Source organism: Pinus tabuliformis, chromosome 4_1, assembly GCF_031772625.1.
Source record: "Pinus tabuliformis cultivar Carrire ecotype Pingquan chromosome 4_1, CPIR1, whole genome shotgun sequence".
Classification (NCBI taxonomy): Eukaryota; Viridiplantae; Streptophyta; class Pinopsida; order Pinales; family Pinaceae; genus Pinus; species Pinus tabuliformis.
The window spans coordinates 147,037,460-147,109,548 of NC_142303.1; the positions used below are offsets into that span (position 1 = coordinate 147,037,460).

The following is a 72,089-nucleotide window of genomic DNA, read 5'->3' on the forward strand; positions in this document are numbered from 1 at the left end:
GTGACATTGTCCTAGGTTTTGAATGGATTCGCACACTTGGCCCAATCACAATGGATTTCTAGGAGTTATATATGAGCTTTAAGCAGAAAAACCACACACATACCCTCCACGGACTCCAGGCAGGAGCTACCTCTATCATCAGCTCACATCAAATGGAAAAATTGTTAAAAAAGGGCCACCATGGAGTTATAGCTCAATTTAATTCCATCTAGGCTTTCGAATGCAATTCTCTTCAGATTCATCCTGAGATGCAACAGATCTTAATTAACCATCTGCCAGTCTTTGACAAGCCTCATGATCTTCCACCCTCGAGAGGGGAACATGATGATAACATCACTTTGGTCCTAGGGGCCCAACCACCAAATGTGTGTCCATATAGATATCCACTCTCCCAAAAGAATGAAATAGAAAAAATAATCAAGGAACTTTTGGAAGCAGGCATCATTCGTCCCAGCATTAGTCCTTATTCATCACTGGTGGTCCCGGTGCTCAAGAAAGATGGGGAATGGCGTATGTGTCCAGACTTCAGCGCCCTTAATAAGTTGACAGTCAAAGATAAATTTTCCATCCTGGTTGTTAATGATTTGCTGGATGAACTAAATGGGGCTCAATTCTTCACTAAGCTTGATCTTCGCTCAGGCTACCACCAAATTCGCATGAAAGAAGTCGACATTCCAAATACTGCTTTCCAAACTCATGAAGGCCATTATGAGTTCTTGGTCATGCCATTCGGTCTTTGTAATGCCCCATCCACTTTTCAGAGCCTTATGAACCACCTACTCAAACCATATCTCAGAAAATTTGTCCTTGTTTTCTTTGATGACATCCTCATCTACAGTCGCACTTGGGCCGCACATCTTCAACATGTAGATCTACTCTTGCAACTGCTCTGCGAGCATAAATTATTTGTTAAGATGTTCAATTGTTCTTTTGGCATGGAAGAAGTTGAGTATTTCGGCCACATTGTGGGGCGTGAAGGTGTCAGGGTGGACCCCAAAGATCCAGGCAATGCAGGATTGGACTCAACCTAAGACTTTGAAGAGCCTGAGAGGATTTTTGGGTCTCACGGGCTACTATCGCAAATTTTTCTGCAATTATGGTCGCATTGTGAGGCCCCTCACTCAACTCCTCAAGAAAAATTCATTCCTTTGGAATGATGAAGCACAACAGGCCTTTACAGCTCTCAAAAATGCCATGTGTTCCACTCCAGTCTTAGCACTACCCGACTTCACCAAATCTTTTGTCATTGAATGTGATGCTTTAGGTACGGGTATTGGGGCGGTCTTAATGTAGGAAGGTCGACCCTTGGCCTTCACAAGCCAAAAACTAAGTGGGAAGAATCTGGGAAAATCTACCTATGAGAAGGAGATGATGGCCATCTTACATGCAGTAGATACCTGGTGACCATACTTATTGGGGCGAAATTTCCAAATCCGCACAGACCATCAAAGCCTTAAATATTTTTTGGAGCAATGCCTATCCTCACCACAACAAAATAAATGGCTCGCCAAAATGCTGGGATATGATTATGAGATAATTTACAAGAAAGGGCACGAAAATATTGTAGCAGATGCATTATCCTGCCAATTTGAGGAGGAAAGTACCCTGCTCCCAATTTCCCTTCCCATTCTAGAATGGATTGAAGAGGCTCGCAAGGAATGGTTTTCACATCCCTGGCTATCCCAATTCATTACCCAATTACAGGCGGATCTAAATTCCATAGTGGGCTACTCATGGCAGGATGAGATTCTTCGCTACAAGGATAGAGTCGTACTATCACCAACATCCACCCTCAAAAGCCGCATTTTGGTGGAGTTGCACTCATCTCCCACTACAGGACATTTAGGCTTTCAGAAGACGTATGCTCACTCTCGAAGATCATTTTTTTGGACAGGCATGAAAAGGACATTCTTACATTTGTAGTTGAATGCGACGTCTATTAGCACCACAAAGGAGAAACAGTCAAAGCACCAAGCACATTACAGCCATTGCCCATCCTGGCATCAATATGGACGGAGGTTTCTATGGATTTCATTACACACCTTCCAAAGTTAGGAAACAAGTCAATCATCATGGTGGTTGTGGACAAACTTTCTAAGTATGCTCATTTTTGCGCCCTACCCCACCCTTTTACATCGACTTTGGTCACTCAATCTTTCATTGATCAGATCTTAAAATTGCATGGCATGCCCACTTCCATTGTGTCTAATCGTGACCCGGTCTTCACCAGTAACTTTTGGCAGGAACTATTCCGGCTACAAGGTACCCAACTACAACTCAGTACTTCCTATCATCCACAAACTAATGGCCAAACTGAGGCAGTCAACAAATGTCTGGAAACCTACCTTAGGTGTTTCACTTCAAAAAAGAAACATCTCTGGGTACAGTGGTTACCTCTAGCTGAATGGTGGTATAACACCAACTATCATGCCACCACCAAAATGACTCCATATGAAGCAGTTTATGGTCAACTCCCTCCTTCCCCTATTTCTTATATCAAGGGGTGCTCGAAGGTACAAGCAGTGGGTCAACTCCTACAGAACCGCACAACCATGCTGGCCCATCTTAGAGAGAATCTTCATCAAGCTCAAAACCGCATGAAGCAACAGGTAGATCAACATCCCTCAGAATGCCAATTTCAAGAAGGGGATCAGGTATTTTTGAGGATGCAACCATATAAGCAAACATCACTCGAAGACAAAGGTTGTCAGAAACTATCTCCAAAATTCTACGGACCGTATCAAGTACTTCAGCGCACTGAAGAAGTTGCCTACAAGCTAGCTTTGCCACCCACTGCAAAAATCCATCCAGTTTTCCATGTCTCATTGTTGGGTCCCTATAATACTAGTGATTACCCCATTAATATGGTAGTTGCATCCCTTATTAATATTTTTGTGCCCCTATTATCCCCATATTGTTATTACTATGCCCCATAGAATCCCTCTATTGTTATTTTTGTGGCTTTATATTATTAAAGTTAGGCTGGCTGGGTTATATTGTGACTCCTTAGACTCCTATATATAGAAAGGAGGTTTTGTTATTTGAATCATCCAAGAATTGTTCATTTATGTAATGTAAAGGAGGTTTCCCCCTCGAAGAGGCTGAATTCTAAGGTGTTGATCTATCTTTTCTATCTTTTATTGAGCTGGTTTCATAACATTTGGTATCAGAGCTTTGGATTCTAGGGTTTCGCTGCTCCAAACAAGTCATCGTGGAATTTTCGCTATAAATTTTTTTCTGTGACGTTTCAAAAGCTAAAAAAAAACCCATTTGAGAAGAAATCACGCTGAATCTCGGTTTTGAATTTCAGAGCTGTTCGTGCTATATTTGGGGAAATATGATCTGAGGAAGTTGGTCTTCTTGCAGACTCCTGAATTTCATTCCAAACAGGTGACCTGGGGAAAATCGTCATAACTTTCTCTCTGAGCATCTGATTGAAATTTTGTAAGAAGGTAAAAAAAGAGGACAGACTGTAGTTTCTTGTTTATATTTTTCAGAGCCAAAGGTCAAAACAGTGACTCGTGGTATGTCATACAAGTTCGCTCTACTGAACTAGTCTATAATCAGGTCACTGTGGGAGATTTTACATAACTCTTCCTTGGAGAATCCAATTTGAATTAGATTGGTGGCATTGGAAAGAGGGCATAGAGGGCTACTTTAGGTTGCAATTTTAGAACTGGATGATCTGAAAGTACAGAGATACATCAGAGGCAATATTGAGCTCCTACAAAGTGAAAAAAGGTGTGTAGATTCTTTTAAATTTTTGCTTAAGATTGGTTTGAAAATTTATTTTGAAGGAATTCAAAGGGCATAGTAGAGCATTATTATCGGTAATGGATGCCCCGAGGAAAGAAAATGCAAACACCTAGTAAGCAACCTGAAAGCCCTAGCATGACTCATGAAGAAGAGGAAGAAATGCTACATGATATATCAAAATTACAAGAACAAGTGCAACAAATGGCACACTCACAAAAGCTAACAGAAGCTAAGATAAATGGCGTGGAATCTAAGATAAAGGGATGGAAGCTAAGATGGACGATTTGAAGATATATTTGAAGACAGATTTGAAGAGAGACATGGAATATTTGAAGACAGACATGGCAGATTTGAAGACAGATTTGACAAATTTTCTAAAAGAAATACTTACTAATGGAGAAAAGGTTGTAAAGGAAACTCATGATGCGAACAAAAGAAATGTTAATCATGATTTCATAGACTCCAATGTGGGATCGAAGACCCACCATATTCCAAAAATCGATATGAGGGAGTTTGATGGCAAGGATCCCGCAACATGGATATTACAGATGGAGCAATTTTTCGATCTCAATAATGTGAAAAACACACAAAAGGTACGTATTGCAACTTTATATTTGGAACCAAATCAGTTTGTATGGTATCAATGGCTTTGCTCTCATAAACAAATTATCACTTGGGCAATTTTTACGGAAGAATTGATAGCACATTATGAGGATACAAAAAGCAACACGTTTTTTAGCCAATTGATAAGTCTTAAACAAAAGGGTCCAATAATGGAGCACATTGAGGAGTTCCAAAAATTGAACATAAGGGTAAAAAATATTCCAGAGGAGCATATGATTGATGTGTTCATAGGGTATTTAAAGGATAATATCCAACATGATGTTCGCCTTTGGGAACCCGATTCATTAGAGAAAGCATTCAGGTTAGCAAGAAAAATAGAAAGCAAAATTATGGCAACCAGGAAGCATACCACTCACAACTATAAAGATGGAAGTGTTGTTGGCCCTAGTTTTCCACAACTTATAAGGTTGACACCACAAAAATTGGAAGAAAAAAGAGCAAAAGGGCTTTTTTACAGTTGTGATAGAAAATACACTAAAGGTCATAAGTGTGCTGAGAAGAAATTATTCTACATAGATTGCGAAGAGGAAGAAGAAAAGGAGCTAGAAAGGTCAAAAGAAGAGGATACACTCCAGGAACAAAGCCTAGATAAAGAAGAAATGAATCCGACCATATTTTGTAATGCATTGGCTGGAATTACCACTCCTCAAACCATCAAGATAGAAGGACAAATCAAGAAGAAAAAGGTAATAGTGTTGATTGATTCAGGAAGTACCCACAATTTTATTCATTGTAAGGTAGCAAAAGAATTGAATTGCTTCTTATATCCAGCACCAGAGTGTCAAGTGATGGTTGCAAATGGAGGAACAATAAATTTCTCTGGAAAGTGCCATAATATCAAGCTATCGATGGGAGAATATGTATTGACTAGCCCAATGCTTTCCATTCCAATGGGAGGTGCTGATGTTGTACTAGGAGTCCAATGGCTACAATCCTTGGGTACAATATCTTTTAATTTTCAAGAACTTTTCATGAAATTTTCTGTGGAAAGAAATGAAGTTGAATTAAGGGGTATTGCAGGGAAACCAAGAAAGATAATCAGCTCTAACGGTATGACAAAGCTTCTAAGAAAGGAACAAAGGGGTGTAATTGCACAATTATTTTCACTAGATGTTTCCACATTGGAATCATCTATTTCTCCAGATCTCCAAAAAGTCTTGAACAATCATTCTAAGGTATTTGAGACTCCCAAAGGTCTCCCACCTATTCCTGATCATGATCATGCTATTCATCTGATTCCAGGAAGTGTTCCTCCAAACATCAGGCCGTACAGATATCCCTATGCCCAAAAGAGTGAAATTGAACGTATGGTTGTAGAAATGCTAGAGGCTGGTATAATTCAACTGAGTCAAAGTTCTTTCTCTACTCTAGTAGTATTAGTGCACAACAAGGATGGATCATGGCGCATGTGTCCGGATTATAGGGAGCTCAACAAGCTCATTATTAAAGATAAGTTTCCGATTCCTGTCATTGATGAATTACTGGATGAATTGCATGGATCAATTTACTTCACCAAGTTGGATCTTCGTTCAGGATATCATCAAATCAGAATGAATACTGAAGACATTCTGAAAAGAGCATTTAGAACTCATGAGGGTCATTATGAATTTTTGGTCATGCCTTTTGGCCTTACCAATGCACCTTCAACATTTCAAGGTTTGATGAATTCCATTTTCAAACCATTCCTTAGAAAATTTGTGTTAGTATTTTTTGATGATATACTAATCTACAACAAGTCTTGGAAGGATCATGTTGAACATGTTGAAAGGGTGCTACAACTATTGGAGGAGAAACAATTATATGCAAAAAGATCCAAATGTTTCTTTGGAGTACAAGAGGTGGAATATCTAGGTCATATTGTATCTCATGAAGGAGTTAAGGTAGACCCTAGCAAAATTAAAGCCATTAAGGAATGGAAAATCCCCACATCCATAAGGCATCTGCAAGGATTTCTCGGGTTGACAGGGTATTATCATAAGTTTGTTAAGAATTATGGGAGAATAGCAGCACCTCTAACAACATTATTGAAGAAAGATGCATTTTCATGGACTCTAGAAGCAACAAAGGCCTTTGAACATCTCAAAGAGGCAATGTGCCAAGCACCGGTGTTAGCTACACCAAACTTCACAAAAATCTTTATTGTGGAATGTGATGCTTCAGGAAATGGAATTGGTGCTGTTTTAATGCAAGATGAAAGACCCATTGCTTTTGAAAGTCATCCAATCAAGGGAAAGTTTTTACACAAAGCTATTTATGAGAAGGAAATGTTGGCAATACTCCATGCACTTAAGAAATGGCGACCCTACCTAATGGGAAGACACTTCAAGGTAAAAATAGATCATGATAGCCTTAAATACTTTTTAGAACAAAGATTATCCTCTAAAGAGCAACAAAAGTGGGTCACAAAGATGTTGGGTTATGACTTTGAAATCATCTACAAAAAAGGGAAGAAAAATGTGGTGGCAAATGCACTCTTAAGAAAGGATGAGGATGTGGAAGCATTGTTGTGCACCATTTCTATTATCCAATCAGATTGGATAAACGAAGCAAGGGAGGAATGGAAGAATGACGAAGAAGTGTGGGCACTTATTCGAAAGTTACAGCAAGATTCCAGTACGTCTGATACATTTAGTTGGAAAAATGATTCTTTATGGTACAAAGATCGCTTATACCTCTGTAATAATTCCCAACTAAAACAAAATATTCTTATGGAATTGCACACTTCTCCCTTAGGAGGGCACCCAGGATTTTTAAAAACTTACCATAGGGTTAAGAAGAAATTTTTTTGGGATTCAAAAGTTTGTGGTAGAATGTTTGGTTTGCCAACAAAATAAAGTTGAAACAATTAAGACCCTAGGTCTATTACAACCTTTATCCATTCCAAGCCAACGTTGGGAGGAGGTTTCAATGAATTTTATCACAGGTTTACCCAAGTCTGAGGGAAAGAGTGTCATCATGGTGGTAGTTGATAGACTTACCAAGTATGCACACTTTTGTGCATTATCACATCCATTTAAATCCAGTACAGTATCTAATGCATTTATGGAAACAATTCAAAAGCTACATGGAAACCCAAAGATTATTGTAAGTGACAGAGATCCCATTTTCAATGGAAATTTTTGGACAGAATTTTTTCTTGTCTTGGTACTCAATTACTTCATAGCTCATCTTATCATCCTCAATCTGATGGGCAAACTAAGATAGTAAACAAATGTTTGGAAGGATATCTTCGTTGTTTTGTATCTGATAAACAGACACAATGGGTCAAATGGTTGCCTCTGGCTGAATGGTGGTATAACACTTCCTTCCATACAGCAACAAAAATGACCCCATTTATGGCACTTTATGGATATCAGCCACCATCCATCACATCATATTTAAGAGAAAATTCTAAGGTTCAAGCAGTGGAACATCACATCGAACATCAACAACAAGTCCTCCAACTCTTAAAGGATAACCTTGTGTTGGCACAGAATAGAATGAAACAATAGGCAGATCAACATCGCAGTGAAAGAAGTTTTGATGTAAGTGATTGGGTATTCCTACGGCTACAACCATATAAGCAAATGTACCTCAAGCAAGCTAAGAAGGATAATAAATTATCACCAAAGTATTATGGTCTGTACAAGGTGTTGCAAAAGATTGGTACTATGGGATACAAATTGGAGCTTCTTGCAGCTTCTTGATTGCACCCAGTTTTCCATGTTTCATGTTTAAAGAAGGTTATAGGTGACAAGCTCCTAGTTCAAACAATATTGCCAGAACTTGACGAGGAAGGAAAAATTATATTGGAACCGAAAGCAGTCACAGAAACAAGAACTCAACAACTACGAAATAGATCAATTTCGCAGTATCTTATCAAGTGGAAGAACTTATCCGCTGAAGATTCCACATGGGAGGATGAGAATTTTATACAGAAGCATCCAGAACTACTCAAGCATTGAGGACAACACTTTTTTGAAGGAGAGGGGCATGTTGGGTCCCTATAATACTAGTGATTACCCCATTAATATGGTAGTTGCATCCCTTATTAATATTGTTGTGCCCCTATTATCCCCATATTGTTATTACTATGCCCCATAGAATCCCTCTATTGTTATTTTTGTGGCTTTATATTATTATTGTTAGGTCAGCTGGGTTATATTGTGACTCCTTAGACTCCTATATATAGAAAGGAGGTTTTGTCATTTGAATCATCCAATAATTGTTCATTTATGTAAGGTAAAGGAGGTTTCCCCCTCGAAGAGGTTGAATTCTAAGGCATTGATCTATCTTTTCTATCTTTTCTTGAGCTAGTTTCATAACACTCATGCCTCAAGAAAGTGATTTGGAACAATTGCAGAATTCAAACCAGTCTACTTGAACTGGATGAAGAAGGTTCAATCTGGCTCCAACCTGAACAGTTCCTGGACACACGAGAACGGCACCTGCGTGGACGCATGATCAAGGAAGTCCTCGTCAAGTGGAATGACACCTCTCTAGAAGATGCAACCTGGGAACCAGCCACTATTCTTCAGCATTTTCTATAGCTTCAGCCTTGAGGACAAGGCTATTATTATGGGGGAGGGCATGTTAGGGTCCCACCCTAACCCCCTTATTTATGTAATAGGATCGAGTCATAGTTATAGTTAAGTAAAGAGTCAATAAAGCCCATATTAATAATTGTAAGTGGTTAACTCACATTTAATGATGGGACCACAGTTAGTTGCAAATGGGCCATGGTATTAATAAGAACCATAGTATTCCCCATGGTATTGCATGTATGAATCCTATATAAAGGATAGAGACTCCCTTCGAGGAGCATCGTGTCTATTTTGTAATCGAGCTCAGCTCTATTGGAGGTTTCCCCCTCGAAGAGGCAAGTGAACTTTGCTTTCTGAATAATAAAATACTTGTTATTATTGCTCATTGTTCTATGTTATCGTTATATTTCTTCGCATATTTGGTATTCTGGTATCGTCCTGCAGGTTAAGAACATAATAGTTTAAACCTCTCCAGTTCACTCTAAGTCCCAAAAGGCTCAAGGATGCTTCCCATATTTTTAAGGTGAAAGGGAAACTTAAAAAAATATGATTTACCATCTCTTCCACATTTTTGCACAAAACAAACCAGCCTAGGCCATGTTTATTTCTTTTTTGAAGATTCTCCCACGTCGACACTTTATTTCCGAGGAGGCACCAGAAAAACAATTTTGTCTTTGCACAACATTTCCGTTTCCATAGCGATTTCCACCACCATGCCTATTCCCCCTACACCCTCCTGTCCATTTGATAGATGTATCCAAATTTTTGGGTATAAAATCTAGTTGGCGCATGGACCCATTTGAGTTTGTCTCAGTGATCCCTTATCCTGACATGAGATCTTTGTAATTCTCTGGTGAAACCTTTACAGTCATCTTCCCACTCTGGATCTAAATTCAGTTCAACAATTTTTTCAAACCTTGATGCCAGATCATGGATCCCTTGACGTCTGCTACCTGGTTTCAGAAAAAAAATACCTTGATCATTTAGAGCTAATGTTAAATCCCTTGGTAGGTCATAGCCTTCTTTGCATCTAAACCAAGGATCAATGCCAATTATGAATTTATCCCCATTCCCTATATGCCATGCTAGACCATATTCAATGAGCCTAAACAATTCCACTGTGACTTTCCAATAATAGACGCGTTTGGATGTTTTGTTTCCTAGTTTCACACCTAGTCATTAATAGGGAGAGGATCGACTACAACAGTCCAAATATTGTTTGACAAAAGAATCTGCCATTCAGATTTTGCTTCCAGTGATGTTGCAAAAATAGGTAGGTCCTTTATACCCCATCTTCCCCAAGCCTTTGGGAGGGAAATATTTTCCCATGCCACCCAAGGGAGTACTCCTTCCTCCTTTTCTCCAGCCGATAAAATTTGTCCACACAGTTTCCTTATCTAAGAGAGAATCCCTTTGGGTATCCAAGTGAGGGATATCCAGTATACATGCATTGCTATTATAAATGACTTTATCATTACCATCCTTCCAACCTCGAAAGCCATTTGAAACTCCAATGTTTTATGTGTTTTTAAATCTTGGCCAGTAACCACATATAGTCTTGTTTTTTTATAGGAATCTAGTTTGAGCTAGAAACCCAGGTATTTGAGGCTATCCTTCATTGGTTTTGCTTTAAATGGAAGGAAATTTTGACCCCTGTTGATTTATGTTAGAGAGAAACCTTCATGGACTAAGGAAGACTTTTGCTAATTTATATACATACCTATGCATTTTAGAAACAGTTTGAGGGATTATTTCATCTATTGAAGATCCCCTCTACACCCATCCTTGAATAGGAGAATATCATCAATAAATAATAGGTGAGTAACCAAGAGATTTTTGGCTCCCTCGACCCATTTTATATCTCCTCTATGTTTTTCTATGAGGATCAGCTGACTCAGCCCTTCAAAAATCAGTAAGAAAAGTAGAGGTGAAAAAGGGCACCCCTGTATGAGACCTCTCTGGGCATGAAAGAAAGGGGATGTCACTCCATTTATTAAGACTACAAATATTACGTTTGTGATGCATCCCATAACCTAATTGATAAAATCAATATCAAAGCCTATATGCATGAGTAATAGTCACAAATAGATCTAAATGATTCTATCATAAGCCTTTGATAGATCTATTTTTGATATCAATCCTTTTTCCCTACTCTTTTTAATGTTGTGCATAGATTCCTCGGTGACACTTATAGCTTTGTGTATTTGTTGACCATCTAAAAATCCAAATTTTTCCTTAGAGACATTCCTTAATAATATGGGTTTTAGTCGGATAGTTTTGATCTTGTCTATCATCTTGTAAAGGGAGTTGCAAAGAGAGATAGGTCTAAATTCCTTAAAGGTCTTGGGGTCATCATTTTTAGGAATTAAGGCCAGGAAAGTGGAATTGAAGGGTTCATAAATTTGACTTTTGATCTTGGAATCCTCCACTACGCAAGTAAGATCATTGCCTATCAACTCAAAGAAATGTTGGAAGAATTCAACTGTCCAACCATCTGGTCTCGAGCTTTTATCTTTCTGCATAGATTTGATAACTCCTTCTACTTCTTCATTCAAGATTGAAGCCAAGAGTTGTGCATTTTCTTTCTCCTCTGCATATCTAGGGAATAATTGGGAAACCTGAATTACTTCTGCTATAGTTGCATGTTCCGGGGCTCTAAAAATAGATTTTAAATGATCTCTCCCCATTGAGGCTAAATCGACAAAAAAATTAGCAACACTTCCATCTTCTTTCTACATTTCCCAAATAGTGTTTATATTCTTTCTACATGTTGCATAGTTATGAAAAAACTTTGAGTTTTCGTCCCCAGAAGCTAGCCAAATGTCTATGATTGTTTGTCTCCATTGCTCTTCTTTGTTTTTAGAATCTTCAGTTTTGTACTTTCCAACTATTTTATCCTTTCCTTGGCTTCTTTTGTCTCATGTCCATCACCCTCGGTCTTTCCAATATTTCTAGGGCTACTTGAATGTTTTTTAATTTTTCCTCTTCCCTTATCCTTTTTTATTTTTCCCATAGTATTGTAGCTTGTTTAGTTCTTTTGAAGTTTTCCATGAATTGATGAGCTATGGAGAGACCTTGGTCAGGGGAGTGTGCGATCTAGGTGGCCTTTACCAAATCACTATAAATTTCCTCTAGAAGCCGACCTATATTAAATTTAAATGGGCTTCCAGACTTCCCACTGCTTCCTTTCAGCTCCAGAAGAATAGGGAAACAGTATGATTCTCCTCCCATCCCTACCTATTTTCGAAAAATGGATATTCTACTTGTTAGATATTTGTTCATCAAAAAACGATCCAACCTCTTTGCCACCCTAGCCAAATGCAAGCACCTGCTTCTCCATCTTGGTCTGTATATGATCAAGTTCATATCTATTAGCTTGCTAGCCATCAACTTGTTCACAAAGAAATCATCCAAGGGATCAACTTGTGTCTACGGAACCCAGGTCTCAGACATGCCCAATGAGAAATTTAAATCCACTCCCACCACATCATTAGGATCATTCATGAAGGACTTAGATATAAGGGAATTCAAAAAAGTGACCCTATCTTGACATGGGCCGTAAATGTTGATGAACGAGATATCCATGCATAGCTCAGGGGAGTATACCTCAGGCCCCAGGTGTTACCGGGAATAGTGTCTATGCAGAACTGCTAATCCCACTAAGGCTGGTAGCTACCTTAGAAACAAACAAACTAAAACTACTTTCGTTTTCCTTTATGAAGGATAGATGAGAGAAGAATAAAGGAGACCAACCTCTATCTTGCGCTTGGTTCCTTGCTCGATTCCTCTCTCTTCTGATAGTCCTTTGCTACTTGTTTTCGTACCCAGCTTCACAGAACCTGTAGAATCAAAGCAGCATAGCACTATACGAGAACATGGATCTATTATCATAAGCAATATAGGATTAGATGTATATTAACCACACAAATGCATGAAACATCAATCACACAAGTGTATGGAGGAAAACTAGAATAGTTTTATTGATAATCAAGAAAGAGCCAAGAGAATTGCAACCAATTGTTCTGACCCAGCATCATCCTCTCAGCAAGTAAGCCATTCTTCACCTCATGAAAAGATTAGATCACCCAGCACTATGATGTTGCCTCAAGAAACCAACACCAATTCCTTACAAGATGCAAAATTCTAGCCTCTGGATCTCTGGGATGAGGGATCCATATATAGATGTCTGCAAGGGAGATGAGTCAGCTTGTGATTTGATTAGTGTCTTCCCTTTGATAGTTCTTGATTCCACTTGGAGATTGATGATCTCTTACTCATCCCTGGTCGAATAGGCAAGTGTCACGGGAGAAGTTTCTGGAAGATTCCATGCTTCTCCACCTTGCGGATTGACCCTGCCATTTGTCAGTTCTCGCCCATCGCACCCCATAGAAGGGCTTTTTGATATGCAACGCACCTACTGTGTGTATTTAGGTGGGATGCAACGCACTTTGCCTATGGATAAGGTGAAATGGTCTAGTTTTGACCATTTCTAAGTAGTTTTTCATGGAGAACTTCTGGGAGATGCTGTAATCAGTTGACCTCGTTCTTTTAGGGGTTGGAACAACAACTTTAGGGACTTAGGAGCCCTTGGTTTATGGAAATTTTATGCTTGGGGTTGCAGTGCCCAAAAATGTCTATAACAGTTGCCCCCTAAAGCATGAGGGCATTAATATTTTGATGTCGGGTGAAATGCTTTATCATGAGGATCCGAAGTTCTTTCAAGCTGGAAGGAGACCTGTAATAGGATACAATACAATACATTATCTTCATAAATTTTTCATGATCTAGCTGAGGCGGGCATTCCCATGCTCAGCTTTATAAATTCATTTTTCATGTACATGAGACAGATAATCGTCTGAGTGTAGACTGATGATTCTGGTAGAGCCATCATACCTTAGATTGGATGATTATCTGTGTAGCAATGATGTACATTTGATGTATTTATTTTCCTAAATATATATCGCAGCCTGGATGGATGAAACTAGATCCAGGGTCTTCAATCTCGTTCAATCTTCACTCAAAGTACAAGTCGATCCATGTAAGAGATGTTCTGGAGTCGAACATGGAAAGACATCGCCTGATTACCAACCAATGATGTAAGTTGTTAACAGACGCGAGAGGAATCACCAATAATGATAATGATCCTCAAGGTAATGCAGTACAATTCACGTGGTGTGAATAAGGGACTTGGCGTCGAACACCACGTAAAATCTTTTGGTTGAAGACCATTGATGTAAACTTGTCACGGAAGTGAGAATCTTGCCATTGAGGCATGCAAGCTTCAAAGTACTGAAAGGGTTGTTCCTAGATCGACTTCTTGGATAATGAGCTGATGTTGACAAGAAGCGATCCATCATAGGAGGGCCTTAATGAATCCCACACCAATGACACAAAATGGAGCAAATGATTTTAATGGAGGTGAAAACAATCTGGTGATGTACGGTTCAGGGTGGCGGTCATGAAAGAATGGAGCAAAAATGTATTATAGTGGGTGAGACACAGGTGAATTCTCTAAATGATTTCTCTTGAACATATCGGTGACACTGACATGATGGATTGGTAGCATTAACCCAAATGTGGATGGTGTGATGGAACCATGGTGATATGACCAATGAATGGAACAACCCAACCCGACTAGGATGCGGAGTGAAAGTGTCATGTTCAAGGGTGACTTGCTACCAACAAAGTTTCTTCAAGTTTTCTTCCCAATTTTTCCCTAGTCATTGCTGACCAGTACCTCTTTATTTTTGTCAAGCTTGAGGAGGATAACATATGCTTGTTCTATAATTTTCCCTTCGGGCAAACCCATCGCTATGTTTTAACGAGCCTAGCGATAGTGAAACTCGTTCTTGTCTGTTATGGACAAGTTTGTCGCTATTAGGTTTTAACGAGTTTAACGACAAAGATAACTTGGTCCTTTTCAATTTTAGAGAGTCTGAAAAGGAACGTAAAGGAAACTCCAATAAATCATTTTTCATCATCTAATCCCTTAAGTCCGAAAAAGTATAAAACAATACAGAAGGGATGAATTTTTGGTACTTTTAACGAGCCGAACCAGACAAGCGCTCGATCTTTTTGTGTAATAATCCCTTAGGTCCAAAAAGATTAAAATATAAAGGAGGGATAACACTTCCGGTCACTTTAACGAGCTGGAGAGGCCAATGGCTTGACAATCTTTTCATATTTTACGAGTCAGTTGAAAAGAGCTTAAAGGAGACTCGTTTTTGAGGAACGAGTGATAAATTCGGGTAGCAGATGATTCCAGGTAAGGTTTGGAATTTTCCAATCATGGCAGTGTCACAAGGATGGCTAACAAGATCACTCTTCGCAGCTATTCCTCAAAAGGGGTGAACAGTCAAGTGGAGGTGAATGATCGGCCAATACAGAGTGGAGGTGATGATGAGAACACGACCAAGGCTTCAAATGCTGAAATACTACATTCACGATGGTTATTTACCGGAAATTAGTTCATTTTTTAATGAGCTTAAATGCGGGGGGAAACACTTGCTCATTGCTTATGTTTATTTTTTAACGAGCTTGAATTCCGCAATAAAACTGCTCGATCTAGTCGTATAATAAGGATGTCTCATCTAAGATGCCATTTTTGTGGAGCTTGCACCTTACAAAGCTTTGCTCTGGATCCTTTCTTTATGCAAGTTAGGAAACGACTAATCCTACGAGTTTAAAGGGTTAGAGGACCTACAAATTTAAAAAATAAATAGTTGCTCTTCGCTTGCACGCCAAAAGGTTTGCATGCCCCCAGGTATAGAGAAAAATTTCCAGGTTACCAAGAAAGTTTCATCCGCGTAGCGGATAAAATTCTTTCTCGGCGATGCCTATCGAAATAGGAAAAGAGGAGTGGTGTCACCCGGCATAACCTTAATGAAGGTATCTTATTCCAGTTTGTTCCCATTTTCCTGTAAGGATGGGTTCGCCATATTAGTCATATATCCCTCGTGGAAATCAACCCTATACCCAAGGTTCTCCTGCCGAAGCAGACCAGGATGCATGCCCCCTGGGTTTCAGTCATGTCCCCCGAATCACTCGCGCTCATCAGGTGGACGAACTGGGGATTGATGAGACATTCCTTGCGTGAAAAGACCATTCAAGGATGGTATATGAATATTTTCTATGCGTGAACCGGGGAATGAAAGCTGGTCTACGAGCTTGACCACTCTTCCTTTGTCGGAAAACACATTACTCTAAAGAGTGAGGAGACAATGGCTCCCATGCAATAAATGTAGTCTCGTCCAAGGAGTAGATTATAATCTAGGGGTCCTTGGGAAGGATCCCTAACGGTCGACTGATTCCTTTGTCAAAGCCTGTTAGATTTCTCATTTCAGGCAAAAGCGATGGCGAACCAAGCGCTTTCCAAGCAGTTGAGGAAAGGATACTCACAGAAGCCCCTTCATCTATGATGGTATCGGCCATAACCATTCTATATACTTGAGTGATGATTCAGAATGGTATACTAGCCGGTAAATGGGGTCTGCCTGGTAGATTCCAGTCAAAGGAAACGACCAGGTTGCTTGGAGGTGGGACTGAATAGACGGTCGGGTATGACTCTGACGAACTTCCTTCCTGCAGTAAAGGAACGGGTAAACTGCCCCCATGCTCATCAGAGTCTGTGTTTATGAAGAGAATTTGGACGGTGTCATCTTTGTTCTCTTCGGTGACTGTATCATCTGAAGACGGAACCTCTGAAGGCAAGACCGGTTCAACTGCCGCCTTGACCTTTTGACTTTCGTCTGGTATGGATTCAGATGGTTTATCTTCAATGATAGACGCTTCGGCCAACCACAAGGGCGTGTTAGCCAGATTTTCAACTAGTGACGGGCTCGGCAAGAGTTTCTTATATCCAGGAGGGAGCCGTAACGGTGAAACCGGACGGTTGTCCAAAACTATTTTAGCCTCATCTAAGAAGGGACAACGGTGAATGGCATGATCACCTTCACACAGTCTACAAGGAATTTTACCTTTTCCTTTTTGTCCAGGGGCTTCACTTTCACTAGTTGACGGTGTACTTTCAACATGATCACCAGAGGTTGACGACACTGGGTTGTGCAAACGAGGAGACCAGTCCCTTAGGATTCGAGGGATGCAAGGACAATCTCTATGATAGTGGTCTCCTTTGCAAATGACACATGGAGATTTAGGCCTGGTCGGTGCAGTGTGTGGATTTTCGTTAGACGACGCTTGGTTGCCCCTTTTCACCTTTGGCTCCTTCTTCTTCTTTTCCTTCTTCTTCTCAGGTACTTGATTTTTGGCTTTACCAGCTTCATCAAGCAAAGAGGAAGGAGGAGAGGAAGAATTGGACGAAGTAGAGGGTTGGGGGGTAACTCCGGTATCGTTTAGTTGCTGACTTGATTGTTCAGGAATCACGGTGTTCTGAACGACGAAGGTTGAGAAGAGCCATATGGGCAAACCAATTGTCAATCCTGGAAGTGACAATGTGGCCATATGGGGTGCACCAACATCTCCCCAAGAGGAGAAGGGACTAGGATTTCCTCCAAGAGGAACTTCTTGGTTGGTGGACTCCATTTTCCTCAACCCAAGACCAACGTAGGAAAGGTGATAATTATTCCGTTTAAAATAAATTTTAGACGCTTTGACACAACTTGTTTTTTCAATTTTTAAGAGTCGAGAAAAAACAAAAGATGACTCTAGTCGCCTTCGATTTTTAATGAGCCTGAAGTGACAAGTGCTCAGATGGACCTTTTCCGTTAAGGAGTCTGAAAAGGAACGAAAGGGACTACTCTGGAAATCTAGATAGAGGGATTACCAAACCAATCGCAAAACTGCAGAATACTTTTTACGGTACGACAATCAATCTTCCTGAATGTTGTGTTCAGTGCATTGCGATCGATAGGGCGGCAGACACAACTTCCTATGGATAAAGGATAAAGCCTATTGTGGTCTCCCAAAATATACTCGACAGTACGTGGGAGCACAAGTCCGTACTAGTACTTATCGTCTCAAAGTGGAGGAATCACCCAACCAACAGTGAAAACAACAGTTACCAGGTTTTACGACGCTGGAATACGTCTCTAGCCTAGACTTCTAGATGTTGTGCGTTAGGTTCCAAAGCGTTGTTAGATTCATTAAATTTATTTTATAGTTGATCTTGCTTAAGAAATTTTCCTTTCAGGTTCACTGCGTGATGTAGATGTACAATTCCTAAAATGCAATCTAAGATGATAAACAGTCGTTTAATCTTCTTTTTTGCAAATGAAAATCCTAGCTACTAAGGAAAGAGAGATGGCGTTCTTTCAACAAAGAGCAAAGAGCACACATTATATGCACTGTCCTAAATCAAACCAACAAACAGTCTAAATGCAAATGCACATGCATGTATTTGTTTTCAGCCTTCTTAATGTGTAAATGGTAAAAAGAAAGCTAATGCGCAAATCTGAATTATTTTTCAAAGCGACAATTACTAACAAGTTTCTTTTCAAAACAAAATGAGGACAATGACAACACTTTGCGATTTGGAATTGAAAACTTGCTTTCGACACTAGAAAACCTACTAATTCAGATCAAATACAATAGTAACAGGGTAATCGACTATCAAGAGCAATCAGACTCACTTCTATGACTGAAAACGACACTTTCAAATCAAGAAACGACAGTACAATTATGTTACTTCTTTGTAAAGGAGAACTGAAAATGACTCAAAAATACATAAAAAACATTTACAGTTCTTTGCACAATGGAGGCATAATAACATCAAGGAAAGGGGTTTCAAACAGAGGTGTATTGACTACAGGTAGCAAAACTCCTGAATGGATCTAAAAAGAGTGAACACAGAAACCAAAATTTAGAAACAATGCCTTGTCTGATCAGCGCACCTGTAACACAATGAAACTGAAATGCAACGCACCTACTACACTCAGGAAGTGTGCTGCATTTGAAGTTCACAGAACAGACAGTGCGCTGGACCAGGGACGAGACTTTAATTGGACTCCGGGTCACAGTTTGCAGTTCAGTTTAGGGATTTAGGCCAAGCAAGTGGTAATTAGTAAATCAATCATAGGGGTAGATCTAAGGAGGTTACTAGAGCCACCACGAGGGCAATTAGAAAGCTTGTAAATCAATTGTTTAATTTATAAACAAAACCCGGAGATTGACTGAAGCAGCATTGATCTACTTTGCACTTGCATAGCAAATACAGTTCGAAGGCTAGCTGGCTTGACTTCAGGCTCCATCTGTAAGTTTATAAAGTAAAAAAATGTAGATGAAAAAACAATCTACTCGCTCCCCAGCGGAGTCGCCATTTTGTTACTGGGAATAGTGTCTATGCTGACAGTAAGTGCGTAAGAACAAAATATTAGACTAATAAGTAGTGTTTCTTATTTACTATGGAATATGTGATTTGTATCATGTTATTTCTTTAAGGTCTTGATAAAATTTGTTTTGGATGGTTGTCTCACTGAAGAATTTTGTGCATGGGAAGGAACAAACCAACCATACAATTAGAATAACAAGAGACAATAAACAAATAAACAATGATTCTAGAAGGAGAAATGAAATAAGAAATGAATTAGTGTAAAACTACGAGTTAATAAATAAGATTAGCAAACAAATGAATAGAAAGGAGAAATGGTACCTTAACAAGGGGAGCAACATAAATGAACAACAAAGGGAGAAAAAATGCCTTCACAAGAAGAAATAAAATACTAATAAAGGCTTCCAACATGAAAGAGAGACGTTACATTAAGACACTGAGTGTATGAAAAACGGGAAAACAAGACCTCCAACATGTGGATAGACTATCAAACAATACCTCCAGGGTGTGGAACATTACATGGTCTGGCGATCTTCATCACCTATGGAAGATTTGTTATGTGTTAATAAAATATACTTAGAACAATTGTGCGTTAATGTCAAATCATTTGTTATGCATTAAAATACTAGAGCATGATGTATTAATGTCAGACCATTGGACTGACAACTATGGGATAATATGGAAGAAACCATTTCATTTTCTGGTCATGGGAGTGTTTCATAGTTTGGTCATGGGAGTTTTAACAAGATATACAGATAGACTATATACATTCTGCCAAGATACATAGGAATGTGGTGTGGATGCCAGAATACTTACAGTAGTTTGTGTTACTGAAGTTTTGCATCACAGTGTGGTGTGGCTTCCAAGATCTCACAGGATGCTCTATGTTACATAGCATGCAGACTAGTCAAGGGATGTGTTACATACATGTCTGATCAATTACAAAATATCAATAGCCAGAGAGCAGTGATAGCTATGCCAGACCATCACTAGACTGCAAACCTTCTACTAAGTTAGAGCATGCCACACCCGTATGTATTAGGATGCCATAATGTACAGACCTGAGCATACAACAACCAAAAGTGGAAGTTGAATCAACTCAGGGGTGCAACGTTGACACCAAAAGAATAATAAAGGAAAAAACCATTTTCCATTGATGTCAAAGGAGGAGGTAAGGAGAAATAATTCTCACGAGAAAACAAAATCATTGTTGCCATCAATGCCAAAGGGGGAGATTGATGGCATATTTGGAATTGATGTCAAAATTTGGTTGTTAAAGTTAGTAAGAAAAAACCCATAGCGGCATTAGTATCTCTTCATGATGCTTATGACTAGTTTAAAAGCACATCCTGATGTAGATAATCGAGTGCACTATATGTCTCAGAAGTATACTAGTGACAAACAAAGTTGCAATCATACATTTATTTTAATCTCAATGGATTCTCCCATGTTTTGATGGGGTACAAATGAAACCAAAATAAATGATCGTAAAGCAATGAATAATGAAGCTAGCCTTGATTCCGTTTTTGAATTTTGCATTGGAAGAAAGTATGACAGAACCTTCAATAGTCATTCCACCTATGATTTCATGAATGATATGTTCTATAAATTTGAGTATAAATATAATGAGGGATATAAAAAGGACGTGGGTAATAGCCTAAAAGGAAATAAAGGTAGTCTTGAAGTTAATAACAAAAAGAACATGGTTTCCACAAAAAAAAAGGAACACAAAGAGCTTAAAAGAGTTGATCAATTAAGAATAGGCAGAATGCAGTATTTGAGTGAACACATATTCTATTAACCTTGAACATTGTGTTTGTGGAATGATGCATTTCCCTTATGAATGAAGAAGATTACTCAACCAAACAGGATATATCTATTAGGATGATTGTAGCACATTATTTAATAGACAAATGACACAAAATGATGTAGTAAGATTTCATTAAAAGGTGATTATTGAAGGTCTATTTTAGTCTTGTTGATCATATTTTTTGTAATTTGAGTGAGGTGTAAAAGGAAGAAACTAACTTAGGGAAGCTAAAGAAAAGTTCCGTTCCAAATCAATCCTAGAAGGCAATCTTTTTGGATGTATTTTTCTATGCAACAATGACGAAGGCATGAATCTCTTTGTTGTAATGCTATGATTACAACTTCTAAAACAATTATTGTGGTCCTATAGCAGAATTTGGCACACAAAAAGATTATTTTGTTGAGACAAGTATAAGGTTAGTGTTGAAGATGATACACAACTGAAGTTTGAAGAGTATGAAAGATCATAGAGAGAAAAACGAGCAGCTTGGGTTGAATGAAATGGACACATATTCATAGATATTGCATATACTCAAGGCAGTGGTATGTTGTAGTAGAATTTGAATTTGACCATAAAACAGAGTGTAGTGAGCAATGGATAATCATTTAGTGGCACTTTATTGAAGGTCTAGAGAAAGGGGAATTTTCCAAAAACAAAGGATTATTTTTTAGAGGAGTTGGAGACAAAGAAATAACAACATTGAGAGGGATTGGAGACAAAGAAACAACAAAATCATAGCACTGTACCAAAGGCTAAATTAGTGAAGTAATAATTATTTCTTGCCCATGGTTATGAATGTAGTTCCATAAGTGAAACAAATTATTTGAAGAACTACCAAAGGAGAGTAAGAACACTTAGGAGTGAATGTAGCCCTTGCATGTTTCTAATAGTTATCCTCACCATCAAAGGTGTTACAGTAGGATCTAATTCTACACTGAAAGAAGACTTGGGAAAAGGTCTATTGTATGTTCCAGGATGTAGACTCATGGTCAACACATTTGGTAACCAATCTCTCAACATTACATTAGGTGATTGTCATTGTGGGTAGTGTTGACCACTACGTGTCAATGACCCATAGTAGTACACCCCTGTTTTTTTGCAAAAGGGATAGTGCTTGATCGACGTGTCTGTACCGTCTAGCTATCATCATTAACCTAACTTCCATATGTTATATAAACCCATTTTGCATGTGTATAATGTAAATAATCTCAGTAGACCCATGTCATGGATGTAACGACCTAGGTAAACCTATATTTCTAGCGATCATATCCATTCTAGGAGGTTTTTCATCTCACCGATTCATTTTTGGATGATTGGCCGTTTTTCCCTCTAGTCTTACCCCAAAGCTAGAATGGATTTTTTCACTAGGATCTTAGGCGAGTCCTAGTGTTCTAGATCAAGTCTATGTAAAAGTTATTTGGGAATAATCCTAACTATTTGGTTAGGTTCATGGAAAATTTTAGGGTCTAATATTCGCTGGTGGGCTATTTTTCCAAAAAAAAGATTCGCCAATTTCCATTTTTTATAAAAACACTTCGCCCAAATTTTACAATATCAAATTATTTTACATTAAAAATCACCAAAATTATATAGATAGTATATATATAATCGTTATAAATGAACTTTGAGAAAGATCTTTGTACAGGATAATCATTTTCTTTTGCGAAAACGAAGTTGAGGATGGAGTACGGACGATCTAGGGTTTGCAAGGGCTATGGTTAGGTCTTCCTGGACCCTGCAGACCGTGCATGAACCACCTTCCCGTTTCCGTTCCGCTCTCCGCTGTGACTGTTTACCCTAACCGCTCCGCCGTTTCACCTGCTGGTAACTTCATGGTGGTCTGAGCCCGCATCACGACTAACGGCGTAACTGCGACGGAACATCCTCTACTGCTCGGGATGGCCTCTTCTCAACTGTCGTTTTCCCCCCGGCTACTTTCCGTTTCGAGGTGTCTGCAGATCCTAGGAGCAGCTGGCAATGGAAGACATTGAAGCCGTCGATTACTCTGCGGACCCATTGGAAGGGGTCTCCATTTGGCGCACCCCCCTTGGCGCATCTGGAGGTATGTACAGCTCGGATTATTCTGCTCCATTTCCGCCATTTCCGTTCTCTGAACCGCATTCATTTCCTCCTGTTATTCTCCCGGACGACCCGCCTTCCTGGCCCGCTCTTACCACTCCCCCGCACTCTCCGGCTAACCTAGGGTTTGTTTCGAGCGGTTTAAACCCTAACCCTGGTTCATTTCCCCTGGTTTCGAACTCTATCCCCCTTCATTACCACAACCCTTCCCTCCCGGGACCTTCCATTGGCATCCCTGTCTCTTTCGAGATCTCGTCTGGCAGTTTTACCGTAGTTCCTCCTCTCACTGGAGCACCATCGTCTTCTGACCCACTTGGTCACCCCCATCCGACTCGGCACCCGGATTTACAGTCGGAGAACCCGCCTCTGCCTACCCATCCCCTTCGTCATCCCCCCCCCAGGGGCCCTAAGCGGAAATATAAGTGTTTTAAATCCAGGGAGGAGGACGTTTTTCTCCGGTTAGAAGAAGACATTCGTTGGGGTGAGACCATGGATTTTGCGGACCGTGTCTTGGTCGGTCGCATCCGTGGCCGTAGTTACTCGGCTGCACGATTGAAGCAGTGGGCAGCGGATGTTTGGGGTCACCATCTGGTTGATATCCCATTTGTGCAGACCTTCGTGCGGGGATGGTTCGCACTCCGTTTCGCGCGTGCAGACCATACTAACTGGGTACTCTCATCATACTGGCATTTTGACCATGCACCGGTGCTTCTGAAAAGATGGACTCCTCTCTTCGACCCTGAGACGGAGCAAATTGGCATTGGACCAGTATGGATTAGGCTACCTGGTCTACCACTCCAGTACTGGTCAGAGGACATCTTTAAGAGGATTGGGAATGCTATCGGTGTTTATATGGGATATGATAAATCCTATCTGCAGACTGGAATGATGGCATACGCCAGGATTCTCATTAATCTGGACACGAGAGGGGGCCTGCTGGAATACATTACGATCCAATGGAGGGATACTGAACGCAGGCAGATCATCGACTATGAAGGAGTTCCATATAGATGTCGCCGTTGCCACAAGGTGGGCCACCTATACAGAGACTGCCCACTCCTCAAGAAATCTGGTACATTCGGCTCTGAAGATGCAGCTCCTCAGCCGCGGGACACCCAACCTGAGAACCAGCCTGATCAGAACACTGAGGCACCGGTACCCCCTCCGATCGAGGAAGAACCTGAGAAAGCTGGAACTGATGGAGATGCAGGGGTACCCTCTGATCCGCAGCCGGTCCCGTCTGATCTGCAGACGACCATTGGACAAGAGGATCTGACGCTTTCGGGTAAGTCACCTTACTTTTCTCTGTCCAATCCTACTTCATGTATGACTTTGGGCATATCTTCTCATTTATCTGCACCTACATCCGGCATTTCAATATATCCTTCTTCTCCACATGCGCCCCATCCCATACATAATCACTCGCATTCCTCTCTCTCATGCACCATTCCACAGCCCACACCGGTGGCTCCTCCATCCAGAATCTCTTCGTCGCTGGCCTCCCCCTCTCGAATCACATCTCCATCTCCGCCCCGCTACTCCCTCCGGCCCCGCTCTAAAGACCGAGGACCTGATGCTGTTGGATTTGATCTCAGTCAAACTCCATTTCACAAGGCCTCCAGGGGCAGACCCTCCCGTATATCCAAGGCTAGACACACTGCTGACTCTGAGGTCGCCCTGGGGCGACAGCAAACCATCATTCGGGCCCTTAGAGCGAGGAATGGCCCTGCACCCATTCCCTAATGAAATTTTTGTCTTTCAACTGCCGGGGGTTTGCTAGTTCAGCCAAAAAACTAGCCCTCAGGAGACTTCTCCTTACATCACAGATGGACTTCGTTTTCCTACAAGAGACTCTCTGTCATGCTGACCCCCTCATTTGAACTCTCTCTGGCTGGCTTCCTTCCTGGACCTTCCATGCTTTGGATGCGTCTGGAAGATCAGGGGGTTTGGCAATTGGGGTCAATAATAAAGTTGTGGAGATCAAGAACACTTTTGGAGGGAGAGGGTTTATTGGAATGGACATCTGCACTCATACAGCTGTTAATGACATCAGGATAATCAATGTATATGGTCCCTGTTCTGACCGAGCTAATTATTGGAGTAACCTTCTTACTTCGGAGCTGTTTCAGGCAGACAATATTATACTTGGAGGGGACCTTAACTTCTCTATTGGTTATAGTGAATCATGGGGTCACTCTGCTCAGATCGACTCTCTTTCTGATACTATTTCCAGCTTATTGGAGGACCATCACTGGGTCGACATACCGTCTGCCAAGCTCCAATACACATGGACCAATAACAGGAGTGGTGATCAGAGCCTTGCTAGGAGGCTAGATAGATTCCTCATTAAGGAAGCCCTAGTCAATGTACTTCCCAGAGTCCGGCAATGGGTTGGCACAGGGGGCATATCTGATCACCGTCCTATCTTCTTAGAAGCTGAAGATATTGCCCACAAGATCAAGAGCCCCTATAAGTTCAATGCAGCTTGGCTACAAGATCCCTCATTTATACATCTGGTGCATAACTTTTGGCGAACCAACGCTATCAGAGATGATGAGGATATCTCAGAGGGTTTCGTGAGGAAACTCAAGGAACTTAAGCAACTCACCAAGAATTGGGCTCACCACAAGCGAATTCAGGATAATTTAATTCTCAAGGAAGCTGAAAAGGTCATTGCTGAATTTGAGGAATCCTCTGATGGGACTTTCCCCTCAGCGGCTTGTAAGGAGAATTACATTGCCCTGATTGCTAAGCGCACTCAAATTCTGAAAGAAAGAGAAGAAGGATGGAGACTCAGAAGCAGAGCTATTTGGCTCACTGAAGGAGATGCAAACACTAAATTTTATCATAAGTTTGCAAATGGGCGTAAAGTAATCAATACTATCTGGGAACTAAGGAATGCACAAGGGGACTCTGTCACTTCACAACGGAACCTGACCAGATTAGCCACCGAACATTTCAGAGGCATCTATAGAGCACCTGCACAGGCAAATATCATGGAAATTATGAGAGTGGCCGAACTTTTTTCCCAGATACATCGAGCAGGATGATGCAGACGAACTGTAGAAGGAAGTGACGATGGCAGAATTAGAAGCTACATTGAAATGGTTCAAGAAAGACAAGAGTCCTGGACCTGACGGATGGACTATAGAATTCTATCTTGCTTTCTTTGATCTCATAGGCCAAGACCTCCTGAATGTAGTTGAAGATAGCAGAAAGAGAGGTCGCATTTCCTCTGCCATTAAATCTACCTTCATAGCTCTTATTCCCAAGTCAAACGCCCCTTGCACTTTTGATGACTTCCGGCCTATATCACTCTGCAATTGCCTTTACAAGATCATTGCTAAAATCATTGCCAACCGACTCAAGCCTATACTTTCTCAGCACATCTCTGCAGAACAGTTTGCATTCCTTCACCATCGCCAGATCCATGAGGCCATCGCTTCCGCTCAAGAACTGCTGCATACCATGCATATCAAAAAACAGAAAGGTATGATCCTTAAGGTTGATCTTTCCAAAGCATTTGATCGTACCAATTGGCTTTATCTGAGGCTGCTGCTTACTCATCTGGGCTTCCCCTATGAGTTCATCAAATGGACCATGAGCTGTATCACTGATGTCTCTTACAGTGTACTTCTAAATGGGGAAGCCTCCTCCTTCTTTACTTCTGAGAGAGGACTTAGATAGGGTTGCCCTCTCTCCCCCCTGTTGTTTTTACTCATCATGGAAGGGCTGAGTAGAATTCTTTCTTCTGCTCGTGATAGACAACTACTTACTGGTATCAAGATTACTGATCATCTCATCCTCACACACCTTCTTTTTGTTGACGATATCCTTATCTTTCTCAATGGCGGCATTGGAGACTCTACCACCCTCCATAACTCATTTCATCTTTTTCAACATGCTACTGGAATGATGATCAATGTACAGAAATCCTCCATCACCTCATATGGATGCTCTGTCAATGAAGTTGCATTTGCAAATCAGCGATTTCCTTATAATAACCTGACCCTGGCAGATGGTATTAAATATCTTGGCTTCCGATTGAAGCCTAATGGTTACAGGATCGCTGACTGGTTGTGGCTGATTGCCAAAGTGGAAAAGAGATTACAAGTTTGGTATCACCGTTATCTTTCCCGTGCGGGCAGGCTCATTCTTATCAAGGCAGTGATTGAGGCCACTCCAGTTTATTGGATGGCCCTGACTTGGATACCGAAGGGTATTCTCAACAGATTACAGCATATTTGTAGCAGGTTTCTTTGGAAAGGTCACCAGCCGGGTAGGATATTTGCATGGGTGAAATGGGACACTATTGCAAGACCTAAGTGCTGGGGGGGATGGGGTATCAAGCGACTTGACCTATTCTCTAGAGCTCTAGCTGCCAAACTTGGTTGGCAGCTACTCACCTCAGAAAGTCTCTGGACCAAAGTTGCAAGCGCAAAATACATATGGCCTTTGAATGTGATGGACTGGATATGTAGTGAACGAAGACTGCATCATAACATATCCTCCATCTGGAAAGATGTCATTGGTACCCTTCCTTTACTCCGAGAAAGTTTAACTTGGCGCATCAAGGTTGGAAATGCTGTACGTATTGGCCTGGATCCCTGGGTTGGATGTGGAAATACTCACAGACTCTCTGCAGGCATCATCCAACACCTTAATGACAGGGGCATAACTCACATCATGCACATTGGGGATCAGGCCAACTCATCATTTCTTCATCAAGCTTGGACCAGTGCTCAAGCACTTGACATTCCGGCGCAATGGCACGATGAATGGACTGTATTTACGGATGCACTTTCTCAAGCCCACATCAGACTTACAGATGGCCCCGACGAAATCATTTGGGCTTTTTCTAAACATGGATATTATACCCCGAAACTCGGCTATTTAAAGCTCATGGAGACTCACATACCTCCCGTCATTCAGCGAACTTGGAGGTCATTATGGAAACTCAAATCTGCCCCGCGTACTAGACTGCTCTTGTGGAATATCATCTTCGACAAAGTACCCACAGGCACTAATTTGATGAAGCGCTCCTTCCACGGACCATTCCGGTGCCACCTCTGCCACCAGGACGAAGAAAGCACATTACATCTATTTCTGACCTGCAGGATCACTATTTGCTTCTGGAATGACCTCATCTCTCATTTCTCGCATCTGAAACATTGTCATGGAAGCAGTATTATGGAAGCATGGGAAAACTAGAATTCAGATCATTCGGGGAAAGCTATTAATTTACCACCTCTTGCTTGCTGGGCTATCTGGATTGCCCGAACCAGGCCATATTCAACCTAAAGGTCCCTCACTGGCAATCTATCCTTCTTCATACCATTGCAGAGTATAACTTAATCCCGGACGTAGAACATACTGGTCCTATCCGCATATTGAGACAACTGGACATTGACAAATCAAAACCTTGGGGTTTTTTTGATGGTTCAGCTCAGGAGGTGGGGTGTGGGGGAGGAGCCATACTTCACCTTAATGAATCACACAGCTATAAGATACAAATCTATCTTGGCAGAGGAACCAATAACTTCTCTGAACTATGCACTGCAAAACACCTCATTCATTTTGCCATTCTTAAAAACTGTAGACATCTCCAGTTATTTGGTGATTCCAAAATTGTTTGCAATTGGCTGTCTGGTGCATCACATTGTCATGCATTTACATTAAGGCACATTCTTGATGAGGCAAAGAGGCTGATAACTTCTTTTGACTCATTTACTTGTCTTCATATCTACAGGGAACAAAACACTGATGCTGACCATCTCTCCAAAGAGGCAGCGCACAGGCAAGGAGACAATTGGCTGATTCAGGAGGTGAGAGAAGGGTCATTCTACCAGTATTACCATAGGCCCTTTGATGACCAGATGGAAATCGGGCGCTAAGGCCCATTTACAGTTTCATAATTTTGTAATTTTGCTGTAAATATTTATAGATCTATATGGCTCTCTGCGAAGAGCATCAGACACAAATTTTGTTATACTTTACAGTATCTATTTTGGACAGCTCCTTGCGTGGAGAATGATGTTTATTTTTGATTAAACAGTTTACAGACAGAACTCGATAGGCACTGCTGCCTCTTCTTGAATGCTTCGGCATGTGCAAAATGTAATTTCTCAACTTAATAGAAATTACGACTTTTTCCCAGGGGAAAAAAAAAATAATCGTTATAAATTTGAATAATTTTACAAATACATCAATAAACATTTTATAGTTTGCATGTCAGGGACTAGTGACATTCGCCAATGTTTTTAAACTTTAAGGTCTGCTGGATTATATTTGTGTCACAGAAATGGGTAGTATGTGAGGGTCTATTACAAATGTGTTTCCCCCCTTGCAATGTTAGAGATATGTAGATCATGATGTAAAATGTCTAGTACTTGGTCCCTCATAATCATAAAACCATGGCTAATGTTGGCTTAAGAGGTCTTAAACTAGGTTCAAAGCTAGTTGCACCAACCAACAAAAACCTACACTATTGGCCCTTTCGAAAACAACCCGCATAGTGCAGGCTGCAGTCTCACCTGAAGCAGTATGGGGGGATGCAAGAACCAAGTTTCTACATCCAGAGACTAGTGTGATGTCTTTCAGTGCCTTAGATTTGCCTTTACGTAGATCGATAGATTTCTAGGGCTCGTTACTATAACTTTGTTAAAACGGCCTTCAGACCTTCATAAAGGTCCACAATCAGTCCCCGTGGACCTCTAATAGTCAATCTACCTACTTACGCGCATCAGAAAGCGATCCTAAATTGATGTTCATGCATATCTACTTAAGTCGTTAGTAAACATAAGAGAAATCACCAGAGTCTTCATGGAAGTGTTTAAACATGAATTACATACATTATTAAGACCGATTCAACATAATCATGTAGCATTCAATCAATATTTCATAAAACAAGTTATTTATCAACAACATGTAACATTAATAGATATAACAGAAATACTCCGTGATTCTTTGGAAAATTGTCTTTTATTGATATTCGATTCACGGATTATAGGCTCAAACAACCTTGCACACACCACTGCAAGGGTCTGCGCACTTAGCTACAGACTCTACCTAGGCCTCCGCGCACTCAGCTGTGGTGCCTTCCTTTCCCTATCTAAGCACAAGGAAGCAGAGCCTTCCTGCCTTGGCTTCTACCCAAGACTCGTTTATGAACCCAATTCTCTATCTTAGTTCCATCTAGTTACCTCTTTCGTTTTCTAAGACTGAACTATTTATAGACTTTTTCATACAATGCCATTGTTATGAAACCATCTCAATAAAAGATAGAAAAGAAAGATCAACGCCTTAGAATTCAGCCTCTTCGAGGGGGCAGCCTCCTTTACATTACATAAATGAACAATTCTTGGATGATACAAATGACAAAACCTCCTTTCTATATATAGGAGTCTAAGGAGTCACAATATAATCCAACCGACCTAACAATAATAATATAAAGCCACAAAAATAACAATAGAGGGATTCTATGTGGCACAAAAATAACAATATGGGGGTAATAGGGGCACAACAATATAAATAAGGGGTATAACTACAATAGTAATGGGGTAATCACTAGTATTATAGGGACCCAACATGCCCCTCTCCTTCAAAAAAGTGTTGTCCTCAACGCTTGAGTAGTTCTGGATACTTCTGCATAAATTTTTCATCCTCCCATGTGGAATCTTCAGTAGATAAGTTCTTCCACTTGATAAGATACTCTGAAATTGATCGATTTCGTAGCTGTCGAGTTCTTGTTTCTGTGACTGCTTCCAGTTCCAATATAATTTTTCCTTCCTCGTCAAGTTCTGGCAATATTGTTTGAACTGGGAGCTTGTCGCCTATAACCTTCTTCAAACATGAAACATGGAAAACTGGGTGCAATCGAGAAGCTGCAGGAAGCTCCAATTTGTATGCCATAGTACCAATCTTTTGCAACACCTTGTACGGACCATAATACTTTGGTGATAACTTATTATCCTTCTTAGCTTGCTTTAGGGACATTTTCTTATATGGTTGTAGCCGTAGGAATACCCAATCACCTATATCAAAACTTCTTTCACTGCGATGTTGATCTGCCTGTTGCTTCATTCTGTTTTGTGCCAACACGAGGTTATCCTTTAAGAGTTGGAGGACTTGTTGTTGATGTTCGATGTGATGTTCCACTGCCTGAACCTTAGAATTTTCTCTTAAATATGATGTGATGGATGGTGGTTGGTACCCATAAAGTGCCATAAATGGGGTCATTTTTGTTGCTGTATGGAAGGAAGTGTTATACCACCATTCAGCCAGAGGCAACCATTTGACCCATTGTGTCTGTTTATCAGATACAAAGCAACGAAGATATCCTTCCAAACATTTGTTTACTATCTCAGTTTGCCCATCAGATTGAGGATGATAAGATGAGCTATGAGCTAACTGAGTACCAAGACAAGAAAATAATTTGTCCAAAAATTTCCAGTGAAAATGGGATCTCTGTCACTTACAATAATCTTTGGGTTTCCATGTAGCTTTTGAACTGTTTCCATAAATGCAGTAGAAACTGTACTGGCTTTAAATGGATGTGATAATGCACAAAAGTGTGCATACTTGGTAAGTCTGTCAACTACCACCATGATGACACTCTTTCCCTCAGACTTGGGTAAACCTGTGATAAAATCCATTGAAACCTCCTCCCAACGTTGGCTTGGAATGGATAAAGGTTGTAATAGACCCGGTTTCTTAATTGTTTCAACTTTATTTTGTTGGCAAACCAAACATTCCGCCACAAACTTTTGAATATCTGATTTAAGGCCATCCCAAAAAAATTCCTTCTTAACCCTGTGGTAAGTTTTTAAAAATCCTGAGTGCCCTCCTAAGGGAGAAGTGTGCAATTCCATTAGAATCTTTTGTTTTATCTGAGAATTCTTACAGAGGTATAAGCGATCTTTGTACCATAACGAATCATTTTGCCAGCTAAATGTATCAGAAGTACTGGAATCTTGTTGTAGCTTTTGAATAAGTGCCCACACTTCTTCGTCATTCTTCCATTCCTCCTTTGCTTCGTTTATCCAATCTGGTTGGATAATAGAAATGGCACACAACAATGCTTCCATATCCTCATCCTTTCTTGAGAGTGCATCTGCCACCACATTTTGCTTCCCTTTTTTGTAGATGATTTCAAAGTCATAACCCAACATCTTTGTGACCCACTTTTGTTGCTCTTCAGAGGATAATCTTTGTTCTAAAAAGTATTTAAGGCTATCATGATCGGTTTTTACCTTGAAGTGTCTTCCCATTAGGTAGGGTCGCCATTTCTTAAGTGCATGGAGTATTGCCAACATTTCCTTCTCATAAATAGCTTTGCTTAAAAACTTTCCCTTGATTGGATGACTTTCAAAAGCAATGGGTCTTTCATCTTGCATTAGAACAGCACCAATTCCATTTCCTGAAGCATCACATTCCACAATAAAGGTTTTTGTGAAGTCCGGTGTAGCTAAGACCGGTGCTTGGCACATTGCCTCTTTAAGATGTTTAAAGGCCTTTGTTGCTTCCGGAGTCCATGAAAATGAATCTTTCTTCAATAATGTTGTTAGAGGTGCTGCTATTCTCCCATAATTCTTAACAAACTTGCGATAATACCCTGTCAACCCAAGAAGTCCTTGCAGATGCTTTATGGATGTGGGGATTTTCCATTCCTTAATGGCTTTAATTTTGCTAGGGTCTACCTTAACTCCTTCATGAGATAGAATATGACCCAAATATTCCACCTCCTGGACTCCAAAGAAACATTTGGATCTTTTTGCATATAATTGTTTCTCCTCCAATAGTTGTAGCACCCTGTCAACATGTTCAACATGATCCTTCCAAGACTTGCTGTAGATTAGTATATCATCAAAAAATACTAACACAAATTTTCTAAGGAATGGTTTGAAAATTGAATTCATCAAACCTTGAAATGTTGAAGGTGCATTGGTAAGGCCAAAAGGCATGACCAAAAATTCATAATGACCCTCATGAGTTCTAAATGCGGTTTTTGGAATGTCTTCAATCTTCATTCTGATTTGATGATATCCCGAACGAAGATCCAACTTGGTGAAGTAAATTGATCCATGCAATTCATCCAGTAATTCATCAATGACAGGAATGGGAACTTATCTTTAATAGTGAGCTTGTTGAGCTCCCTATAATCTGGACACATGCGCCATGATCCATCCTTCTTGTGCACCAATACTACTGGAGCTGAGAAAGAACTTTGACTCGGTTGAATTATACCAGCCTCTAGCATTTTGCAACCATACGTTCAATTTCACTTTTTTGGACATAGGGATATCTGTACGGCCTGATGTTTGGAGGAACACTTCCTGGAATCAGATGAATAGCATGATCATGATCACACATAGGTGGGAGACCTTTGGGAGTCTCAAATACCTTGGAATGATTGTCCAGGACTTTTTGGAGATCTGGAGAAATAGATGATTCCAATGTGGAAACATCTAGCGAACATAATTGTGCAATTACACCTCTTTGCTCCTTTTTTAGAAGCTTTGTCATGCCATTAGAGCTGATTATCTTTCCTGGTTTCCCTGCAATACCCCTTAATTCAACTTCCTTTCCTTCCACAGAAAATTTCATGAAAAGTTCTTGAAAATTAAAAGCTATTGTACCCAAGGATTGTAGCCATTGGACTCCTAGTACAACATCAACACCTCCCATTGGAATGGAAAGCATTGGGCTAGTCAATATATATTCTCCCATGGATAGCTTGATATTATGGCACTTTCCAGAACAATTTATTGTTCCTCCATTTGCAATCATCACTTGACACTCTGGTGCTGGATATAGGAAGCAATTCAATTCTTTTGCTACCCTACAATGAATAAAATTGTGGGTGCTTCCTGAATCAATCAACACTATTACCTTTTTCTTCTTGATTTGTCCTTCTATCTTGATGGTTTGAGGAGTGGTAATTCCCGCCAATGCATTACAAGTTATGGTCGGATTTATTTGTTCTTCATCTAGGCTTTGTTCCTGGAATATATCCTCTTCTTTTGACCTTTCTTGCTCCTTTTCTTCTTCCTCTTCACAATCTATGTAGAATAATTTCTTCTCAGCACACTTATGACCTTTTGTGTATTTGCTATCACAATTGTAACAAAGCCCTTTTGCTCTTTTTTCTTCCAATTGTTGTGGTGTCAACCTTGTAGGTTGTGGAAGACTATGGGCAACAACACTTCCGTCTTTATAGTTGTGAATGGTATGCTTCCTAGTTGCCATAATTTTGCTTTCCATTTTTCTTGCTAACCTGAATGCCTTCTCTAATGAATCAGGTTCCCAAAGGCGCACATCATGTTGGATATTATCCTTTAAAGACCCTATGAACACATCAATCCTATGCTCCTCTGGAATATCTTTTACCCTTATGTTCAATTTTTGGAACTCCTCAATGTGCTCCATTATTGAACCCTTTTGTTTGAGACTTATCAATTGGCTAAAAAAAGTGTTGCTTTTTGTATCCTCATAATGTGCTATCAATTCTTCCGTAAAAATTGCCCAAGTGATAAATTGTTTACGAGAACAAAGCCATTGATACCATACAAACTGATTTGGTTCCAAATATAAAGTTGCCATACGTACCTTCTGTGTGTTTTGCACATTATTGAGATCGAAGAATTGCTCCATCTGTAATATCCATGTGGCGGGATCCTTGCCATCAAACTTCCTCATATCGATTTTTGGAACATGGTGAGTCTTCGATCCAACATTAGAGTCTATGGAATCATGATTAACATTTCTTTTGTTCTCATCATGAGTTTCCTTTAGTACTCTTTCACCCTTAGTGACCATTTCTTGTAGCAACTTATTCATATTTATCTTCAATTCTTCCATCTTATCATCCATGCCATCAATTTTAGCATCCATGCCATTTACCTTAGCTTCCATGCCATCCATCTTAGCTTCTACACCTTTCTTTAAACAGTCCATCTTAGCTTCTACACCTTTCTTTAAACCATCCATCTTAGCTTCTACATCTTTCTTTAAACCATCCATCTTAGATTCTGTTCCTTTTTGTGCAAGGGACAGTTGTTGCACTTGGTCTTGTAATTTTGATATATCATGTTGCATTTCTTCCTCTTCTTCATGAGTCATGCTAGAGCTTTCAGGTTCCTTACTAGGTGTTTGCATTTTCTTTCCTCGGGGCATCAGTTACTGATAATAATGCTCTACTATGCCCTTTGAATTCCTTCAAAATAAATTTTCAAACCAAGCTTAAGAAAAAATTTAAAAAAATCTACACACCTTTTTTCACTTTGTAGGAGCTTGATATTGCCTCTGATGTATCTCTGTACTTTCCAATCATCTAGTTCTGAAATTGTGACCTCTAGTAGCTCTCTGCGTCCTCTTTCCAATGCCACCAGTCTGATCCAAATTGGATTCTCCAAGAAAGAGTTATGCACAATCTCCCAAGATGACCTGATTATAGACCTTTCCAGAAGAGTGAACTTGTATGAAGTGCCACGTGTACAATTTTCAACCTTTGGTTCTGAAACAGATATACAAGAAACTACAGTCCGTCCTCTTTCTGTACCTTCTTATGAAATTTCAATCCGATCCCTAGAGAGAAAGTTATGACGATTTTCCCTAGGTCACCTGTTTTGAATGTAATTCAGGAGTCTGCAAAAATACCAACTTCCTCAGAGCATATCTCCGCAAATATCGTGCGAAAAGATCTGAAATTAGGACCCAAGGTTCAACATGATTTCTTCTCAAATGGGTTTTTTTCACGACTTCTGAAACGTCACAGAAAAAACGTTATAGCGAAAATTCCACGATGACCTTTTTGGAGCAGCGAAACCCTAGAATCCAAAGCTCTGATACCAAATGTTATGAAACCAGCTCAATAAAAGATAGAAAAGAAAGATCAACGCCTTAGAATTCAGCCTCTTCGAGGGGGCAACCTCCTTTACATTACATAAATGAACAATTCTTGGATGATACAAATGACAAAACCTCCTTTCTATATATAGGAGTCTAAGGAGTCACAATATAATCCAACCGACCTAACAATAATAATATAAAGCCACAAAAATAACAATAGAGGGATTCTATGGGGCACAGAAATAACAATATGGGGGTAATAGGGGCACAACAATATAAATAAGGGGTATAACTACAATAGTAATGGGGTAATCACTAGTATTATAGGGACCCAACAGCCATGGTCCGCGGACCATGGGTGAATCTCAAAAACCGACTCAAAACTTATCCAAAACAAGGGGCCAAGCCCCTTTGAATTTTATTCAACTGCACGCTTAGCATCGACAAATCGCAGATAATTTTCATCTTTTACAACGTTGTACCAAAATTTGGGTTATCTAACCCCAAACTAACCTAGAGGACCCCATCCCAATAGGCCCCCAACACAAAGATCATGACTCGCCCTCGACTCACTCTGCTGGTGCCACGATCTTACTACGAAGATCCCCCAGCTCCACTTGGGTCACTGCAACTTCAGCAGTGCTTTGTGTCGCTGCCTGTCGAACCTCCTCGACTAATGTTTTAGTGGCTAGTCCTTCTACTGCCAGCCTCATCATCTGCTGTGTTTGCTACAGTCCCTTAAGCTTACCTTGAATGGAGATTGTGATTTGATAAGCCTCATCCAACTAAGGTTACAACCTGGCCTTTAGCAAGGCCTCTTTCTTTTGCGCTTCCTCTACCTGTGCCAGTAGCTTCTTTCCTACCTATAGCTTGGCAAGGCACTGTGTTAATGCTAAGGTGTGCTTAGTCGCCCTGACCTCATCATATTGGCATTGCATCTCCCTTACCTCTTTGTTCAATGTTTTCATCTTCAGATCCTCCTGCAGATGGGTCAATAGATCCATAGCCTAATTAAATAGTGCCGCACAGTCAGTGACTATGGTATCCAAAGTAGGCATACCCTCCTTAATTGTGATTTTATGTTGCTCCTAGACCTCAGGCGGAGTCGTGGGCTCCAAATTCAATTGCAGCTCTACAATATCCATGTGAACTTAAAAGTTACTTGTCCAACTTTTGCTTTAGCCTCATGCACACTAGCATCTAATTTTCTAATTTTGGCTTCAAGTTGTGCATCCTACGAGATGTGAAGTCCAGGCACTATCTTACAGGCCTCTGCTACTACTGACTCCAGACTTGAACTATGTGCTTGTAGTGCCTCTTTTTTCTTCAGAGACTGCATCTTCTCAATGAAAAGTTGCTAATTGTTGACTTTGAACTCATTGACGGCAGTGAGTGCTTATTGTTCTCTGATCCTGAGCTCTTCCATGACCCCTTAATGTAGCACATGCAGAGACTCAAGTGACATCATGATAGCGTTTATCCCCATGTTTTTTAGTGTGTGAAGCAACACGCGCTTCTCATCCATCTCTGCACAGACTGACCCTTCAGGAAAAGGAAAGACTCTGACATCCTGCGGCCAGTCCATCTTTGTGACTGAACTCTTTCCCCATGTCGGATTGGCTTGTGCCTCGCTCGCCTTCCCGACATCTACATGAATTCTATTTGCTTGGAGTTGCAGCTCATGAATATCCTTTTGGATGCCCCCAAGTGTCCGCATGTATTTTTTCTCGAACTGATACAACACTTCTGTCGTGGTGTCCTAAAATTTATCATCGATCTCATCGAGATCGCCCTCTGTTAGCACCATGGGATCCACATACGTCTGTTTTTCAGACTTCTATTTCTTCCATGTTCCACCCTTCTGCTCCTTGCTACATGTTTTTAAAATAAAGGGAGTGCTTTGCCGCTCATCACCTCCTCTACCTTGGTTTGAAAGCTCCTCTTCCTCTATCTCTGACAAAGGTGACTTATCATCTTTCTGTGACTCATGCTGCTATTTTTCCGACCGCTCCTTAGCAGTGCACTCTTGCTCTATGTGAGCCTTTTCTGTAGCTTCCTTCTTTTTATGTTCTATTAGGGTATGCATAACTTTCTGAGTGGCCTCCTTTCTTTTTTGCGCAGTAGAACTTTCCACGCCTGTGCTTGTTCCAACATCTAATTTTGATGGGGCACACCACTCTGTAGGCCATAATCCTATGATCTCCTGCACATCCGTTTCTGACACCAAATAGGGAAACTAGTGCCATTTCTGCTCTGGATCCTTCCGTGCTTGGATATAGACTCTGTGGAAGTTAGCCTTGAATGCCGCGTAGGCTGATAGCTGCGTGCAAAAGGTTGGGGACAACCTTGGACACTGATTGATTTCCATATGGATATCCATTTCCTTAAAAGTCCAAAATATCTTTGTTTCTGTAACCCGCGAGGCATCCTTCATAGACCATAAATAGGTGAATTGTGCGGCCTCCGACAATCCTTCCTCGAGAGGAGGAAATTGCCTATCCTCTAGAAATATCCATGCAATGAGCACAATGGATAACATCGTCCAAGCATAGTGGAATGACTTGGTTTCCTGCTGGGCCTCGTGGAAGTTTGCTAGGAACTCCTGATCCAGGTGGATATTGGTGGCCACCTGCCAATTCCACTTGGACTCCCACCATTGTTTCTTTTATTTTTTCAGTTTCCTTATTTGTAGCACAATTTACTATTTTTGGCAGTTTTTCAGGTCTTGAACTTCCAGAGCCATTTTGAGGCCCTCAATGAAGTTTTTTGGGAAAAATGGGAGCAACATGGGTCCATAGACCAATGTATCTCAACCCAAAGCTATATTCCTCAAATAGATCTTTCTAACAGGGTATTTTGCATGTCAAATGGAAATTGTATGCCAATGTTATGACCCCAGGAAGTTGATGTACCAATTTACCCAAAATGGGGCCCATAGTTTGGCGCTTCATCTCCTAGGGTTATGGTTTTGGCTATTTAGGGTTTTCCATTGTTTCTCAACAATATATAGGCCTTCGAGCCTCATTGTAAGAGAGTTGAGAGGCTTGTAGCTGCCACATATCTCCTCAGGGATAAGCTACCATCGCCTGAGCTAGTTTATTTCCATTTCTGTTTGTAAGCATATTTCAGTATTTTACATTAATGAAATGAAGTATTATTTCTGTTGCATCTCTGTATTTATGGTTATCTCTATAATTTTTTGCGTTCATGTTTAAATCCAGATCAGTGGTATCAGAGGGGTCTGCTCTTTCTCTGTTTTTCTTTGCATGTCCCCAACAAGGTCGGGATATAAGGAGTTAGGGATTGAACTGGTCGAACCTTTGCAAGACTAGCCTCGCAAATCTCGACGACCTCCCATGGTGGATGAAAAGAAAGACGAGGGGACATGATATCTTATCAAAATCTTGCTTGAAGAAGCCCTCAAGCGACAAAGGAATGTGATGATGGACAACTTTGCCCAGATCCTTCAGCGGCTACCCAGGGGCGACACATCTACTTCTAGCAACTACTCTGGAAGTGCCACACCCTTTAAGGTACAAGTTAACTTTAACATTCCCATATTTGAGGGTTAGATAGATGTAGACGTTATAGATAAATGGTTAAATCTGCTAGAAGGGTATTTTTCTGTTCATGATTTTTCCAGCAGGGAAAAGATTACTTTCGCTCTTCTCAAAGCCGCCCCCCACGTCAAGGACTGGTGGGAAACCTACTGCATGAAGAAGGATGAAAGTACGACCTCACTTTTTTTAGACACACCCACTTGGAATTCATTCGAGAATGCCATCAAGGAGAAGTACTACCCTGTCAAAAGCTATGAGGATAAATACATAAAGTGGACCACGCTGCGGCAGGGAAGCGACAAAGACGTGCCAGAGTTTACCAATATTTTTCATACCCTTCACACAAAGTTGGGTATCAAGGATTCTGATCTGCATTTGGTACTCAAATATCGTGGCTACCTACACAGGTACATCTAGGATGAGATAGAGTTCCTGGAAATCTCCTCGCTCGACACAGCATATCCATACGCTGTCAAGATCAAGAAGCAATTTAAACAAGAGAAGCGAGACTTTGGGTTTGCGAATTCAAAGCAAGGGAAAGGTGCCCCCAAACTGTTGAACAAAGGACAAAGCCAAGGCAGGGTGGCCTAGGACAACCCACCAAAGCTGCAAGCAAAGGACAACACTGGGATGTCAAAGAAGGACACGGGAAAGTGGTGTAAGTTCCATAAGAGCTCCACTCACAACACAAGTGAGTGTCAGGCCAAGTAGTCACTGGTGGCCAAGCTAAAGTTTTTGGAATCAAATCCATGTTTTACTCTGAGTTAGAACTCGATAATGGGAATGAAAAAGGGAAGCAAATTATCGATGCAGAGCCCAACGCCACCATTGCCACCACAAAGATATAGAAGGAGGAACCCAAATATCCAGAGGAGGAGGAGTGCTTCTTCCACTCCCAGATGTTGGTAAAGAACTCCCCACTACAGTTCATTGTCTACAGCGGTAGCCAAAAGAACCTCATTTCGGTAGAGGTCGTGAAGTGGATGGGCTTACCAACCACAACACATCCACAACCATACACCATCAGGTGGCTTCACCAAGGACGAGATCTTCGCATGAGACAATAGTGTCACCTTCCATACAACATCCAGCCCTTTACGGATGAGGTATTGTGTGATGTTTCTCCCTTTGATGTTTGTGATGTATTATTAGGCCAACCATACTTGTGGAAGCAACATGCTGTATATGAGTCAAGGCCTCAAGCTATTATTGTTACTTTGGGAAATAAGTTGTACAGGATATCGAAGGTAGCACTGCCTACCACTATCCCTTTGGTTACTGCAAAACAATGCAGTAAGCTCATTTTCAAAACTGGGAATTTTTTTTTCTTGATGATACTCCCTCAAGGAAAGAAGAAGATGGTGGCCACGACCTCCAGACAGGGCCCCTCTACACGACAACTATAGATGGACAAGGTCATGGAGGAGTACGAGGAAATCTTCACCTCCCCCGCGGGGGTTCCTTTGCACTATCAGGTCAAGCACTCCATCAATCTAACCCCAGGTGCTTCGCTGCCCAATGGACCAATCTATCGACACTCCTTTCTAGATAACGATGAAATCAAGAGGCAGATTCAAGAGCTGTTGCAGAAAGGTCACATTCGACGGAGTTCATCGCCCTATGGGAGCCTGATCGTGTTGGTACTAAAGAAGGATGGGACTTTGAGACTCTATATTGACTATCAGGTGCTGAAAAAGATCATTGTCCATAATAGGTACCTGATCCCATGGATTGATGACCTTTTGGACCAACTGAAGGGGTAAAAATATTTCAGCAAGATTGATTTGAAGTCCGGATATCACCAGGTACCAACTGAACCCTCCAATGCGTGGAAGACAGCCTTCAAAGCCAAGGAGGGCATTTTTGAATGGTTGGTTATACCTTTCGAGTTGATGAATGATCTTGCAACCTTCATGAGGCTAATGGATGACATCTTGCGGCCATTCACCAACTCATTTGTAGCGGTATACCTAGATGACATCCTAATCCTTAGCTAGAGTTGGGAAGAGCACATCCACCACATCTGACAGGTTCTCCAAACATTGCGGCAATACAAGTTATGTGCTAATTTGGAGAAATGCACTTTTGGCATGACCCAAGTTCAGTATCTGGGATATATTATTGATGAAAAGGGGGTGTATGTGGATCCAAACAAGAGCCAAGTCATTCGGGATTGGCCATCTCAAACCACTTTGACAGAGCTCTACAGCTTTCTAGGTCTTTCCAACTTCTATCGCAGGTTCGTGTTGGGATTTTCTCATATCACTTGGCCCTTGAGTCAAGTCACCAAGGGAGGAGCGAAAGCAAAGTTCTTTTGGTATGAATCTCAACAAAAGGCATTCATAGAGTTGAAACATCACCTCTGTTCGACACCAATTCTCACATTACCAGACTTGCAACAACCATTTGAGATCGAGACAAATGCCTCTGACTATGTTATTGGGGCAGTCTTTACTCAACATGGGCATCCAATGGAATATCACAGTGAGACACTTTCAGACACAGTCCGAAAGTATCCCACTTATGACAAAGAGATGCATTCCATTGTGTAGGCCTACCAACAATGGAAGCATTACATTTTGTGGAAGGAAACGATCATCCACACAGACCACCGGCCCCTGCAGTTCATACAAACTCAAGGGAAGTTACAGAATGATCGCCATAAGAAGTGGTCCACATACTTGCAACAATTCCATTTGAATATCAAGTATAAGAAGGGCAGCACCAATAATGTTGCATATTTCCTTAGTCGACCACCGATCATGGCATTAACCACCGTGCTCAAGTCTTGTGGGAATGAGACTTTTGATTGGCCACTTCTCTACAAAATCGACCCAAAATTCAGCCACACATACTAGACACTCTTGGAGGGTCAGCATGTTCCAGATTTTCACCTCCAGGATGCCATGTTATGCCACCTGGGTCACCTTTGTGTTCCATCAAGCGAGCGTGCCAAGATGATTTTGGAAGCACACTATAGTTAGGCTGTTGGGAATTTTGGGGTCGAGAAAATGGTGGTAGTACTATAGAAGTATTTCTATTGGCTGAATCTTTGATAGGATGTCAGGAAGTACATCAGATCCCGCACTGTCTGCGCCATTTCCAAACCAACCATCAAGAATCAATTCCTCTATACTCTGCTGCCTACCTCTAGTCGACCTTGGGAATCCATCTCCATGGATTACATGTTGGCACTTCCTTCTACTAAGCATGGAAAGGATTGTGTTTTTGTGGTCGTCGGTAGGTTCTCAAAGATGGCCATTATGGCAGCTTGAAAGAAGAATATCACAACAGAAGCGACTGCTAAACTCTTCTTTGAACGAGTGTGGGTACACTTTGGGATCCCACAGTCTATCATCTTAGATAGGGACAACAGTTTCCTCAGTACATTTTGGTCTAGTCTCTGGTCGATGCTGGACACCAAACTCAATAAGTCCACAACCTTCCATCCCCAAACTGATGGCCAGACAGAGATTGTCAACATGATGATCATACACATTCTACACATGTACAACTCAAATCATCCACACACATGGGATGAGAGCCTCCCCTATGTTCAACACAACTATAACCAGGCTCTCTACAGCTCTAATGTCTACAACCCTTTTCAAGTGGGCTTGGGATTCCAACCACTATGTCCCATTGATGTGGCCATGCCATTTGCAACTACTTAGGAAGATTCAACTCATGTCCAATTTGAAACAGATAAGGAAAACAACTAATTGAGCACATCCAACATATCTGCCAGCAGGTCCACAACATTATGGAGAAATCAAATGCCAAGTACAATCAATGACATGATGAACATCGGGTGCCACACAAGTTTCAGGTGGGCGACAAAGTCAAGTTGCATTTGCAAAGGGAATGCCTTACGGAGCCTATCGGAAACTTAGACCACTCTGATATGGTCCTTACACCGTTACCAACGCTGTGGGAGATAATGCATTTGAGCTCAACATTCCCCCATTCCTTAGCCTGCACCCAATGTTCAATGTGGACCACCTTCGGCCATACCTTCCACCATTACTAGACACATCCGACATTGTAGAACAACTCACACCAATAGAGTTAAATCCAGATTGCATGGAACAATATGCAACTGATCAGATCATGGACACGTAGATCAAGCACACTCACCAGCAGAAGATTCAACTATATCGAGTTGTAAAAGCAGGCCAACCCCTTCACCAAGGCAAGTGGCTCACCAGGGACCAAGTTCAACAGAAGTTTCCTCATCTCATGGAGGAACTCAACGCAATGGGGAACATTACTTTCTAAGGGGGGAGGAATGATACAGGTGGATATTGGTGGCCACCTACCAATTCCACTTGGACCCCCACCATTGTTTCTTATAGTTTTCCAGTTTCCTTATTTGTAGCACATTTACTATTTTTGGCAGTTTTTTTGGGTCCTGAACTTTTGGAGTCATTTTGAGGCCCTAAACGAAGTTTTTTTTTGGAAAAATGGGAGTAACATGGGTCCATGTACCAATGTTACTCATCCCAAAGTTGTAGTCCTCAGATAGATCTTTCTAACGAGGTATTGTGCGCGTCAAATGAAGATCGCATGCCAAAGTTACGACCCCAGGAAATTGATGTACCCATTTACCCAAAACAGGGCCCATAGTTTGCCGCTTCAACTCTTAGGGTTAGGGTTTTCCATTGTTTCGCAACAATAAGTAGGCCTTTGAGCCTCATTGTAAGAGAGTTGAGAGGCATGTAGCCACCACATATCTCCTCAGAGATAAGCTACCATAGCTCGAGCTAGTTTATTTCCATTTATGTTTGTAAGCATATTTCAGTATTTTACATTTATGAAATGAAGTATTATTTATGTTGCATCTTTGTATTTATGGTTATCTCTGTAAGTTTTTGTGTTCCTATTTAAATCTAGATCAACTCCTAACAAAGGTACTTGGCCCAATTAAATTGTACGCCTTTCGCACACTGCGCAACAAGTGAAACTACTGGCGCCAAAACTTCATCTGCACAGAATTTATCATAATCTTTCCTGCTAATAAATGTTGTTTTGGCAAAAAATATTCAAATAGTTTTGCTTAATTGTTGTCTCCCCGCTCCACTTAACCATCGTCTGGCCGTCAAGTCATGAACAATAACTCCAATGGTGATTTTCATGTTGGGCTACGCAGTACCTTCCTCCTTGGCACAGCTTCCTGCTCATAGCTTCACTGGTTGTATCATCACCACTCTCCAAGCAGCCTGCTCACTGAGTTGTCCACCAAGCTCGACAGTGTAGTTTATAGTCCCACGATCCCTTGTAACTGCCTGGAGCACTAAGAATATCTTGCTGCCATATAGTCATTGTGCAGGACCCCCTGTATACAACTTCAACCTGCTCCTATTCACTCTTCTCGGGAAGGGTTCCCCATTTAACTTTGCGAGCTAAAGTGCGCCTCGATCTGTAATTTCTTTGACAATATATGGCCCTAACCAATGCATCTGGAATTTACCTGGAAATTTAGTGAATTTACTATCATATAATAGGACAAGATCGTTTACCTTGAATGTGCAAAGCTTGATGTGGCGATCATGCCATGCTTTCTCACATTCCTTCTGTACTTGCTAATGGAATCTTGCCAAAAATTGATATTCTTCGAGCTCCATCAGCTGTGTGAGTTGTTCCTCCAAAGCTTCACAATATGCCATATCCATCAGAGCTACTATGCACAGACTAGGCACAATGTATTCCATCGACATTATAGCTTCGACCCCATAGACCAATCTGAACGACATTTGTCCTGTCAAATTCTTACAAGTAGTCCTATAAGCCCATAGCAGTGCAGGTACGCATACATCCTAGTCATTCTGTTGTGTGTTGCAGATCTTTGTTAGCGTGTTATCCATAATCTTTTTAAAGGCTTCAATAGTTCTGTTTGCCTACGGGTGATATGGCATACTCTTTTGATGGTAGACCTTGAATTCCTCAGTCAACATGTTGATCGTTTTGTTCAGAAAGTGTGTACCCCTGTCAATCATCAACACTTTCGAGCATCCAAATCTAGTTAAGACATACTCAAACAAGAATTTTGCTGTCATAATCCCTGTACAATCTTTAACTGGCTGTGCTTTTTCCCATCTTGTTAGATATTCCATCATAGTGATAATATAGCATGCACCCATTTTCTTTCTAGGGGGCTAAATTGGCCCCACAAAATCAATCACCCACTTCTCAAAGGGCTGCAAAGATACCTGAGGGTGTAGTGGTAGCTCATATTTTTCGCGATGGTCTGCCAATTCTTTGACATGCATCGAACCCCTTACAATATGCCTCGAAATCCTTATGCAATGTTCGCCACCATGGACTTGCGTGCAAAATCTTCTGCGTAGTTGCCTTGCCTACATAATGGCCTCCTGCAGCTCCCCCATGAGCTTCAACAAGAATGTTGTCTCGCTATAAGTCTGGCACATATCTTCGCAATATTTCATCCGCACCCATTTTATATAAATGTCCTGCAATAACTAAAAAAGTGGTCGCACGTACTACTAATTCCTTCTATTGTTGACTTGTATATCCTTCTGGTTCCATCCCCATAGTCAAGAAGTGAATAATGTTGACAAAATGGTCATCCGCTACAGGCACTGCAAAGAGTTGCACATCTGGCAACCCTTCCTCCAATTTATTAGGTTCTTCTCCTATTTCGATTCGCGACAGGTGGTCAGGTCCAACAATTAACCTCCTCGGCTTCACAATGATGTCAAAGTCATACTCCTGAAATAATAGCAACCATCTACAAATCTTCCCCCACAACACAGGCTTATTGACCAAGTATTTCAAGGCAAAATGATCTGTGTACACCTTTAAATTCCCTCCTAACAAATAATGGCTAAATTTTTGCAGCGCGTACACCATGGCCAACCCTTTGCACTCAGTCGTTGAATAATTTTTCTTAGCCTTCAATAAATTCCTACTTGCGAAGGCTATAGGATGGTCCATTTCTCCTTCACCGGTCTACGTTAGCACTGCACCCAACGCAATTCAAGAGGCATCCACTTGTACATGAAACTCCTTTTTCCAATCAAGAAATACTAAGATCGGCACAATTACCATCTTTTCCTTCAGCACATCTAAGTTGCACTGACATTCTTCGTCCCAACAGAATGTTGCATCTTCCTTTAGCAGTTTCTCCATGGGCACATTAATTTGAGCATAATATTTGATAAATTTTCTATAGTATCTAGTATGTCCCAATGTTGTGCGCAACTGCTTGATGTTCCTAGGGGCCTCCAAGTTTACAATTACCCCAATCTTTGCAAGGTCCATCATTAATCCTTGCTTGCACACAACATGACCCAACAAGATCCCAAAAGGAATACAAAATATGAATTTTTTCAAATTCAGTGCGATCTGGTATCTGTGACATGTCTCCAACATCAGGCGCAAACTTGCTACATGGCACTTCACTAATCCAAACACTGCCTAGTCATCAATGTACACTTCTAGAAACTTATGAATGAACTCCTTGAATGCTGCTATGACTGCGCGAGGTAATATTATAGGCGCATTCTTTAATCCAAAGGGCATCACAATGTACTGAACAACCCCATTCCATCATGAAGGTTGTCTTGCTTCTCTCCTTTGCTGCAATCTTGATTTGATGATACACCGAGAACTTGTCAGTAAAGGAATAGGCCTCCTGCCCTCCAACATTGTCTAAAGCTTCATCTGTAAATGACGTTGGGAATAGATCGTTGACACATGCATCGTTAAGCTTTCGTAGATCTACGCAAATCCTTATTTCACCTTTTTATTTCTTCTTTGGAACCAACATCAGGCTCAACCAATCAGATTCTTCAACAGGTTCAATGATGCCTGCCTCCAGAATCTTATCCAGCTCTTTGCGCACCTTTTCCTTATACTTAGGATTAAGGCGATAAGGCCTCTGTTTAACAGGCTTTGCGTTCGCCTTTAGTGTGATCTTCATAACACCCAAATCACCGATTATTCCCTTTAAATCCAAAAACTTAGTGGGAAAGAGGTTCTGGTATTTGGGAGTAATTCAACAACTTTATCTACTGTAGCATCGTCCAACTAATCTCCAATTTTTGCAAACTTCAGTTCTTCTTTAGTGCCAATGTTTACTTGCTTTGTCTTCAAAGGTGCAGAGATATCCAGGTTTTCTATTTGTGGGCCTTTGACTTCACGATGCCCTTCCACCTCTGGAATATTGATGTTCCTTGGGTCTTCTTCTTCTTCTTCAGTGGTCACATTATAGCATTCTAGCATGTGGCACAGTTGGGTGCTCCATTCCGGTTGAGTCCATTCCATAGGTTCCTTTGGTGTTCTAAAGATAACTGCTTTAGTTTCCTGCAGTGCTTCATCAATGCTTACAAACCCGTCCTCAAAACTGAAAGTCAATAAGAAACCTTCCTTCAATACATCTCATTCCATGGTGCCATGGCAGAGCTCCATTTCAAGATACCAGTTCATGGGGATTGTATCCAAGGTATGACAAAATATGTGTACCCATTCTGGTTGTGGATCTATCCCCCATGCCTTAGTCCACTTCACTAGGTGATTACACAGATCATCCTTCCCATTATACTTCTCAGTCATTCTAGTATTAGCATGCCCAAACCATAGCTTCAACATTCTTCTATAATCTCGCCATCTAGAAAAACTATCCTTATGCGTACCCCACCATCATGAAAGCGTAGCGCGTAGTGCCAACTCTAATGCTTGGAAGTGGTGGTTCTCAGGGACCTCACGCTTAAATTCTTCCAAAAACAGATCTATGTGAGTTAAACCATCAAAATAAGGTAATTTTCTTACCTCTTACGAAACACAGTGCAACGCCTTCATCATCATATTGCATCACGATGTGGAAACTTTGTGTAAGAGATTCTGCTAATGCTATAACTCCTCATCTGAATCATAGGTGCAGGAACTCTCTCGGTGCCATGCAATCCATCCCTCTGCCATCGCATTGATCCAATCCTGATCTCACACTGTTATCTTGTAAATTTGATCCAATTCATCATCATTTTCATCATAATCATGGATTGGTTCAGTATAGCGCACCCCTTCTGCAGGATTCAGTGGCACTATAACCTGAAGAAACCTTCTTTCAAACAACATCATTATTTTCTTCAAATTAATGACCCCATTCATATCAATGGCCCAGTTAATTCCCAAGAGCGCGGGGTAGGGATTACTGTCGTCAATGATTTCTATAACTACAAAGTCTGCCACTGTGTTCCCACCTTCAATATCAACTATTACTCCATACAACAGCCCCATGGGGATGATTTTCTGTTGGTTCGCCATCCTAAGCTGAATCGGAGACCACTACAGCATAGGTCTCCCCATCCTTTCCCATGTATGTTTCGGTAAAGCATTTGCATCGGACCCCAGATAAAAAATGACATGATGCATTTCATAATAACCTATCTGCACAGTTAGCCTCATCTCTCACCCTGTTCGTGCCTTATTCTTGGCAATCTTTCTGACCACGCAGTGTCCATCAGGGGCCTTTTCTTTACTATCACATTTATTTTTATTTCATGCAGGCCCTCCATAACCTTATTATCGCGCAACAACTTCATGCATGTTTCTAAAAATGCAGTGAGTACAGAAGGATCAACCTCTGCAGGTGTGCTGATTTCTTGCATTTTGTCATGGCTTCTTGAGGTGGAGGCCTTAGCGAAGCTCTTCTTGGCTTCCATAAATGTTTCCTTAGTGCGATCCAAATCAAAGTTGACTTCTTTCTCTGCTGCTTTGTAGACCCATCCCTCTTCTTCGGGCTGTTTACCTTTATCAACGCCAATTTTCATTCCACTTCTTAGCACAATATTAACACTTTGATATTCCTCGCGGGGATCAACCCTCATCATCTGTAAATTCTGCATAGGCTGCTGAGGCTACGTTTTCTTCTCTTGCATTTTATCTATTAGCGCAGAGAATTCTTCTATAGTATGGTCAAACTATTTACAGTATTGACATGATGGGTGTGCAGGATCATGGAACTCTCGCACATAGTGCCCTGGATGTCCGCAGTTGTATTAGATAATCTGTCTGTGACTTGTACCAGGTCCTTCTCCTCCTCGGCCCCATCCTCGACCCTTATATCCTCCACGAGCTCCTCTAGTGCCTTGATCTGGAGGCCGAGTTTCTTCTCACATACGGTACGTAGGGGTTCTTTCCATCATTAGCTTATATCTTCGATAGTGGCGCTCATCGTGGCACACAGATTTGCAGAAATTACAGAACAACTGCTGAGGTGTTTGAACGAACTTCTGAAGTAAATGGAAATTATCCATTGCATGTTGCCCAGTAACTTGACAAGTGGTGCACCATAGCACAACCCCCATGCTCGGCCTTGCTGGGGCTTCTGGCTTCAGGGGAATTGGCCCCCCTCTTGTAATATAATTCATGTACACGAGACAATGATCTTTATCATTCCCATGGCCCTTTCACTTCAAACACCAAACTTTTGCGCATGCTTCTAGTTTAATCTCCTTGTATTTCTTCAAACTCTATATTTGTAAGTGTAATCTCTCTAACTGTAAATGGATTTGTTGTACTACTAGGTATTCTAAATAGGTGATCCCTGTAGCCTCATCACGATCTCTAAGGCTTCTACTTGTGTTTCTATCTTCTATTGCGACAGATCAATTCTCAAGTGGGGCAAAAGCGACGCTATAAACCATTCACGATATTGGCTATCTGTGATCTGCATGTTAGCCTCTCTGATCTGACTCTTCAACCTCTGATCAAATTCCCAAGGCGTCTCCTCAATCTTCATGATGATATCTTTAAATCCAATTACTGATTGTGAGTTAGATTTAGGTTTACTAAACTCTTTGTTGAAAGTCGTCTTAGTATCTACTAGCGTTTCAAGAGGATTTTTAGAACAATACTTAATGTACTAAGTTAGTGCGTGATCCTGCAAAGCAGTAACAAAATATGCCTTCTTTATATTATCATCGGTAATTTGTTGTGTTTTCCATACATCGCTCGCAACAAACCAAAACTACTTTGAACCTTCACTTCCTATGCCCTTGAAGACCGACATATTCATTACATTTGCCATATTGAAGGGTGGAGGTGGAGGTGGAGGCAGAGGTGGGGTGGATGAATGATTTGTTCTGGGAATCCCCTGAGTGATTAGTTGAATAGTGCTTCATGACACAGTCTATCCCACCCCTTCGTTGTCGCTTGAAGGAGGTCTAATCAATGGACTATACTCTGGTCCTGATCCTTCACGATTTCTAAAGAATCTTCCACTTCGCATAGCTCCGAACATCAAGGTAATGACTTCACCTATTTTTCACATAACAACATTTTAATCCGAGTATTCAATGATCTTAAGTACTTACCTCTCAGTCCCTTGAAGAATCTTCGCTCTGCTTCGCTATAGTTGACTGAGGCATCAACTACAAATTCTGTAACAAATCCTTTGATAATTTGATCGAGCCAATGATTGATAGCCCACGTGGTCTTATTTTTAGAGGCTTCCAGTCATCGCACTAATTCTCGAGTCCACACTATAGGACTATCGAGCTTCCACCTTCCTTGAATGTCTGTCAATTTGGCTAACCACTCGTATAGTTCAACTGGGAAGGTGCAGAAGAAGATCTCGTGTATCTCAATGTACATATATCTATTCAACCAATCCTCCTTCGCTAGGCACAAATTCTTATTCTCTTGCATTGTGTTGAAGCCCCGGAAATAGGGCCTACAACAAGGGGGATACCTGCCCAGTCCAGACCTTGGTTGGCAGCTCCTTATCCGTTTGGTATAGCGGGTCCGACTGGGGATATGGGACCAGTTTCCCAATCTATGAGTGTGTGTGTGTGTAGAATTTGATGTTCCCGATCTAACAATTCCTAATTGAGATATTCTAATTCTAACTTTAATCTAATGCTATGCTATTGTAATCCAATAAGCAGCAACATCTAAGTCTATACTAACCCAGGATGTAATTCTTCTATTATGCGATCTAAAAAGATTTCAAATAACAACTGGTAATAAATATCATTCAACTATTATGAGAAAAGAAATCAATAAGGTTGAACCACTTCGCATAAAAAGTTAGACGAAACAGTTGTGAAAAACATATCACATAATGAGCTATTCATACATTAAGCATAAATAAATAGCTATCACTGAACAAAAGTGCCAAATGATAACTTAGGCATTCATGCAATAATACATAAACAAATAAAAACTGTATATCACTTTAACACATAAGTAGAAATGGTCAAGAGATAAAAGTACCATTTATGACTAGTCCTACTCATGAGCTTCAAGCGACAATGATTTATCTCTCTTTGCTCCAACATCCACTAAGAGTATAGAAGTGCAACATCAGTAGCAGATATCAAATGCAAACATCAACAAATCCTGTTCCATTCATTCATCAAAACCTCCTCGGAGGGTGAAAAAGTGCATGTTCTAAGGACAAGTTTTTGATAAATTTCTGGACCCTTCTCTAAATGCATGAGAAGGGTTTAAATACTACTAACTAAATAACTTATTTACAAAGATTCAGGATGCGGTTTAAATGACCGCCCTTTTTCTAAGCAATAATAAAGTAAAACTATTTCTAAAAATTAAATCTAATATCTAACTATTTCTGCATTTGCTCCTTAACTTTGCAAGCATTCAGTATTTTCTTGAGTAGAGTCAGCTGACTGTCTTCCGCTTTTGGTTGAGCTAAGCAAACAGAATTGGCAAGAGCTGGCACCATCTTCTCAGAAAAATCGATGATATACTTTGAGAGTCATCCATTGACTATGTGGCTTTAACGTGTATTCCCAGTAACAATCTCAGTTCAACTTGGTTAACCCTTGGGATTGCTTCTGCCTTTTCTTTAGCTTTCTGTTTCCAGTTTGTTTTTTATCATTGCTTTCTTGCAATTTTCGGGCTTACAGGTGACTGAGTAGTTAGAGGCTTTCCTTCTCGAGCAATTTTCTCAGCGATGCGCAATTAATCGTGCATCGGAAACTGCCTCCGTTCTTTGATCCGGGCTTCTCTGATGCGTTTTTCACCTTTTGCGCCTCTTCCTCTTTATCGGGTATAAAGCTCAAAATTTGTAAAAATAATGACCTCATGAGTTCTTGACCCTAAGCATTAAATTGTCTATCTCTAATATCAGCATCGCTCAGTACCCATTTAACCATGGTTGTATATGAAAGATCTGTAATGGATGGCTTCAACAGCATTTTGTGAATCTCCGGCTCTGTTGCATGCGGTATCTGTTTATGAGGGCGCCTTTTCTCTGTCTTTGAACATTGGAGCCTTACCCATTTTCCCCATAGCTTCCTACACATTGCTTTGTGTAACTTTTGTTCTTCGTTCCTGCAGTTCGCAAGTGAGGAGAGAGTAATGATAATAAATAATGACAGGAAAGCTTTAAATGCCACGGATATGCAAAAAAATGCCATCTGGCGTGAACTGGCTCTTTGAAAAACACAAAACCATATTTTATTAACAACTGGCGTGTAATTCATTAATTATCATTAAAGCGCGTAACCATTTCTTGGTTTATGAATAAAAACCTTTGCTTGAATATTGAGCCAGGAAAATCTGCGATGGAATGTTTCTGCGATTTTCCTCGCAGTATCGCATTTCACTGTATTGCCTTATTGCGATTTCATCGTGCTGTTTTATCGCAAGGTTGTTTAATCGCAACATTGCAAAGATCGCAGATCGCTTGATCGTTTAATTATTATGTGCATTTTATGCGATTTTGTGACATGCGATATGTGATATCGCATATCTGCGATTTTAAGGTTTTCCAACGTGAGTGTTTATTAATGCATGTGATGCGATGGAGTTCGCGTCACAATATCGCATTTTATCATTTTGACTCCTAAGAAAATGCCCTATCATTCTTGGCGCGATGCGATATTTATTAAGGAGTGACATATAAGCACTAATTGATTTTTTTAATTTTTTGACTAAGGGTCCCCACTTACATAGTGTTATTGCTAATACTAAATAAGGAGGGGGGTTGTTGGTGGCCACAACAATTGGCGATTTACTTGGAAGAACCAGTTATCTCTGTTTTTCTATTGAATTTTCTAAACTTCCAAAATAGAAAAATTTTCAGAATGTTAAACTTTATTATGGAAAGATAAAGTACATTGTGTTGTAACCTGTCAATGACACTTTGTTTCAACTATTTTCAACTTTGATTATTTGCTTCCTCATGTTAGCATTTGTATTTACATCAGTCATTACTTGGTCTTGTAAAGATAAAACAAAGTCTTCTCTGTAAACCAGTTTTAAATATGCTCATTTGTCGTAGGTAGAGCCTCTGCTGCCAGCAGGCGTTTATAGCCTCGACAGGGTTACCTATTACCTAGCAATGATCCTGTATCCTACTTAAAGCAACCTACAACTCTCAAAGAAGAATCCACATCCACACTTATTGCTTTGATTTTCTTTTTTCTCTTAAAGAACAATGTCTTGGTTTGATAGCCAATTTATGACACAGTCATTCACTTGATTTATAACTTTGCTGAACAAGCTAGCTTGTGATGAGACCCCTTGTTTTTTGATTGTAACAATCTTGAGTCATTGCCCTGTTGTGGTGTACAGTATTTGGCAAAGTTAGCAAGTTTATAATATCTGTGATTATGATAAGTCGGCTCATGATGAGACCTCTTATTCTTCAAGATGAAGTGTATCCTTGGGTTGTTCCTCTGAAAGTTGTGATCTCTTTAGCAGGGAGGAAGTCATTGTTTCCTTAAGATAGCTCTGGACGACAATAGTAGATTTTTTTGGAAATAGTTGTTCTACAGAGAATCTTTATCTTGTTATTGATACCTTTCATTGTACTGAGATAAAACAATTTCTTCACTAAAGGTTGTTTTCATTAAACTTTATGAAGTTGAAACTAGTATCATATCTAGGCTAGAGTCTTTAACTGTATCTATCAATAATAAAGATCAATTTTCCAAAAGATTTGCTATTTATACAAGCGAAAAATCAAAATCTGAAAGAGAATTGGTGTCTTGTTCATAAATGCTTAATGTAACCACTCACAACTGGTTTTATTATGAAAAGAAAAACAACTACTCTACAAAAATAGAAGAATAATCTTCTATGGAAAATATTTCTTGAGAATTTGTCCATTAACAGGCAAAGAGTCTCTCTTACCTGCTAAATCCTGTAACAAAAACGTTGATGGACCTATGACTTCTACAATTTGAAAAGGACCAAGCCACATTCTTTGAAATTTTGTATGTTTGCCTTTCTCTTCATGAGCCTTGTCCCATTTTAAAACTAAGTCTCCCATATGAAAATCTTTTCTGGTCATTATGTTTGAATCAAAAGAGGATTTTACTAGTGCTTGATGATGAGCATGAGTTTTCTTAGCCTGTTCTCGTTGTTCTTCTAATTTGATTATTTCCATTTGTCTTAGCTGTAAGGAGGAAGTGGGTACTTCATCAATGTATTGAACTAGAGACAAAGAGGGAATTGCCAAATGAGTCAGAAGAACCACTTCTTTCCCATAAACTAAATTAAAGGGAGAAGTGTCGATAGAAGCTTTTTGTGTTATTCGGTCTGCCCATAAAGCATATATCAAAGCCTTATGCCAATTTTTATTATTTTTGTCAACTGTTCTTTTGATAATCTTGATTAGGTTTTTTATTTGTGGACTCAGCTAACCCATTGCCTTGCGGATAATAATTGGCCAAATATTTAAGTTTGAATCCTCTTTTAAGTGCAAATTTAGTCATTGCATTCCCAGAAAAGTATGATGAATTATCAAACATTAAAGCGGAAGGCAATCCAAACCTGGTGATTATAAATTGATCTATGAACTCAATGATATTTTCAGCATTAGCCGTCTTGAGCAGAACTGCTTCTACCCACTTAGTAAAATAATCTGTAGCTGTAAGGATATATCTATGCTGCTTAGAAGAGTGAGGAATGATCTCACCTATTATGTCCAATCCCCACTGACTGAAAGGTTGCTCAATGTTAACCGACTGTAGTGGAAAGGATGGCTTCTTTTGTCTTCTAGCAGTAGTTTGGCAGACTTGACATTTCCTCACGTAATTGTGCGAGTCTTTAAATAACGTGGGCCAGTAATAGCCTGCACGCAAGATTTTATGTGCAGTAGCATCTCCAGCATAGTGTCCGCCTGCTAGCCCATCGTGAAGTTCCTGCAAAACTTTTTTAGCTTCAGATTTCTCAAGACACCTAAGAAGAACAGAATCATAATCTATTCTAAAAAGAATATCATTTATGAGCTAATATTGTTTGGCTTTCAACCTTAGATCTCTTTTCTTAGTATGATCGAAGTGTGAAGGAGCATACCCATTCTTAAGATAACAAATGATATCAGCGTATAATGACTCTGCATCGTTTAGGCTTACCTCACACATTTGTACCTCTGCATACGGAATTTCAGAAACTTGCGACGCTCCAACCAGCATTTTTCAAAAGCCTTGGCCTCTTACAATGTTTGCTGGTTTAATCTCAATGTCATATTCTTGTAAGGTAGTAACCCAATTGGCCCTTTTCTCACCCACATCCTTCTGTACTAGAAGATTCCTTACCGCTGGAAACGGTACTATAATTTTAGTATGGGTTTTGAGCAAAAAGGGTCTGAAGTATTTGACCGCTTTGAAAACAACATAAGCCTGTTTCTCCACGTCTGAATAATTTAATTCAGCGCCCTGTAAATTTGAACTGAAAAACGCAATTGGGGCTTCCGCTTTTTCTTGATTTGCTTGAGTGAGTATCGCAGCATATGACCTATCTGAGGCAAATGTATATAAAATAAAAGGCTCTGAAAAATTTGGAGTTGCTAAAGATGGAGCATTAATAATAGCTTGTTTGATCAGGTTGAATGCTTTGTGTTCATCTTGGCCCCATTTAAAATTTGAGTTCTTTTTAATCATGGCTTGCAAAGGAGACATGATTTGTGAAAAATCTGGAACAAATCTCTTTACAAAGTTGATCTAACCAAGGAAAGATTGCATGGCTTTTTTGTTGTGAGGTAAGGATATTTCAGAAATCTCTTTGATTCTGTCGGAATCGATGTGAATTCCAGATTTTGACACTATGAATCCTAGAAGTTTCCCTTCACTTAATGCGAAAAAAGATTTTTCAGGTTAAGTGAAATTCCATACCTTAAACACCGTTGGAAGATTTCTTTTAAATCTCTAAGATGGTCGCTTCGTTTTTTGGAATACACGGTTATATCATCCAAATAAATTACTACAGATTTATTGACTAAACCTTTGAATGCGATGTCCATAGCTCTCTGGAATGTGGCACCAGCATTAATCAAACCAAATGGCATCTTTCGATATGCATATGTGCCCCATTTAGTTCTGAATGTGGTTTTTAATTGATCATCAGGATGTACCAACACTTGATTGTATCCTGAAAATCCATCCAAGAAAGACATTAATTCTGAGCCTGCCACTGCCTGCAATATCTGTTCCATAGGTGGTAAAGGAAAATTATCTTTTTTGCAGGCCTTGTTAAGGTTTCAAAAGTCAATGCAAATCCTAATATCTCCATTTTTCTTCCTAACAAGTACCATATTGGAGACCCATTTAGAATGTCTGATGGGAAAGATTATTCTGGCTTTCAATAACTTATTGAGTTTAGTTTTTATCTGATTTTCTAAATTGGGATGGATCTTTCTCAGCTTTCGTTGGACAGGTTTTTCATTATCCATTATTGGAATAGTATGTTTGATGATGGAAGTGTCGTATGTTTTGAGTTCATCATAATTCTAGGAAAAAACATTTTTATATTGTCTCAAAAGACGAATATACGCTAATTTTTCTTCAGTGGCTAGGCCGAGACCTAGATTAATGTTTTGTGGTTTGGCATCGGTTCCTAGGTTTACTAATTCGTAGTTCAGAGTTTAACTTTGGAGTTTTGAATTGGTAGACCTTTTAAACCGATCTTTTAAATCATACAAATCTTCTAACTTGACTACTGACTTAAGTATAGCATTGTTAGTGCTATCTTGTTGCAATTGTCGATCATGTTGGTCTTCGTCAATTATTTGATTGGAGTAGGATCCTTCAGATGTGAGGAAATTTACGATATCAGGATCGTCATTGAATACTCTCCAATTTGTGATGTTATCAGGAATAGATGGTCTAAAGATTAATTCTATTGAGAATCTATCTGGACTAAAATCTTCTGAAGGAATAAGCTTAGAAGCTATGTTAGCCAAAAGGTCTACACTTGCATTTTGGAGTCTAGGAATTGAAGAAATATTAAATTCTATAAAATGCTCAGTCAGATATTGAGCTAAGGATTGATAATGTTTTAATTGACCTGATAAGCAATGTATAGTATTACGTACATGTCTGACCACAATCTCAGAGTCTCCGAAAACTTGAAGGTACTTGACGTCTAACCCGATTGCTTTGTACAACCCTTGGACCAAAGCCTCATATTCTGCTGTATTGTTGGTGCAATCAAATTCAAGTCTGCATGTTAGCATAATTTTATCTCCTTCTGGACTAATTATAATGCATCCTGCTCCTTCGTTAGATTTAGAACCATCAAAAAATAATTTCCAAAACAAAGATTTATTTACAGGACTATCTAAAAAATTGATACATTTTGAACTATCAGTTCGAGAAATTTTTTTGACTTGGGACAAAACAGAGTGTTCTAAATAGGGTGACGTATGAGCATTGAAATTGCCGAGGAAAGAATCTACCGAGTAATTGCCAATAATGCTACTGTTATATGCTACTGGTTCATTTTCCCCCTCTAGCTCCGTTACTATGTATTTCTGATGTAGTTCTCGTTCAACTTTTATTTGATTTGGTTTACCATTGTAGGGTAGCCACATGTGTGACCAGTCAGTTGCGAAGTATCCATGAAGTTTTTCTGACCAATCCCTGCTAAGAATTAAGCCATAAAATTCTCGAATATCAGCAACTAAAATGTCAATAACTTGACATACCTTTGGGTTGGATGACAGACTTATGGTTACTTGATTTAGTTCGCTAATCACTTTGACTTGAGATCGATCTAGCTGAACTATGCGCACAGTGGATTTCTGTGGTTGAACGTTTAACTTGGCACATATGGACTTTGGTAAAATATTCGATGAAGCACCAGAATCCACCAAGCAATTGTGCACTTTTTTATTGAAAATTTCATAAGGAGAAACGGGGGAGTACGAGATCTCGATCTTCCTCCAACTAGAGCGATGTCATTTGGATCAATCTTATTGATCACATTAGTTGGAGGTCTTCCCACGTTATGAGAAGCTTGAGAAAGTATAGTGGCAGGCAAAGGTGCAACTGGCACAACATGTAATTCTTTCAACATTATCTTTTGTTGATGCTTTAACTTGCTCAATTCGTAAAGAGTGATGTTGACCCTAGTATTGTTATAGACATTTTTGTGCCTTACAGCATGAAGCATGAAATGTCGATAATCTGAGGGATCCAAAGTCCCTAAACATGTTGTTCCTACCCCTAGAGGAACAAGGTCAGCAAACCACAGCACTGAAAATCAGTTCTCCACCTGAAAACACTCAAAAACAAGCTATTTCTGGATCATGTCAGCTGCTCCACTGAGCATCTGCGCTGAATGTCAACTGCTCCACTCTGTACCTGCGCTGAATGTCAAAAGCAATGAAGGCTACCTGCGCTGGGCGAGATTGGCCAAGTGGCACAGTCATTCTGTAAGGTGTCAAATGCCCAGGAAGCTTCCAAAATGACACTTGGATCAGGGAATTCGCCTTGTGATGAGTAAGAGGATCTAGATCTCCAAGTGGAAGCAAGAAACTCCAAGTGGACTCAAGAACTGAAGTATAACTGAAATGGGAGAGGACACTAGTCAGCTTCATGCCAGCCTCAAGCTGACTCATCCTTTCTCCAAAACTCCTATATATAGAGCTCTCTCATGAGGTCTAGGGAGGCTGGAATCTTGTGAATGTAAGGAAGTGCTGTTGGTTTGTGCATAGAACTATTGGGTGATTGCTTTGAAGGAGGTGAATAGGAGATTTCTTTCTACTGGGAGGTGTTGCTGGATTGGGCCTATTATGGTTGTAACACTCTCAGAACTTTACTTCTTCTATTAATAAAGTATTTGAGGTTCTTCTATATGCATGTGTCTCTATGGTGAATTGATGCTTGTATATTTGATTTATTCTAATCCTTGAATCAGTTATGGATGTATGCTTCTTGTAGTTTCCTTTCTTTGTGCTTTTACAGGATCTTTGTGTAGCTGGGCTGGTGAAAGAGCAAGGAGCTAGGAGCAAGCAGCAAGAGGGAAGATTGGATCAACCATTAGCGGAAGATAACGGTTAGTGGATCCCTTTTCTCTTCTCTCTCTCATCTCATAAAGAAGTAATCTTGAAGAGCTTTGCATTCAGTTGTTGCTGAGGTATTATCACCCTTAGAGTGGGATAGGGTCATTCCGTATTGGATACTTTTCCCAACAACAAATTGGCGACTCCACTGGGGATCGTATCTTGTTGGTTGTTTGTGTTTTTGCTATTCATTTCATAAACAAAGGGAGTACCGAATCGAACTGTGTTTGAATCATTCAAATACAAAGTAGAGGGCAGCTACTCTAGCTCAGTTTCTGGGCAAGTTTATGATTTGAAGAGCTGATCCACAAGGACTCTAATAAGCTCTTAGTGATAGCTTTTCATCCTCCTTGTCATCCCTTAGTGTGTCCTTGACTGATAGCTTCTGATTTGAGCAAAAACTGTGAATTTTTGAGCAATCTGTGACCCGGAAACCACCAGAAACGAAAGTTTCGTTCTTCAGTGCAGGCTGTACAAAGGTTGTTTGCATTTCAGTGTAGTTCCCGAAGGGGCTACCTGCGCTGAAAGTCAAACAGGCAGTGTTCCACCTGCGCTGGACCAGTCCTGCCTTGTGCTGCTGGGGTTTCCTGCTGTTTCTTGCCCTGTTTTCACTCTTGTTTTTGCTGTTTGTTACCAGTCAGTGGGCCTATCTGAAACCAACTTTCCTTGTCACTATTCCGCCTCAGTTGTATAAAGAAACTGTGTTTGTTCTTTGTGTATTTCTTGTACATTTACAGTTTCCCATAACGAAAGTGAACTAGTCTTGCTGTGACCTCTTAGATCTAGACCTGTGATAAAGTGTCGTATTGATCTTAAGAGTTAGTTTGTTTGCTGTTCATAGCTGATTGAGCTTTTGCTTTCGTCATATGGTTTGAGTTTATATATTTCTAGTGTCGAAACAAGTAAATCTTAAGGTGTCTTTTGATTTTGGACAAGCTTGTTTGCTTTCACTTGAAATTGAATTCAAAATTATACAACAGCTTTCTTTTTGCATTACGCCAACATTAAGAAAGAGAAAAGAAATACTTGCATTTTTGCATTTTGCATATAAGTTTGTATGTTGATTTAAGGAAAAAGTGCATTAGCGAGTGCTCTTTGATCTGTGTGAAAAGATTTTGTCTCTCTTTTCCCTCAGTAGTTAAGATTTTCATGTCGAAAAGATTGAAAAAGCTTGCTTCTCATCTTAGACTGCATTTAGGAATTTGTATCAATACATCTCGTGGTGAACCTTGAAAGGCAAACTTTAAAAAGATCAACTTAAAATATATTGAATGAACCTAACAACGCTTTGAAACATAACGCAAACATCTAGAGGTCTAAGCTAGAGACGTGTTCCGGCGTCGTTAAACGTAGTGACTGTCGATCTCGACGAAGGTGGGTGATTCCTCCTGAGAGTCGGTGGCACTAATACGGACTTGTGCTCCCACGTACCGTCGCGTATATATTGGGAGACCCCTATAGGAATAAAGCCTTTATCCAATAGGAAACCGTGTCGGCCGCCCTACTGATCGCAATGCAGTGAACACAGCATTCACGAAGATCGACCACTCGTACCGTAAAACGTATTCTGTGGTTTTGCGAAAGGTTTGGCACACCCTCTGCCTAGATCTCCAGAGCAGTTTCTTTTGGCCTTTTTCAAACTCTATAACTGAAAAAGTCCAACCGAGCATTTGTCACTTCGGGCTCGTTAATACATCGAAGGAGACTAGAGTCATCTTTAGCTTTTTCTCGACTCTTAAAAAGTGAAAAAGCAAGTTGTGTCTAAAAGCGTCTAATAAAATTCATTCAATTCGAAAACACAAATTTCCCCTTTTAATATTTTAGTTGATCGAGTAATCCGCAATCGTGGAAGAAAGTCAATTGAAACCCCGTCGTTCGCGGAGGCTTACGAGTCAACCGTCTTTGTCCCCAGAATCGAAAACAGTACGGGCAAAGCGAACTCGTTTAACCGGTTCAAAATCTCCTTTGAAAGTTAGAACAAGTGTTCCTACTGCATCTGAGGTTCCGGTTACTCCTAACATTTCTGGAAACCCTGCCTCTATAGAAGAAGTTCAACAGCCACAGAAGGACAGTAATACTGATCCTAGTCTGGGGGCAAATACTTGTGTAACTGAACCAGTTCCATCTGTAACCGGTCCAGAAAGTTTTGTTCCCCAAACAACTGTCGCTGTCGAAACAACCACTTCTTCGGCACCAGAAATATTTTACGGACCTGACGGTCTTCCTCTTCCACCGGGTTTGATTGCGATAGAGGAAATTGCAGAGGATCCGCAAGCAAGTACTCCAACTCATTTTGGAGTAGGGGTCACTCTCTTTCCTTCATCAGAGGTTAATCCACCACAAGTGGAAGTTCCTGTAGAATCGCTAGGCAATCTATTGGATAGACTTAAAATGTCTGAACAACCGTCATCATCTAGGACTGTGTCAAATGACACAGCGACAGCAGAAGCCCCTGCCGTCACTCCAACGATGTTTGCCGGCATACCAGCTGTCCCAACTAGCTCTCAACAGCTAGAAGGAGTCCACCAAGGGACTATTTCGACAGTATGGTCTGTTCCAGTTTGTTCATCCGGAGTAATACCCGGTAATTCTTATGTTGAAACTCGACAGATTGATCCTCATGGAGGTCAATTTGGGCCATCTAGTCCTCAAGGACTAACAATCCCTCTGAGTTCCGGATTGCTACCATATGGGGGGCAGTATGCCCTTTCATTACCTCCTCCGGGAGGATATCCATATGGCAGTTCTCAACAGTATTCTGGTTATACTGGAATTGCATCAAGTAGTTGGGTACCTATGCTACCTCAACAACCAAGGATTGTATATTCTATGCAACAGTGTGTACCTGTGACGAACATCCCAACCACCCCGGCTATTGTAACCGTGTCGCAAGTTCAAGCGATACCTGTTACATGTCAACCTCAGATTTCTCAGGTTGTAATGCAACAGTCGCTTGACCATGGGTCACAACCACAATCGCCAACTGGTGGGACGACACAAGTACAAACGGGTACAATTACCCCACACCTTGGTCCAATGGTTAGCATGGCGCAACAGAACATGGCGTCACAACCATGGCTTGTACAATACCAACAACCGCAGTTCCAGCAAGTGTACCAAGGTTCTGAGCAGCAGATCTTTGCGAACAGTGGACAACCGTATATCCAAAACGGTCAAAACCAACCACTTTACAGTGGTCAAGTCCACCAACCGTATCAGTCATACCAACATCAATTACATTATGCTGGTATGCAAAGACCCACTGCTCAAGCGATTCCATCGTACCCTGGTTACGCTTCGCCTAACCTGAATCAACAGTTACCATTCGTGGCAACTTTAGAGTTACCCGATTTACACCGTTTAACCAACGATCCGATTGCTTATGCCCCTTGGTGGCCAGCGATTCCTCATAAACTTCCATCTGACATTCCTAAATTCAATGGAAATCCAGGTGAAGACCCGTCGAATCACGTGATGACTTTTCATCTGTGGTGTTCGTCGAACACCCTTAACGACGATTCGATAAGACTTCGCCTTTTTCAGAGGACATTGACAGGTCCAGCGGCTAAATGGTATATTGAATTGCCAAGAGCCTCTTTCGACAATTTTAGTTCCCTAGCCACGACTTTCTTAACCCACTTTCAATTACCGATAAGGTATGAAACGGGAACAGAAATATTAACCAACTTCAAACAGACAACTGCTACCCATATATCTGATCATATACATGAGTGGCGTCGTCGTCGTAGGATGGTGAAAACATATGTTCCCGATCAGCTATTAGCTGAATGGTTTATAAAGTCGTTACTTCCGGCTATTACGGAAGATGTGGCCAAGGGGGGAGTCGTAACAGAGGAGCAAGTTATTGCTCGTGCACAATATTTGGACTTAGTTTATACTCAGTCCGGCACACTCTATGACAAAATACCTGACGCCCCTAGACCAGAGTTTTCAATTCCTCCCCTCCTAAATCAAATAGTGACTCTCATGCCGGTGACGGCGTGATTGGCACGGCAAACGCGAAATCGATAAAGGCTTCGTCAAAGAAAGCCCGTAAGAATTCGGATCAAAATGCAAAAGAAGAAATTCTTGCTTCGGAAGTAAATGCCGTATCAGAAGATAAGGGCAAAGAAACCAATCAACCAGGAAGCAAGAAGAAACAAAACAAAGGGAAGAAGAAGAAACAGGGTGAGTCATCCCCTGGAAAAGATTCTTCAAACCCTCCTGGCAAAGGGAAACAAAATTATCCATGTCTAATATGTGATGATAAGGATCATACCACAAAGAATTGCCCATTCAAAGCTGAGTTAAAGAGGTTCTTTAAAAGTTCCCAAACCTCAGCTGTGTTAACTGATCCATTTCCCAACCCAGGTCAAAATCTGGTTGATAGTGGAAATGCTTCCCCGTCGCAAGTCCTAATGTTGTCGGTTTCGAAACAGCAGAATGATGCTTTGATTTCGACAAGGAACAAAGATTATGGGAATCCTCAGGTGTCGAACGAAAAAGGTAAAGATCAACCAAGTAGTTCGACAACAACTTCGACAGAAGTTGTAACACCCACCATCCCTGAATTAACAATAAAACCGCCGAAGGGTGTAGTACACAAGTCGACATTTAATCCTCGCGCCAGAGCGGCGCAGCATTATAATATAGTGGAAGATTTGGCCCAATCGCCATCCGCTATGTCGACTCTTGAAGTGCTACAAAATTGTCCAACCCAAAGGCAGGCATTGTTATCGGCAATTGGTGGGGTTGATCCTAAGGATTCCAATCTAGTATCCTTTGATCACAAGGGATATGATCCTCAGTTACCAGCTCAGCTAGCTTTCCTTATTCAAGTGAAAGCACTCAACAAAACTGTTCACAGAACGATAATTGATGAGGGAGCCTCGACATGTATTATGTCAATGAGTTGCTGGAAAACTTTAGGATCTCCAACCTTGTCGCGATCTTCGACGACATTAAAAGCCTTCGACGGAAGGACTTATACCCCTTACGGTATCCTTAATAACTTGAAAGTTGAACTAGGAGGAAAGACAGTAGAAATTGATGTAGAAGTCATTGATGGAAATCTTGACTATAACATCCTACTGGGTAGACCATGGATTTATGCCATGGCAGCTGTCGTGTCGACTTATTTTAGGAAGATCGCATTCCCGTTTGAAGGAGGGATTACGATCGTCGACCAACAGAATTTCCTCCCTAATGGTTCACAAGTTACAGGAAGCATTCCCATGATCCATGAGAGCAACCATTCAATTCAAGATATCGGAGTAGGATTATTGAAAGACCCCACATTGATGGGAACTTTCGCGCTACCACCTCCTATTTATATAGGAAATGTACCGTTTGTAGCAACCTGCAACATGATATCTTCCACGAAGGTCAACATGGATCATTCAATGGTTTTGCCCCCAAGCCCTTTAGAAATATTGTAGCAATCAATGTTTCAAGCATGGGAGGCGAGCCCAAATCAACGCTCGTCAAGCGTTTGGGTAGATAGATCTAGAGAATATGGAACCCCATTAGATCCTTGGTCGAAAGTACATGGGACTGACGAAGGAATCTTACAATCAATGATGATTGAGGGGGCACCATGGAATGATCACCACCATCGTTCCCTTCTTCCGGAATATGAAGAAGATACTCAAAGTGACCTTTATCACCCTTCAGTATTTGAATTCCTAACGAATACTGTAAATACGGTGGATTCCGAGCGAAACCTATCCAATATTGAAGAGACTATAGCCATAAATATCTCGACCAAAACAGATGTTGTAGAGAATATTTATGTCGGCAAAGGTTGTTCCCCTTCAGAACTGGAAATATATAACGCTCTTTTTCGCGAATTTAGAGATGTCTTTGCTTGGTCATATGATGAAATGCCAGGCATTGACTCGAGTATCGTTGAACATGAAATTAAAATGTATCCTGATGTCAAACCAGTAAGGCAACGGCTTCGGCAGGTGCACCCGAAGAAAGCCGCTGCCATTAAGGCGGAAGTTGAAAAACTCCTCCATGCTGGATTCATCTACCCGGTTCCTCTAACCGATTGGGTATCGAATATTGTCCCTGTTATGAAAAAACAAGGGACGATTAGAGTGTGTGTTGATTATAGGGATGTAAACCAAGCTTGTCCGAAGGACAACTACCCTACACCCTTCATCGACCAGATAATTGATGAATGCGCCGGATGTGAAATCTTTTCATTTATGGATGGATTTTCCGGGTATAATCAAATAAATATCCGCCCACAGGACCAGTCAAAGACTGCATTTATTTGTCCGTGGGGCACATTCGCTTATCGAAAATTACCCTTTGGTTTAAAGAACGCAGGGGCGACGTTTCAGAGGGCGATGAATTATGCCTTCCATGACATCAAGAACATTGTTCAACCTTATCTCGACGATCTTCCGGCTCATTCGCGAAAGCGGACTGATCATCCGCAGCATTTAAGAGCGATATTTCTACGTTGCCGACACTACAAGATAAGACTCAATCCGCACAAATGTGTGTTTTGCGTCGGTTCTGGTCGTTTACTTGGCTTTGTAGTCTCTAAGGATGGGATTCGTCTCGACCCCTGCAAGGTTCAGGCAATCATTAATTTGCCTCCACCTTCAAATTTGCTTCAGATTCAGAAACTCCAAGGGAAAGCAAACTTTCTGAGGAGGTTCATTCCAAATTACGCAGAACTTGCTAAGGGTTATACTCGTCTATTGAAAAAGGATGTACCTTTTGTCTGGGACCAGGTGGCGCAAGCTTCTTTTGATGCTCTGAAAGATTGTCTAGTAAAAGCATCATTAATGTACGCCCCGGACTATCAAAGAGATTTTAACCTGTATCTAGCTGCAGCGGATACGACCATTGCGATGGTTTTAGTTCAAGAAGTCGATGGAATAGAACATCCTATCTATTATTTAAGTAAAAACTTAAACGATACAGAAAGTAAATATTCTTATGTTGAAAAACTAGCGCTTGCAGCTGTTCAAGCGATTCAAAGGTTTCGACATTATGTCCTCTTTCGAAAAACTACCATCCTGTCAGATTGCAACCCCATGACTTATATACTGTCGCGACAGTTGCTGGGGGGCAAATATTCAAAATGGATAGCGATCCTTCAAGAGTTTGATCTGGAATTTGTAAAATCCAAATCAAAGAAAGCCCTAGTTTTCGCAGAATTATTGTGCGATCTCCCATCATCGTCCAACGATGAAACATCGGAAGAGTCAATCGTGGACGAAAGTTTGTTTCTGATATCTGTAAGCGATGAGTGGTATGGAGATATCATAGTTTATCTCCAAACCCAAAAGTTCAGGCCTAACACCTCTCACTCCGAACAAAAACGTATACGATACCAAGCAAAAGACTACATGATCGTCGGTGATACACTTTACCGTCGTGGTGTCGATACAGTTCTGAGGAGGTGCCTTACCCATGAGGAGGCCGAAAAAGCCCTGAATGATTGTCATTCAGGCGCGTGTGGGGGGCATCAGTCTGGATATGCAACAGCACAAAGAATCTTACGAGCAGGATACTTCTGGCCAACCATGTTCAAAGATTGCATAACCGCAGTCAGAAGTTGCCATGCTTGTCAAATCTTTGATAGCAAAACCAGACGACCACCCGCACCTTTACAGCCGATAGTTGCTGTTGGGCCCTTCGCCAAGTGGGGCATCGATTTCATGCAATGTAACCCCACCTCGACCGGGGGGCATGGGTATATTATAGTCGCTGTTGACTATTTTACCAAATGGGCCGAGGCGATGCCTACATTGGATAACACTGGTGAAACAGCTGCCCTTTTCTTTTTCAATCATGTAGTCGCCAGGTTCGGCGTACCACAGGCTATAGTTACAGATCATGGGTCGCATTTTCGCAATCACATGATGGTCGAATTAGCTGCCAAGCTAGGGCTATCTCACGACAGCTCTACCCCATATTATCCGCAAGCCAACGGACAAGTTGAGGCAATCAACAAGGTCCTGAAGCGTATGTTGCAAAGGATGATCGGGGTTCACAAAAGAAGGTGGCACCTAATCCTGTACTCAGCCTTGTGGGCTTACCGAACATCGGTAAAGAACGCAACCGGGTTCACACCTTTTCAATTGGTGTATGGCCTGGAAGCAGTCTTACCAATCCAGTGCGAAATTTCGTCGCTTAAACTCGCAATTGATCTTCTCCCCGGAACTTCAGAAGAAGAGGCTCGTTTCTTGGAATTAATCCAGTTGGATGAAACCCGTCGTGACGCCGCTTTGGCTAACGAAGCTCATAAGAAACGAGTCAAGGCTCAGTTTGACAAAAATGTCAAACCCCGTGTCTTCTCAGAAGGTGATTTGGTCTTGCTTTATGACCAAGAATCCGATAAATTGGGAGCAGGTAAATTCAAGTCCTTATGGATGGGCCCCTATATTGTTAAAAGGGTGTTAGCAAAAGGAGCCTACGAGTTAATGGATTACGATGGAATTCCACTGGCGCAGCCCCGCAACGGGTTGTACCTCAAGCGTTACTATGCTTAAATAGTAACCTGCATGCTTTTGTTGTATTTTGTTTTCGCTAAAGTGTTTGTTCTGGTCGAGTGATCCACCCTTTTTCCGTTGCAGATGTCGAACCTTCTGGAGACATGTGTTGGATATGCCGACGGAGCGAGTCGTAGTTCGCGGAACCTGTCCTCCGCAGCCTGGGCCATTTTTGATCCAAGCGGCGAGTTAGTAAGTTTCAGAGGTGTATGTATTGGGCAATCAACGAATAACATCGCTGAGTATAGCGCGTTGATAGAACTACTCTCTGATGCCATCACACGTGGCATACGCCGACTAATTGTCAGGCTAGACTCACAGCTCGTAATACTACAACTCAATGGTATATATTCTGTTCGCAATCCAGCTATTTATCGCATGTTCCTAAGGGTTAAGATCTTGGAAAGACGATTTGATTCAATTCAATATCAACATATTTCAAGAAACTTAAACACATTAACTGACTCATTAGCAAACTATGTGTTAGATAGACATTTGCAACATTTATAAAAAGGACACATCATCAAAAATTGTACATATGGATCACGTAAATCAACCAGAATAAAACCCGAAAATCAAAATATATAAGCTGTTTATATAAGTTCATACATAATGTTCTGTAACCAAGACAAAATTGGTCATATGACCTAAGAACTCAAAAAGATGCTAGGGGGCACCCTAGCCTAGTGGTGCTCATGATAGTACGTCACGGCCTGTGCAATCATGCGCAAGAGACGAGTCCATCGTCTAGGCACACCAATGGTATGCCGCTGCATCTGTAAAGGTAACTCGTCAATCTGTACATCCGGAAGGCCACGAGTAAGGCTCTCAACCTGCTCCTGCACAGCTGTAAGGGTCTCAGTGTCGTCAAGATCGCGAATAACAACTCTCCTAGCAGGCTCCCCTGCCGGGGCAGCAGCTGGCGATCTCGGACGAACTGCTGGACGAACAGGACCAATATCTGCATGCACCCAAGAGTACAATTAAAAGTCTTGATAGAATAAAGCACAGCAACATTATGAGTAAGAACAATAAACAGTAATATGGTCAAAGAGTTTACCAATGGCACCCCACTGCTCGCCATCCGGTAGCACCAAATCCGGATCACCTCGGAAATCCATACCCACATATGGATACTCAGAAAACGCCATCTCCTGACGCTCGAACCACCTAAAGAAGGCCTCAGTAAAAGTAATCTGAGGTTGACCAGCATGCCTAGACATGTGGTCAACCCACCTCTGCATGCGTGGCTCGGTCGGAGAAGGCAAGTCAAGTATGATGTACTGAGGCTGCATCAGTGGGATTTTCTCCAAGGCGAAGGCAGTCAAAATAGAACCAAATCCAAAGTTCTTCAGCTTCCCGTCCTTTACCTTGGTCAATTGACTTTTCATCTGAACAAGTACCGCATCACACCAGTTGAATACTTTCGGTTGGAGACACTCCAAGGCGTGCTGCATATAAGACCTGTTGGCAACATGTAAAGCTGCGCTGCCGGCCATCCTACCAATAGTGAACAGAATGGACCTGAGAGCCCGATCAGTAATCTCACGGATAACAATCTTGCCGTCTCTGCTCGGCTGAGAACCTTCCCTGCAATACTGGCGGACATAATCTCTGGTGGAATCAGTCCCCCGGGCCGTACCTGATAAGGAAATGAGGGCACCTCGTCTTGACAACCCAGTCAAGAAGTACATGTCCTCTATAGTCAAGGGGATGGTCTTCCCCCTAATCTGGAACACTTGGTTAACAGGATCCCAAGCATCAAGCATATACTGCAGTAAAGAAATCTGTGCTCTCATGCTAGAGATACGGAAGAACTTCAGCAGGCCACAGTTCCGCAGCGCGTTCACCGTGACCGGGTCATGGAGGGCAATCATGTCCTCCTCTTCATGTTCTCGTTCTCGCCATGTAAGGGACATTTTGTTCAAGGTTCCCTGCAAAGCAAACAAGAGAAAGAGTGAATTCCTGATTTGATGAAAAACTGGCGAAAAATTCATCAAAAATAACCTTAAAACTCAGTCTTTTTGAGCCCAGCGCAGGCAGGAAGTCTCCCACTTGCGCTGAGGGTCAGGCTGCCTTAAGGCAGCTTGACCTTCAGCGCAGGTTTCGAAAGGGAAACCTGCGCTGATCCTAGGGCGCCCTGGCAAAACCCCAGGGGCTCAGAAAGACCGGAAAACAGGCAAAAAACAGGAAAAGAAAACCATGAAAAGAAAGAGCTAGGGTTTAGCTCCTACCTGGTCCAGACGGCACCGAAAATCGTCCGCAGAATCTCCCGGAATCAGCTGGTGAAAATCAAGGGGGAAGAGGCACCTCCAGAGCTCCAACAAACCAAATGCAAATGAAATGGTAAATGAGAGGTAAAAACACCTTTTAATGGCTTTTTACACAGTTTAAAGTGAAATATTAGGGTTATAATCTCATTTTCATGCAAATATTATTCATTTCTAACAAAGTTTGTTGCAGCAATTGAAAAAGCAGTACTATATTTGAAGAGAGAAAAGCTAGTAATGGTAAAAAATCAAAATTTTGACCATATAATTCGAGCAGTTTTACCGCGGAATTTATGCTCGTTAAAAAATAGAAAAGCGAGATCCGAGCAGTTTTAGCGTCATAGTTCATGCTCGTTAAAAAATAAACATAAGCTTTGGAGCAGTGTTTTGGCGCGTTCAAGCTCTTTAAAAAATGAACCCAGTACCGGTAAATAACCATTGTGATCGTAAATTTATTAGCCATAAAAGCCTTGGTCGTGTTTGCACCCGCCACCTCCATTTCATTTGGCCAATCGTTCACCTCCATATGATTGTTTACCCATTTTGAGGAACAGTTGCGAAGAGTGATTTCACTTAGCCATCCTTGTGACACTGCCGTGATTGGAAAATTCCAACCTGTACCTGGAATCTGCTGCTATCCCTGTTTATCACTCGTTCCTCAAAAGACGAGTCTTCTTTGAGCTCTTTTCTCCTGACTCGTAAAATATGAAAAGTTTGCCGAGTTTTGGCCTTCCAGCTCGTTAAAGTGACCGGAAGAGCTATCCCTCCTCTAGATTTTAATCTTTTTGGACCTGAGGGATTATTGCACAAAAAGGTCGAGCGCTTGTTTTATTCGGCTCGTTAAAGTTATCGAAAACTCATCCCTTCTGTATTGTTTTATACTTTTTCGGACTTAAGGGATTAGATGACGAAAAAGGAATTTTGGAGTTAACTTTCTGTACCTTTTCAGACTCTCTAAAAATGAAAAGGACCGAGTTTTCCTTGTCGTTAGACTCGTTAAAATGATTAAATAGCGACAAACTTGTCTTTAGACGAGAACGAGTTTCCCTATCGCTAAGCTCGTTAAAACATAGCGATGGGCTTGCCCGAAGGGCAGGTTATAGAACAAGCATATGTTATCCTCCTCAAGCTTGACAAAAATAAAGAGGTACTGGTCAGAAATGACTGGGGAAAAATTGGGAGAACCTCAAAGCTTTAATGGTAGCAAGTCGCTCTTGAACATGACACTTTGTCCTCCGTATCACATCGGGTTGGGTTGTTTCATTCACCGGTCTCATCACCATGGTCCTCGCCAAACCATCCACATTTGGGGTAATGCTACCGATCCATCACATCAGTGTCGTTATATGTTCAAGAGATGTTGTTCAGAAAGAGTCAACCGTGTCCCATCCACTGCCATACATTATCCTTCATCCACCCATGATCGCCACCCTGAATCATATTTCACAGATTGTTTTCACCTCCACTAAAATCATTAGCTCCGTTCCGTGTCACTGATGTGGGATTCATTAAGGCCCTCCTTTGACGGATCGCTTC

At 40.9% G+C, this 72,089-nt stretch overlaps 1 protein-coding gene across 1 annotated transcript; it reads left to right on the forward strand.

Annotated features, from left to right (window-relative positions):
- The first annotated feature begins 25,092 nt into the window (after window positions 1–25,092).
- LOC149174626 (uncharacterized) lies at window positions 25,093–26,127 on the forward strand. The gene has a single exon (XM_089420908.1). It carries the CDS (start codon window positions 25,093–25,095, stop codon window positions 26,125–26,127), a length of 1,035 nt encoding a protein of 344 aa, XP_089277034.1.
- Window positions 26,128–72,089: the final 45,962 nt, after the last annotated feature.

What these genes read in the sequence shown, in the direction of transcription:
- LOC149174626 (XM_089420908.1), top strand. Translation starts at nt 25,093, where the DNA reads ATGGACATCTGCACTCATACAGCTGTTAATGACATCAGGATAATCAAT.